This window comes from Oncorhynchus gorbuscha, linkage group LG21 (genome assembly GCF_021184085.1).
Source record: "Oncorhynchus gorbuscha isolate QuinsamMale2020 ecotype Even-year linkage group LG21, OgorEven_v1.0, whole genome shotgun sequence".
In the NCBI taxonomy this organism is placed as follows: domain Eukaryota; kingdom Metazoa; phylum Chordata; class Actinopteri; order Salmoniformes; family Salmonidae; genus Oncorhynchus; species Oncorhynchus gorbuscha.
In genome coordinates, this window is record NC_060193.1 from 17,489,475 (window position 1) to 17,561,563 (window position 72,089).

Consider the following 72,089-nt stretch of genomic DNA (forward strand, 5'->3'; position numbering starts at 1 on the left):
CTCCACAAGTGCATAGGGCTTAGGGATCGATTTGGGATTGGGCCACAGTTCCCATTCATGCATTAGAGGCTCAGTATTTAATTGTCTGACAGACAACCCCAGCAGCAGAAGAACATTTGATAATCATCCCATTTGTGTGTGTATGTGTGTGTAATGTATACCAGTGTGTGTGTGTGTGTGTTAGGGAGTTTTGCTTGTTATAGATACTGCACAGGCCTGCCCATCAGCGCTAGTGGCAGAGACGCAATTATTATGGCTGTGTCCTAAATGGCACCCTACTCCCTATGTGGTGCACTACGTTTGACCATAGGCTCTGTTCAAAAGTAGTGCACTATAAAGGAAATAGGGGGCCGTTTGGGACATATCCTGTGTGTAATAGGACCGATTTCTCCCCTGCAGAGAATAGGTGCTGTTCGTCACACTTTATCAACTACTATCAGGCTAAACAAGGCCACACTCTCTTGGTGTGTGGTGTGTGTTTTTGTGTGGTATGTGTGGCACAGTGACTGTGAGATTGTAATTTCTGTCTGATGCTATGTCCTTGGTCTACTGATATTTTTATACATAACTAGATGCAGGGGCGCAACCTTGGTTTCAGAAGTAAAAAAAAAAAATCCAGTCGGCTAAACACTCAAAACAGCCTACCCAGCCACTCTGTCCAAAAGCACACTGTTGCCTCGTTTTGTGTCACAATGATAAAACTGGGGGGGAGTGGGGGGGGACACAAATACAATTTCAGAATGTTGGGGGGGGGGGGGGGGGGCATGTTCCCACCGTCCCCAGTGAAAGTTGCGCCCCTGACTAGATTCTAAAGAGAATCATGGTTATTAAGTGATCATGATCAACATTATTATTACATAGAATTAAGAGGCAGCATTTTATTCAAAACCCTATAACCATGCCTCTCCTCATAGGGTGTCTGAATAGACTACTCAGCTTGGAATGAGACCCCAGGCATTATCTATCAAACGCCAATCAAAAACAATGACTGTCTCAGATCACACAGCAGCAGTTGAGGAGAGACTGACTGCTTCAATTCTTCTTTTTTATAAGAAACATGAATTTGTTGAAAATTCCAAATTGTTTGTATGAAGACCAGGCTAGAAGTAGCCTGAGTCTCGCCCCAATTACCGCATACTCTCACACGCTCCTTCATTAATTTATAATGTGGATTACAGCACAGACCCAGGTTCCAGGCTGTATCACAACTGGCCGTGATTGGGTGTCCCATAGGTCGTCACACAATTGGCCCAGCGTTGTCCGGGTTAGAGTTTGGCCGGGGTAGGCCGTCATTGTAAATAAAAAAATTGTTCTTAACCGACTTGCCTTGTTAAATAAAGGTTAAATAAAATAAATACAAATAAATGTAGACATAGACTGCCTGCCATACCCCTTCCATCCACATGGAGGAGCCCAAACTCAGCGCAGGGCAGGACATTTGGTACTGCTATGTCGCATTGATGCAGCATCTTCCCTATATGCTTAAAATCAAGAGTTATCTCTGCAGAGCAAGCATGTTTATGAATTAAATAGATCTAGCAACAGTTTGAACAAAAATCAAACTGTCTGTTATATACTCCACTGGCATTGCAACCCTGGGCTACCCACGTCTCAAATGGTACCGTATCAAAAGTAGTGCACTATGTAGGGAATAGGGAACCATCACCTCCATCCACCCAGGTCTAAGACGCCATCCTCATGTTGCAACTCTGACTAAACTGAACACACCCAGTCAGGCCACATTCACCTCTCTGTTCTCTCTCTCTCTCTCTCTCTCTCTCTCTCTCTCTCTCTCTCTCTCTCTCTCTCTCTCTCTCTCTCTCTCTCTCTCTCTCTCTCTCTCTCCAAGCACATTGAACTTTGAACTCTTTCGTCACCTTAATAAGTGTTTGGTTACCTGGAAGTGTTTTATAGAGGGTATTATATTATTTTTTAGCGGGGCTTATAGGAAATGACAGACAGACACCTTGGACATGCAGAGAGGTATCACTGGCTCATGGTACTCGTGTTGCAGCAGTAATAGGATATTCAATACTTTTTAGGACATCTCTGGAGAGCCATAGAGTGGTAAGAATTTAGTGGGGTTTGGCTTACATTATGGCACATGGCGTGTTTGTGTCAGAGAAGGCGAGAAAAGCAGACACTCAGTAATCTTATGATGACTTAATGGAGGAATCACATCCTCTCAGATGGGCTGAGAATCAAGCTGATTTTCTGCTGAATCACTCAAATAGATCCTGGCGGCGAAGGCAGCCTCTCAAGATTCTCTTGTCTTCCATCAAAATCCCCCTTTCATCTGTTCCTGTGAAACCCCACTAAATCCTTACTACCGTTTGAAGTGTTGTAGTTCCCTGGCATACAGTTGAGTTGAAGACCTCACACACAAACACACACACACACACACACACACACACACACACACACACACACACACACACACACACACACACACACACACACACACACACACACACACACACACACACACACACACACACACACACACACACACACACACACACAATCACACACACAATCACATATACACACACACACACACACACACACACACACACACACACACACACACACACACACACACACACACACACACACACATATACACACACACACACACACACACACACACACACACACACACACACACACAATCACACACACACACACACACACACACACACACACACACACACACACACACACACAATCACACACACACACACACACACACACACACACACACATAATCACACACACATAATCACACACATAATCACACACACACACATAGTCACACACACACACACACACACACACACACACACACACACACACACACACACACACACACACACACACACACACACACACATAATCACACACACACACACACATAATCACACATACACACACACACACACACACACACACACACACACACACACACACACACACACACACACACACACACACACACACACACACACATCAAGTGTTTAACCCTTGCAGAAGTTTGCCAACCTTACACTTACATGAGTGTCCACTTTAAAAACTTAGCCCCAATACCACCCTCAATCCATCAATACCTAAAATAGTCCACACCACCCACAGTCCATGGATGAGCAGGCCTCTCTCTGCAAAGAGGTTCAGGCCTTTATGGCACACCTTTTCCCCTTCAATCGCTACATTGTTTACAAATAACCGACTGAAACAAGCTTATATTTTGGGTTATGATGATGTACGACAGTTGAACTAACCTCATGAAGCATTTTATAAGTTAGATTTTTCTAGAATCAATGGGTATACAGTATATCATAGTATATTAAATGTCAAAAAATGGATGTACCAAGAGCAGATTGCCCCTTTCATCACTACATTAACACTCCAGCCCCTGCTCTCTACTCTACAACACTGGAATGCACTATTTTAGCAGGAGAATGATCCTCCTCCCAACGGTTCTCCTCTGGAGCAGGAAACCCCCCAATGTCTAGGAACAGAAATGTCTTAAAATGACAGGCGATGAGAGGAATTCAGAACAGTCTTTACTCTCTCCACACACACACACACACACAATGTCTGAAACGGTGCCACAGCTAGTGTTAAAACAAATTCCAACAGGACTTGGTTAGCTGTGACACAGGGAGGGACAATGACAGCCAATCAACAACGCCCTGTATTTCTGTCCTAGATCTCCCATGCAGGCTGAATATTCCTGAATAGGCCAGTCTGCCATCCGGGCACCTAAGACCCATAGAGATGGTGTGGCCGGATCTATTTTTACCCACCATGCCCTGCAAATGGAGCCAAAATGGCCGCCCAGTGGGCATACCTCCAGCAAGTAAGTAGGAGGCTGCAGTGCTGCTGCCTACCAGGGCTGCCACCATTAATAAATTATATGCATGATAATGCATTAAATATGCATATATATTTTTGCAGGGCTTCTATGAATTACTCATTAGAGGCAGATCTATGAATAAAGCCCTGGCCAACCCTGATGAAATATTCACTGGATGAAGATACACAAGGGTGGAGGGTGAAAAGAGAGAGAGAGACATAGAAGGTGTGAGAAAATCACATGCTTTGGATTCTGAAAGAAGAGGAGAATAAGTTATTCAGGGTAGTTAGGGGTTGTGGTGTCACAACGCCTGGAGTGGTGGAGGCGGAGTCAAATGCAGAGAGCAGAGGATACTGGGGAAACTGGACTTTATTAGGTTTCCAAAACGAAGAAGTTACAGGTCTGTGAGAGCCAGAACTCTTGCTTGTTTGTAGGTGACCAAATACTTATTTTCCACCATAATATGCAAATAAATTCATTAAAAATCCTACAATGGATTTGAAGTGTACCTATGATGAAAAGTATAGGCCTCTCTCATCTTTTTAAGTGGGAGAACTTGCACAATTGGTGGCTGACTAAATATTTTTTTTGCCCCACTGTATATATCCCTCCCTCCCTCATTATATCTCTCCCCCTCTATATACAGTATATCTCTATATCTCTCTCCCTCACTCTCTCTATCTCGATCTCTCTCTTTCTCTCTCTTCCCAGGGTTCTGTGTGTTTGCATGCAGTCTGTGGGTAACTGCTGACGCCTGGTAAACACAGGGATGAATCCCAAATCATACCCTTTTCTTATATAGAAGTAGTGCACTATGTAGGGAATAGGGTGCAGTTTGAAACACAGCCCCAGCCAGCCCCAGACAACCCTGAATCTCATTCTAAAGAGCTGGGTATTTTCAAGTATACCTCCACCCTCTCTCTCTTTCTCTTTCTCTCACTCTCTATCTCTCATCCTCTCTCATTTGCTTCTGTTTTTCTTGGGTCAAAGGGCAGAGCAGTGTTTTCTCCTCCTCCCCTCTTGCACCATCTCTCTGTCTCTCCTTCACTCTGCCAGTCTTATCTTAACCTTATCTTTCCCATCACTAAGTCCCTCTCTTCCCCTTTCAGCCCTTCTGTCCCCATCTCCCCTGTACTTTATCAAGCTATATCTCTCACTCCCTCTCATCCCGTTTAGAGCCTGTAGCACAGACACACACACACACACACACACACACACACACACACACACACACACACACACACACACACACACACACACACACACACACACACACACACACACACACACACACACACACACACACACACACACACACACACACACACACACACACACACACACACTGCCCTCAGAGCGGTGGATGTCTCTGGCAGACAGAATGGTTCACAGGGGGACAAGGGAAGTGGGCACTGATGGTGTGTGTGTGTGTGTGTGTGTGTGTGTGTGTGTGTGTGTGTGTGTGTGTGTGTGTGTGTGTGTGTGTGTGTGTGTGTGTGTGTGTGTGTGTGTGTGTGTGTGTGTGTGTGTGTGTGTGTGTGTGTGTGTGTGTGTGTGTGTGGAACAGTGGGTATGCTACAGGCTCTGACTGGGTCAGACTGGGACGAGAGGGAGAGTGTGTGTTTCTGTGTGTGTCAGACAAGGAGGGTACACAGTGTGGTAACAGAACAGTGGAAACCGGGGAAACCGGGGACAAGGACCAGAACTATCCTGCAGCCAGCCTGGTTATAAATAGGCCGTGTGTAGCCTAAAACGAGGAAACATTGGCACCGCACACACACACATACACACGCCCCACACTCTCTCGCTCACTTCACACACACACCCTGGGAGTATGAATACAAAATGCAGAGCAACAACCCCCCCCTCCCCCACACACACACACAAACACACTCAAACAAACAAACGCACACACACAAACACACACACACACACACAAACACACACAAACAAACAAACGCAAACACACAAACACACACACACACACAAAACACACAAAGTCAGGTTGAAGATAATCAGAGCAAGTGGGCTACAGCCAGTCCTTCTGTCCCAGTAAAGACTTACATCTCTTTAACTAGTTATTAAGAGTCATGGTTCTTATTGGTTCCCTAACCCTTGCATGTTTGCCTCACATAACTCCAATCCTTCATTCGATTTCTATGGTTTGCTGATGTGTAAAGTATTGTCCACTGCAGCCTCTATAAAATCACACTGATTGTGACCGAGGTCCCTTTGAATCACCCTCTGCTATTGTATATCACCTTGAATATAACAACACATGTATGGTTGTATGTATAGGACCCTAATAAACAACCGTTCAGGGTCAAATGTAACGCATGTAGTCTGTCGATTCTATAGAGTCGATGCTGGTGTAAGATCAATCCGCGCATGCTCAGGACACCTTCTGATCCGTCTCCCAGCAGAGGGAGCTTCGGTTCAGTCCACCCGCAGGCGCTGCTGCTGTCTTGCTGTGTGAAATGACTGCGTCTTGTGCGCGAGAAACCTGCGATGTCTAGGCTATTACAACCTATAGTCTACTGCAAGGGCTACTCTGCCCCGTGCGCATGTTTTGAGGTCTGCGGCTCTACGCGTCGACGACCACACACATTTGGGAATGTTTAGGTGTTTGGACAGACCTATAGACTGCATGGGATTGATGTGTTCTTGGGGAGTGGAGTGGGTGGGTGTGTTATCAACAGTAGTGCGGGGGAGGTGGTGATGATTCTAGTCTAAACCAATGATTTATATATATATATATATACACTAGCCTAGTTCTGTTCAACGCGATAGGCTAGTAACATCTTATACTGAACTAATTTAGAGCTATACAAATACATTTTCTTCGCTAGGTTGATAATGCTGTCGTAAAAATTCATAAAAACGTCAGAAAATTAAGATAATGCTTTAAATTCGTGTTTACATTTAGGCTGCGAGCTATGGAACGAAGCCAATGCAAATGTATAATGATTTGGTAGAGCATTTGGCCTATGAAGGCATCCGCTGAGTGAAACTTTCTCCACTGATTATAATATTGCTTACTGGCGTAACAAACCATAGGCAGAATCGAGGACAGATGAGACGTCACGGAATTGAATTGGGTGTAGTAGTAGCGGGAACATTGTAACGGCATTGGTTTATTATAGGCGGTGTCGCTCCTTTAGTGTCAACAAAACATCACCCCATAAATGTGTATTGATGTGATTGATATATCCAGTAAGGCATATGGCCACATTTAAATAGAACACTGAATTAATGTGAACAGTCAATTGTAGCATGTGTGAATACATTAATGACAGTGAATTTAAATTACCTCATACTGTGCCAAATAGCCTACACAGCCAGTCCTACGACTTAGGCTAAGGAATGTTCAATGATGATACACCGAAACGCCGTCGTAAGGAAAGGGTCGGGGGAAAGGACGAGTGAGGCGAGAATAAAACCGGGGTGGAATCACTGCAGTGCAGCAGAACTGTCAGTCATGAGACCGGAGATCGAAAGAGGCACAACGCCGGGAGGAGCGAAGCGCCGCGCCGCAGCCACCTAAACCAGCTATAGGCTACACAGTCAGTCAGTTCTCCTAACATTCCCTTACAAAGTCCCACCATCACCAAGTGTCCTTTATATTTTGACGCATGAAATATCATGCGTCCTCGTATGAACGCGTCTTATCCATTCTGGCAAGTGTAATTTCAGTCATCACTGCATAGAGGGTCTGGCGCAGCTCCCGCAGCAGGTACACCGGTGCAGGCCGGGTTGTTTCAGGTGAGCTTCAAAGGGCCCCATTAGCCTACCTGTTCCGAAATACCCTTACGCAAATCCACCCTCCCTGTCCCCCTCAAACACACATGTGTGGAACTTCGCCCGCACACCAGGAGCAATGTTGAGGTTTAAAAAAATAATTAAACCGGGTGCCTCACTCTTGTCTCGATACGCCTATCAGAATCGAATGGAGAAGCGCCTGAGCCAATGTACGCGCTGTGCGGGCCAGCCCCTGAATCTGAATGCATCCGCTAGGGCGCATTATAAATAGGCTAAGTGCTGGCCGGCAACCCTTGGTCGTGCAGAAACGCTCAGGGTTGCAACAGAAACACCCGCCGCCTTTTTTCTTTGCATATTTCTAAACGCATCGTATCCCATTTCTATTCTTACCAAGGTTCGAGTTATTTTTGAGGCCAGTTGCATGCATTGTTCGTCTCCAAAAATGGTTTGCGAGACAAAAATTGTTGCGGATGAACACGATGCCATACAAGGGACAAAAAAAGATTCTATCATCCTTTCCTCCTCGCAAATGTGGACTTCTTCCACACCGGCACCGAATCCTCTCGAGGAAAATGATGTGAGGAAAGATACGGTTTTGATCCGCGAGTTTGAGCGCACGGACCATGTGGAAGTGCGCCGCATCTTTTATGAGGGGATAATGGAGAGAATACCCAACACCGCGTTCAGAGGCATATTACAGCAAAGTCAAACCCAATTCGTATATGCTCTTCTGACACGTAAGTGACACGATTCACCCTATACTAACGATTTACTGCAGTGAAATTCGTTTGAAGTTGCCATTACTCATTGAAAAACGCTTTTCATTTTACCCATGTATATTATGTATTTGAAAATGATTATTGTAAAATACATTCTTAATGAATAACCCAACCATACTAACACATGAAAACCAATCATTGCAAAATGTTTTTTAATTTTTTATTGTGAGTTGAAATGCAGTTGAAGGAAAGCTATAATCTGTTGGGAGCATCAATGTGTGTGTTAATGGATAACTCGATGCCCTCTTTTCCTCGATTCCGGCATGTAGCTCACTTGCCTTACAGCACCGCATCAAACCGCACACAAAGGCATGGCTAAAACGCATGGTGCATGTAGTATGTAGTCGGTGCCCTGTTGGATGTGCGTGTAGGGCGCTACGATGCAGGTTGGGTTTGGACGCATGAATGAATGAATAGAACTTGAGGATTGGCCCACAGTGTGCGCGTGCGTGCACCAATCGCACCCCCACCAGTTCCCATCATACACACATTTTACTGTACGTGCATACAACGCGCAGCACCACCAGCCGTGCGCGCATGCTGGCATTGTTTATAATTCGAGTGCAGATGTTCATTTCAAAATGTTCATCACGTACGTATGTACACCTCATTCCTTTATCTGTACTGTGGTAAGTACCATACAGATTAAACAGTAAAAACCAACAAAACATACTATACTTCACTGTCGAAATGTTGTATGAAAATTGGTGTGGGTTATCATGTGGATATGACGCTATTATTTGGAACCATGCCGCTACAAAGTAAGGGCACACTGTTGACAGTAAGCACGCCATATCGTGGCGCAATGGAGTAAAATAGTGTTGCATCATGCCAGGCTAGACGAAAACATAATAACATGCAATGGTGCTGCACAAGCCTGTCTGTGTGGTGGGTTCCACTCTGGCGCCACCGTGCTGCCCAATCAGAGAAATAGGCTCCTCCAAAAAGCACCGACTGCAGTAAATGGATCAGAGTCTGAGATTATTTTAAAATGCTAATGGATGTGTAGGATATCTAGGCTATGTGTAAACACTTAAATTTGCACCCAGTAAAATAAATACGTATTCAACATAGGATGTCATGTGATGTTTTTCAATGACTTACTCCTTATTACGTGTGTGATATTAGGGACTGATCTTATTTTGAAGCAGCAACATATACTTATTTTTGGAATGTCACTGTTTGGTTATGTGTGTGACTTCCGCCAAAATCCAACATTTGATTCTTTTTTCTGACAGGTATCGTTTATTTTTCTTCCTTATCTCCATAGTGATGTGCTTTGTTGTGACCAAATCCCTCGCGCTGACCTGCTGCGCGCCGTTCCTTCTCATGGGCGCGCGGTACTTCTACAGCCACAAAGTCATCCACAGCTATCTGGCCTGCGCGCTCCACACTGACATGGCAGACATCGAGGAGTATTACATGAAACCTACAGGTAAGAGGGGATAGGGGGAAGTTGGACACAACACACAAACTAAATCCTGAATATAATGTGAAAATGAAATAGGCCCAATCTGTTGTGTTTGTCAGTATATAAATGTTCATCCGCAGACCCATGGGCCCTGGCCAAAAGTAGTGCACTATGTAGGGAATAGGGTGCTATTTGGGATGTAGTTATGCGTTCAAAGACCAAGGCAGTCTGCCTGCTTATTAAGTATGCAGGGCGACTCACTCCACTGTGTTACTGCGGGAGGGTTCAGGGCAAGCCACACTACTGGGCCTATTGATTGCGAGGAGGAAACGGAAACTGCTGATAGACTTTCTGCAGCAGTCGGCCAAGCCTCATTGGAGTCATTTCCTCAACTACATCAGTCCCTAATTAGGACAATCCATAAATCTCCTATGATGCAAAACACTTCGATTCTAAGAAGTGAGCTATGACACACTTCCTCCTTGTTCCGTTCCAAAACTTTAGGCTATAATCAAATCGCTTTCTCTCTCTGTCTCGCTGTCTGTCTCTCTCTCTCTCTCGGTCTCTTTCACATGCTAACACACACACACACACCGCACCCACACACTTTTATCTGCCTCTACCCTACATCTTGGGGTCAACAGTTATTTGTGAATCTCCTAAAAGGCAGGTTTTTGATAAGCCTTTGATTTCCCCCCTCTTGCTGACATTGTCTGCTAGCCTCCGTTATCCAGTACACACACACACACACACACACACACACACACACACACACACACACACACACACACACACACACACACACACACACACACACACACACACACACACACACACACACACACACACACACACACACACACACACACACACACACACACACACACACACACACACACACACACATCTCCTCTTCAGTAGGTGTATACAGTGCCTTCAGAAAGTATTCAGACCCTTGACTTTTACATATTTTGTTATGTTACAGCCTTATTCTAAAATTGTTTTTTTTTAATCCTCAGCAATCTACACAAAATACCCCATAATGACAAAGCGAAAACAGGTTTTTAGAAATAAATAAACAGAAATACCTTATTTACAGAAGTATTCAGACCCTTTGCTATGCAAATTGAGGGCAGGTGCATCCTGTTTCCATTACCTGTGGTACATTCAATTGATTGGAGATGATTTGGAAAGACACACACCTGTCTATATAAGGTCCCATGGTTGACAGTGCATGTCAGAGCAAAAACCAAGCCATGAAGTTGAAGGAATTGTCCGTAGGGCTCAGAGACAGGATTGTGTCGAGGCACAGATCTGGGGAAAGGTACCAAAACATTTCTGCAGCATTGAAGGTCACCAAGAACACAGTGACCTTCCTGCATTCTTAAATGGAAGAAGTTTGGAACCACCAATATTCTTCCCGGAGGAAGCATGGCACAATCCCTACAGTGAAGCATGGTGGTGGCAGCATCATGCTGTGGGGGTGTTTTTTAGCGTCAGGATCGAGGAAAAGATTAACTGAGCAAAGTTCAAAGAGATCCTTGATGAAAACCTGCTCCAGAGCGCTCAGGACCTCAGAATGGGGGGAAGGTTCACCTTCCAACAGGATGACGACCCTAAACACACAGCAAAGACAACGCAGGTGTGGCTTCGGGACAAGTCTCTGAATGTTCTTGAGTGGGCCAGCCAGAGCCCAGACTTGAACCCGATCGATACTTATGTAAATGTGATATTTCAGTTTTTCATTGTTAATACATTTGTAAACATTTCTAAAAACCTGTTTTTGCTTTGTCATTAAGGGGTATTGTGTGTAGATTGATGAGGATGAAAAAATATATATACATTTTTAAAATAAGGCCGTTGCCAAACAATGTTCTGAATATTTCCCGAAGGCACTGTATATGTGTTAGGGCTGGGAATTGCCAGGGTCCTCTCGATACGATATTATCGCAGTACTTCGGTGCCGATAAGATATTATCGCAGTACTTCGGTGCCGATACGATATGTATTGTAATTGTCAGGATTCTCGTGATTCTATATGTATCGGGATTCGATACTGAGATTTTATACCGATTCAATGATCCAAACACATTGCTCACCATTTGTCTGCTGCAGACGGACAAAGACAGAGCCATGAGAAAACCAGTTTTGATCAGTCATTTGGCTGCCTGTTTAACAAGAAGATGGAGAACAAGGTATGAAGGAAGAATACTGTCGGTACAGCCAACTATCACAGAAATAATATCCCGATATGTACCTGTATCGAAACCCCGCCCCCCCCCCCCATTACTATAATGTGTGTTAAGCATTTACTCGTCCCACTGTCACAAAAAGCCATCTGTTATCTCAGCCCTCTGCTCAGCGTGTGTGTGCATGGGACATACCGGGAACAATAGGGGCATGGGGGTGGGTGTTTAACTAGGGATCCTTAACATCAAAGAGCAGGACATTAATTCTACCAGCTTGAGATTTCCCTGACATCCCTGTGGTACTGTCAACCAATCAATAAAGGCTGTGTCATTAATCAACCAATCACTAAAGGCTGTGTCATTAATCAACCAATCACTAAAGGCTGTGTCATTAATTAATCAACCAATCGATAAAGGCTGTTTCATTAATCAACAAATCAATCCCATCCACTTTCACTGCCCTGTACAAATACACCACTGTTCGGTAGTCTATACCAGGTAGGGTCTGGCAGTATCCAGATGTTCATACCTTCATAATGTTCCTGTACCATAGCAGGGTATATGGTATTAATGTCAGTGCAAACAGGGGCCACTTTTTCTTTCCCAACATAAATGTTTGTTGGGTTCCCAACCAATGTTCCCTCACATTTTTGGGGGCACTGAGAAAATTGTAGGTATTTTGAGCGGAAACGTGAACATTGTGAGAACTTCCGGCGTGCTTCTACGGTGAACACAGGCCTTATGGTTTGAGACAGTAGTCAATGGATGATTGTGGCTATCTGAGCATAATGTAGGCCTACCAACAAAACCAATGGAGCAAATCCCATAACATTTTCCCATGGAGATAGCTTTTGATTTCTATCATATAGCCTACAGTATCCTATATATGGTGTTCAATGCAGGCCTACATTGCTTGAGACATATAATAACAATAATTACCATACAGAGAATTAGACATTGTAGGCTACCCCTCTGTCTATTAGCTTATCTGTATATTCAAGCCTGTCTCAAAATACAAAATACAACACTGCCCCTTTAATTAAGACAGGATATTTTTTACCTGACTGTCTTTTTAAAGACAGCTTGAAATGTAGCCTCCACGTTTTGTGATCTTGTAGGAAGCAGTAACTCCCCATTGCTGACCTCTACTTATCTATAACTGGGCTAATAACTCGCCAACTGGAAAAGAATATCAGCAAATGTGCACACGCACAAGCTCTGTTCTGAACTGATCTGAAAAGCGCATTCACTCGCACAGGATTGAAAGACCTCTTATGGGCTACCCCGGCCAACAGAATTCTACTCCGCTGCGCTCTGGCTCTGCCTACGACAAAATCAGACTCAATCTTGCAAAGTTCGATTTGTTTTGGTTTGTTACATTGGAACGGGGCTGATGTAATGTTGATTCGATCACAGAAAAAATGTTGATCTGTATAGTGCCAACTAATGGGGGGGGGGGGGACTCAGTGAAGTTCAGTCTCTTACGTCCTGGCATGTCTTCTGCGTGGCAGTCCTGGAGGAGGTGCGTGGCTGCACACACACGCAGGATTCCCATAGTGGACGCTAGCTAAATGCTAACATGAGCAAGCGAACATAAATTAACTATTTTTTTTAACCTTTATTTAACTTGGCAAGTCAGTTAAGAACAAATTCTTATTTTCAATGACGGCCTAGGAACAGTGGGTTAACTGCCTGTTCAGGGGCAGAACGACAGGTTTGTACCTTGTCAGCTCGGGGATATGAACTTGCAACCTTTTGGTTACTAGTCCAATGCTCTAACCACTAGGCTACCCTGCCGCCCAGGTGGTGACAGATATTGCAGTGAGAGATATTCCAGCTCATAAAGTTATACAACTATCTCAAAAGGCTACTCACAGTTTGCTGCATGCACAAAACATATATTAGACAGCAAGGCTCTTGTTCCAGGAGAGGATTGATTGGCTATGCCGTAACCAAGAGGCTTGACCTTGCCATCTAGCCACTTAGTTAGCAAACCAGATACATAGCTGGAGTGCTGAGCTAGAGATCATTTATTTGTCACATCTTAGATAGTTAACTTCGAGCTAGTTATAAAGAGTGGCGTAGCACGTACCCCCGCAGCTCCCGTTGTTATACAAGACATGGCGAGGGGCGTGATTCGGCACAAGGCAAAACCAAGCTCCTTTACCACGTTCCTCACTTTAACATTATGAAGCTTGGGCCCAATTCCTAATGGCACCCTATTCCCTATATAGTCCATTACTTTGGACCAGGGCTCATTGTGCTCTGGTCAAAAGTAGTACACTATGTAGGGAATAGGGTGCCATCTGGGACTCACTCAACCTTGCTCTCTACAGTGAAGGTATCTAGTCTGCTCCACACAGTACATAGGTAGATGGGCCAAGGTGACTCAACAGTTACAGCCACCTGATTCCTGGGCCCCAGGGCAGTGACAAGAGTGGCCAGATGGGTTGTTGTCCTCATATCTCAGTCTGGGTCAGAGCCTGTCCCATACCGGGTCCTGCCTAGACAGAGCAGTCTTCTTCCACATCCCAAAAGACACACTAGTCCCTATATAGTGCACTACTTTTGACCAGAGCCCTATGGGCTACTATGTAGGGAATAGAGTGCCATTTGGGACGCTGTCTACTTGTCTGTTAGCCCCTATTCACTTCCCTGCTAATGACAGTGATCTCATTCTGTTCTGGGGAGTTAGTGGGTGCAGACACTTCACTACTGTCACTCACAGTACCTGCTGCTTATTATCACTCTGCTGAGAGAGATACAGAGACAGAGACAGAGGCAGTCGGAGAGACAGAGGCAGTCGGAGAGACAGAGGCAGTCGGAGAGACAGAGGCAGTCGGAGAGACAGAGGCAGTCGGAGAGACAGAGGCAGTCGGAGAGACAGAGGCAGTCGGAGAGACAGAGGCAGTCGGAGAGACAGAGGCAGTCGGAGAGACAGAGGCAGTCGGAGAGACTGAGGCAGAGTGTGAGAGACGGAGGCAGAGTGTGAGAGACGGAGGCAGAGTGTGAGAGACGGAGGCAGAGTGTGAGAGACGGAGGCAGAGTGTGAGAGACGGAGGCGGAGTGTGAGAGACGGAGGCGGAGTGTGAGAGACGGAGGCGGAGTGTGAGAGACGGAGGCGGAGTGTGAGAGACGGAGGCGGAGTGTGAGAGACGGAGGCGGAGTGTGAGAGACGGAGGCGGAGTGTGAGAGACGGAGGCAGTCGGAGAGACGGAGGCAGAGTGTGAGAGACGGAGGCAGAGTGTGAGAGACGGAGGCAGTCGGAGAGACGGAGGCGGAGTGTGAGAGACGGAGGCAGAGTGTGAGAGACGGAGGCAGAGTGTGAGAGACGGAGGCAGAGTGTGAGAGACGGAGGCAGAGTGTGAGAGACGGAGGCAGAGTGTGAGAGACGGAGGCAGAGTGTGAGAGACGGAGGCAGAGTGTGAGAGACGGAGGCAGAGTGTGAGAGACGGAGGCGGAGTGTGAGAGACGGAGGCGGAGTGTGAGAGACGGAGGCGGAGTGTGAGAGACGGAGGCGGAGTGTGAGAGACGGAGGCGGAGTGTGAGAAACGGAGGCAGTCGGAGAGACGGAGGCAGAGTGTGAGAAACGGAGGCAGTCGGAGAGACGGAGGCGGAGTGTGAGAGACGGAGGCAGAGTGTGAGAGACTGAGGCAGAGTGTGAGAGACGGAGGCAGAGTGTGAGAGACGGAGGCAGAGTGTGAGAGACGGAGGCGGAGTGTGAGAGACGGAGGCGGAGTGTGAGAGACGGAGGCGGAGTGTGAGAGACGGAGGCGGAGTGTGAGAGACGGAGGCGGAGTGTGAGAGACGGAGGCGGAGTGTGAGAGACGGAGGCGGAGTGTGAGAGACGGAGGCGGAGTGTGAGAAACGGAGGCAGTCGGAGAGACGGAGGCAGAGTGTGAGAAACGGAGGCAGTCGGAGAGACGGAGGCGGAGTGTGAGACGGAGGCAGAGTGTGAGAGACTGAGGCAGAGTGTGAGAGACGGAGGCAGAGTGTGAGAGACGGAGGCAGAGTGTGAGAGACGGAGGCGGAGTGTGAGAGACGGAGGCGGAGTGTGAGAGACGGAGGCGGAGTGTGAGAGACGGAGGCGGAGTGTGAGAGACGGAGGCGGAGTGTGAGAGACGGAGGCGGAGTGTGAGAAACGGAGGCAGAGTGTGAGAAACGGAGGCAGAGTGTGAGAGACGGAGGCAGAGTGTGAGAGACGGAGGCAGTCGGAGAGACGGAGGCAGTCGGAGAGACGGAGGCAGTCGGAGAGACGGAGGCAGAGTGTGAGAGACGGAGGCAGAGTGTGAGAGACGGAGGCAGAGTGTGAGAGACGGAGGCAGAGTGTGAGAGACGGAGGCAGAGTGTGAGAGACGGAGGCAGAGTGTGAGAGACGGAGGCAGAGTGTGAGAGACGGAGGCAGAGTGTGAGAGACGGAGGCAGAGTGTGAGAGACGGAGGCAGAGTGTGAGAGACGGAGGCAGAGTGTGAGAGACGGAGGCGGAGTGTGTCCGACAGAGAGAGGCAGAGTGTGTCCGACAGAGAGAGGCAGAGTGTGTCCGACAGAGAGAGGCAGAGTGTGTCCGACAGAGAGAGGCAGAGTGTGTCCGACAGAGAGAGGCAGAGTGTGTCCGACAGAGAGAGGCAGAGTGTGTCCGACAGAGTGTGTCCGGCAGAGTGTGTCCGGCAGAGTGTGTCCGGCAGAGTGTGTCCGACAGAGTGTGTCCGACAGAGAGAGAGAGTGTGTCAGGCAGAGTGTGTCAGGCAGAGTGTGTCAGGCAGAGTGTGTCAGGCAGAGTGTGTCAGGCAGAGTGTGTCCGACAGAGAGAGAGAGAGTGTGTCCGACAGAGAGAGAGAGTGTGTCCGACAGAGAGAGAGAGAGTGTGTCCGACAGAGAGGCAGAGTGTGTCCGACAGAGAGGCAGAGTGTGTCCGACAGAGAGGCAGAGTGTGTCCGACAGAGAGAGGCAGAGTGTGTCCGACAGAGAGAGGCAGAGTGTGTCCGACAGAGAGAGGCAGAGTGTGTCCGACAGAGAGAGGCAGAGTGTGTCCGACAGAGAGAGGCAGAGTGTGTCCGACAGAGAGAGGCAGAGTGTGTCCGACAGAGAGAGGCAGAGTGTGTCCGACAGAGAGAGGCAGAGTGTGTCCGACAGAGAGAGGCAGAGTGTGTCCGACAGAGAGAGGCAGAGTGTGTCCGACAGAGAGAGGCAGAGTGTGTCCGACAGAGAGAGGCAGAGTGTGTCCGACAGAGAGAGGCAGAGTGTGTCCGACAGAGAGAGGCAGAGTGTGTCCGACAGAGAGAGGCAGAGTGTGTCCGACAGAGAGAGGCAGAGTGTGTCCGACAGAGAGAGGCAGAGTGTGTCCGACAGAGAGAGGCAGAGTGTGTCCGACAGAGAGAGGCAGAGTGTGTCCGACAGAGAGAGAGAGAGTGTGTCCGACAGAGAGGCAGAGTGTGTCCGACAGAGAGAGAGTGTGTCCGACAGAGAGAGAGAGAGTGTGTCAGACAGAGGGAGAGAGAGTGTGTCAGACAGAGGGAGAGAGAGTGTGTCAGACAGAGGGAGAGAGAGTGTGTCAGACAGAGGGAGAGAGAGTGTGTCAGACAGAGGGAGAGAGAGTGTGTCAGACAGAGGGAGAGAGAGTGTGTCAGACAGAGGGAGAGAGAGTGTGTCCGACAGAGGGAGAGAGAGTGTGTCAGAGAGAGAGAGAGTGTGTCCGACAGAGAGGCAGAGTGTGTCCGACAAAGAGAGAGAGAGTGTGTCCGACAGAGAGAGGCAGAGTGTGTCCGACAGAGAGAGGCAGAGTGTGTCCGACAGAGAGAGAGAGAGTGTGTCCGACAGAGAGAGGCAGAGTGTGTCCGACAGAGAGAGGCAGAGTGTGTCCGACAGAGAGAGAGAGAGAGTGTGTCCGACAGAGAGAGGCAGAGTGTGTCCGACAGAGGCAGAGTGTGTCCGACAGAGAGAGAGAGAGAGTGTGTCCGACAGAGAGAGAGAGAGTGTGTCCGACAGAGAGAGAGAGAGTGTGTCCGACAGAGAGAGAGAGAGTGTGTCCGACAGAGAGAGAGAGAGTGTGTCCGACAGAGAGGCAGAGTGTGTCCGACAAAGAGAGAGAGAGTGTGTCCGACAGAGAGAGGCAGAGTGTGTCCGACAGAGAGAGGCAGAGTGTGTCCGACAGAGAGAGAGAGAGTGTGTCCGACAGAGAGAGGCAGAGTGTGTCCGACAGAGAGAGGCAGAGTGTGTCCGACAGAGAGAGAGAGAGTGTGTCCGACAGAGAGAGAGAGTGTGTCCGACAGAGAGAGGCAGAGTGTGTCCGACAGAGAGAGGCAGAGTGTGTCCGACAGAGAGAGAGAGAGAGTGTGTCCGACAGAGAGAGAGAGAGTGTGTCCGACAGAGAGAGAGAGAGTGTGTCCGACAGAGAGAGAGAGAGTGTGTCCGACAGAGAGAGAGAGAGTGTGTCCGACAGAGAGAGAGAGAGTGTGTCCGACAGAGAGAGGCAGAGTGTGTCCGACAGAGAGAGGCAGAGTGTGTCCGACAGAGAGAGGCAGAGTGTGTCCGACAGAGAGAGGCAGAGTGTGTCCGACAGAGAGAGGCAGAGTGTGTCCGACAGAGAGGCAGAGTGTGTCCGACAGAGAGGCAGAGTGTGTCCGACAGAGAGGCAGAGTGTGTCCGACAGAGAGGGAGAGAGTGTGTCCGACAGAGAGGCAGAGTGTGTCCGACAGAGAGAGGCAGAGTGTGTCCGACAGAGAGAGAGAGAGTGTGTCCGACAGAGAGAGAGAGAGTGTGTCCGACAGAGAGAGAGAGAGTGTGTCCGACAGAGAGGCAGAGTGTGCCCGACAGAGGGAGAGAGAGTGTGTCCGACAGAGAGAGAGAGAGTGTGTCCGACAGAGAGAGAGAGAGTGTGTCCGACAGAGAGAGAGAGAGTGTGTCCGACAGAGAGGCAGAGTGTGTCCGACAAAGAGAGAGAGAGTGTGTCCGACAGAGAGAGGCAGAGTGTGTCCGACAGAGAGAGGCAGAGTGTGTCCGACAGAGAGAGAGAGTGTGTCCGACAGAGAGAGGCAGAGTGTGTCCGACAGAGAGAGGCAGAGTGTGTCCGACAGAGAGAGAGAGAGTGTGTCCGACAGAGAGAGAGAGAGTGTGTCCGACAGAGAGAGGCAGAGTGTGTCCGACAGAGAGAGGCAGAGTGTGTCCGACAGAGAGAGAGAGAGTGTGTCCGACAGAGAGAGAGAGAGTGTGTCCGACAGAGGAGAGAGAGTGTGTCCGACAGAGAGAGAGAGAGTGTGTCCGACAGAGAGAGAGAGAGTGTGTCCGACAGAGAGAGGCAGAGTGTGTCCGACAGAGAGAGGCAGAGTGTGTCCGACAGAGAGAGGCAGAGTGTGTCCGACAGAGAGAGGCAGAGTGTGTCCGACAGAGAGAGGCAGAGTGTGTCCGACAGAGAGGCAGAGTGTGTCCGACAGAGAGGCAGAGTGTGTCCGACAGAGAGGGAGAGAGTGTGTCCGACAGAGAGGCAGAGTGTGTCCGACAGAGAGAGGCAGAGTGTGTCCGACAGAGAGAGGCAGAGTGTGTCCGACAGAGAGAGGCAGAGTGTGTCCGACAGAGAGAGAGAGAGTGTGTCCGACAGAGAGAGAGAGAGTGTGTCTGACAGAGAGGCAGAGTGTGCCCGACAGAGGGAGAGAGAGTGTGTCCGACAGAGAGAGAGAGAGAGTGTGTCCGACAGAGAGGCAGAGTGTGTCCGACAGAGAGAGAGAGAGTGTGTCCGACAGAGAGGCAGAGTGTGTCCGACAGAGGGAGAGAGAGTGTGTCCGACAGAGAGGCAGAGTGTGTCCGACAGAGAGGCAGAGTGTGTCCGACAGAGAGAGAGAGAGTGTGTCCGACAGAGAGGCAGAGTGTGTCCGACAGAGAGAGAGAGAGTGTGTCCGACAGAGAGGCAGAGTGTGTCCGACAGAGAGAGAGAGAGTGTGTCCGACAGAGAGGCAGAGTGTGTCCGACAGAGAGGCAGAGTGTGTCCGACAGAGAGGCAGAGTGTGTCCGACAGAGAGAGAGAGAGTGTGTCCGACAGAGAGGCAGAGTGTGTCCGACAGAGAGAGAGAGAGTGTGTCCGACAGAGGGAGAGAGAGTGTGTCCGACAGAGAGGCAGAGTGTGTCCGACAGAGAGGCAGAGTGTGTCCGACAGAGAGAGAGAGAGTGTGTCCGACAGAGAGGCAGAGTGTGTCCGACAGAGAGGCAGAGTGTGTCCGACAGAGAGAGAGAGAGTGTGTCCGACAGAGAGGCAGAGTGTGTCCGACAGAGAGGCAGAGTGTGTCCGACAGAGAGGCAGAGAGAGTGTGTCCGACAGAGGCGGAGAGAGTGTGTCCGACAGAGGGGGAGAGAGTGTGTCCGACAGAGGGGGAGAGAGTGTGTCCGACAGAGGGAGAGAGAGTGTGTCCGACAGAGGGAGAGAGAGTGTGTCCGACAGAGGGAGAGAGAGTGTGTCCGACAGAGGGAGAGAGAGTGTGTCCGACAGAGGGAGAGAGAGTGTGTCCGACAGAGGGAGAGAGAGTGTGTCCGACAGAGAGAGAGCAGAGTGTGTCCGACAGAGAGAGGCAGAGTGTGTCCGACAGAGAGGCAGAGTGTGTCCGACAGAGAGGCAGAGTGTGTCCGACAGAGAGGCAGAGTGTGTCCGACAGAGAGGCAGAGTGTGTCCGACAGAGAGGCAGAGTGTGTCCGACAGAGAGGCAGAGTGTGTCCGACAGAGGGAGAGAGAGTGTGTCCGACAGAGGGAGAGAGAGTGTGTCCGACAGAGAGAGGCAGAGTGTGTCAGACAGAGAGAGGCAGAGTGTGTCCGACAGAGAGAGGCAGAGTGTGTCCGACAGAGAGAGAGAGAGTGTGTCCGACAGAGAGAGAGTGTGTCCGACAGAGAGAGGCAGAGTGTGTCCGACAGAGAGGCAGAGTGTGTCCGACAGAGAGGCAGAGTGTGTCCGACAGAGAGGCAGAGTGTGTCCGACAGAGAGGCAGAGTGTGTCCGACAGAGAGGCAGAGTGTGTCCGACAGAGAGGCAGAGTGTGTCCGACAGAGAGGCAGAGTGTGTCCGACAGAGAGGCAGAGAGAGTGTGTCCGACAGAGGGAGAGAGAGTGTGTCCGACAGAGGGAGAGAGAGTGTGTCCGACAGAGGGAGAGAGAGTGTGTCCGACAGAGGGAGAGAGAGTGTGTCCGACAGAGGGAGAGAGAGTGTGTCCGACAGAGGGAGAGAGAGTGTGTCCGACAGAGGGAGAGAGAGTGTGTCCGACAGAGGGAGAGAGAGTGTGTCCGACAGAGGGAGAGAGAGTGTGTCCGACAGAGAGAGAGAGAGTGTGTCCGACAGAGAGAGAGAGAGTGTGTCCGACAGAGAGAGAGAGAGTGTGTCCGACAGAGAGAGAGAGAGTGTGTCCGACAGAGAGAGAGAGAGAGAGTGTGTCCGACAGAGAGAGAGAGAGAGAGTGTGTCCGACAGAGAGAGAGAGAGAGAGTGTGTCAGACAGAGGGAGACAGAGGGAGAGAGAGTGTGTCCGACAGAGAGAGAGAGTGTGTCAGACAGAGGGAGAGAGAGAGAAGGCAAGGTAGAAAATGGAAGCATTTGATCGGGATATGGGGGAAGGTTTGCTCTACGTAGGGGTCTCCCTTGGGAACTCTCTCTTGCTCGTCAGCTGAGGTAGCTCGCTATACACACAGTAGATAAACGATCCTTCCTTCCATCCTTCCGATCCCTCTCTTTATTTTTGAGGATGTAACAGTAGCTGTGGAGAACTGGGTTAGGCATCACCTGGAGAGACAGAGTAAGAAAGACAGAGAGAGAGAGAGAGAGAGAGAGATTCATTCCAGCTCTAGTACATTCTTGATTGTCCATTCGAGAGGGGTATCAATTTAACAAGATGTCACTGAGTTTAATCTCTACTCACTTCATAGCAAATTTCAGTAAGTGTCTTATTCATTGTACAATGACACAACCCAAAAATATGTGACTGCAAAAGTGCTACTCCAAAAAAATGTTTTTAATCGATACTGGTAAAGAACAATGGACCCAACAAGAGGTAAAATGAGATGTTAAAAACCTTATTGTTTCTAAACACTTTACTCCCAGGTGACCTATAATATGATCCGATCTTGGGTAACCAATCATGTGGTCTGAGTGGGTGGGTGAGACACAGAAAAAGCACATCTTCCTCTGCCTTACAACATCTTAGACGTTAACAGAGGGTTTTGGTGAGTGATTTAAAGAAGAGGGGGGGGAAGGGATTTTTTACGAAACCTCCAACGCTTTCACACACACACACACACACACACACACACACACACACACACACACACACACACACACACACACACACACACACACACACACACACACACACACACACACACACACACACACACACACACACACACACACACACACACACACACACACACACACACACACAGTGTGAGTGATGAGCCACCCAGGGCACTAAAACTAATGTGAAAAGACCAGTGCTGCAGCCTCCTTAGTGATTAATGCTCCTACACCGTCTCAGGCGCTAATGGAGCTGTAATGGAGACAGAGGGCAGGGTGTGTGTGTGTGTAACATACCAGTGGTAGTGTGTGTAGTGAATGACAGGGCACAGGTTAGTGTGTATGACAGAAATGCTGGAGCTTGTAGGTCTTCTTGAGATGGGTGGGGCATGTTAACTATTCATGTTTAAATAATGATTTGCCATATGTTGCGTGAGAAGTGTGCATATGAGTGTATGTGCATAGATGTGTGTGTGTAAGCATGTGTGTGTGCTCCTGGTCTCATCTGTTAGGGTGACATGGGGACAAAACAATGAAGTGTATTGTATAGCTGTCCGGAAGACAGGGAGGAGGGGGGTCCCCATCCTATACCCAGAGACACCGTACTAAACTCATTCCCTGGTCTACTGCGGGACAAACCAACACCTTGACCGTTAGACCCAGAGGAAATTTGCTTCTACCTCATCACGTGACCATGAGCAACTATGACCGACCCATGTCTGCTACACACGCGCACACACACACGGGCACACGCGCACACACACACGGGCACGCGCGCACACACACACGGGCACGCTTAACCCTAACAAAGGGATGATCTGTATCAAGTATGAACACACACTAAAGCAGACACAAGCTGTTAATGAGCTTTTGTTTAATCTTACACACACACACACACACACACACACACACACACACACACACACACACACACACACACACACACACACACACACACACACACACACACACACACACACACACACACACACACACACACACACACACACACACACACACACACACAGCAAGGGTGTGCGCTGTCTAGACTAAATGCCTATCGACTGAATTACCCTTATGGGTTTCATCTGAATGGTTAGACAATAATCTTGTTAAGCACAATAAAAAGGGTTAGGGAGGGGGGGGGGGGTCATATCATAACATCACACCATATTCTCCTACTAATGCACGCCCACGGCAGGGAAGCATATCATTCTCCTATACCAGTTAGAATAAAAAAATCTGTCACATTAAAAGTTCAAAATCTTTCCAAATGAAATAGTGTTTAAAGCTCTTGTAATAGCTCTCTCCTCCTTCCATTCCTCCTTCAAATCAAATTTTATTTGTCACATACACATGGTTAGCAGATGTTAATGCGAGTGTAGCGAAATGCTTGTGCTTCTAGTTCCGACAATGCAGTAATAACCAACAAGTAATCTAACTAACAATTCCAAAACTACTGTCTTATACACAGTGTAAGGGGATAAGGAACATGTACATAAGGATATATGAATGAGTGATGGTACAGAGCAGCATACAGTAGATGGTATCGAGTACAGTATATACATATGAGATGAGTGTGTAGACAAAGTAAACAAAGTGGCATAGTTAAAGTGGCTAGTGATACATGTGTTACATAAGGATGCAGTCGATGTTGTAGAGTACAGTATATACATATGCATATGAGATGAATAATGTAGGGTAAGTAACATTATATAAGGTAGCATTGTTTAAAGTGGCTAGTGATATATTTACATCATTTCCCATCAATTCCCATTATTAAAATGGCTGGAGTTGGGTCAGTGTCAATGACAGTGTGTTGGCAGCAGCCACTCAATGTTAGTGGTGGCTATTTAACAGTCTGATGGCCTTGAGATAGAAGCTGTTTTTCAGTCTCTCGGTCCCAGCTTTGATGCACCTGTACTGACCTCGCCTTCTGGATGATAGCGGGGTGAACAGGCAGTGGTTCGGTGGTTGATGTCCTTGATGATCTTTATGGCCTTCCTGTAACAACGGGTGGTGTAGGTGTCCTGGAGGGCAGGTAGTTTGCCCCCGGTGATGCGTTGTGCAGTCCTCACTACCCTCTGGAGAGCCTTACGGTTGAGGGCGGAGCAGTTGCCGTACCAGGCGGTGATACAGCCCGCCAGGATGCTCTCGATTGTGCATCTGTAGAAGTTTGTGAGTGCTTTTGGTGACAAGCCAAATTTCTTCAGCCTCCTGAGGTTGAATAGGCGCTGCTGCGCCTTCTTCACGACGCTGTCAGTGTGAGTGGACCAATTCAGTTTGACTGATGTGTATGCCGAGGAACTTAAAACTAGCTACCCTCTCCACCACTGTTCCATCGATGTGGATAGGGGGGTGTTCCCTCTGCTGTTTCCTGAAGTCCACAATCATCTCCTTAGTTTTGTTGACGTTGAGTGTGAGGTTATTTTCCTGACACCACACTCCAAGGGCCCTCACCTCCTCCCTGTAGGCCGTCTCGTCGTTGTTGGTAATCAAGCCTACCACTGTTGTGTCGTCCGCAAACTTGATGATTGAGTTGGAGGCGTGCGTGGCCACGCAGTCGTGGGTGAACAGGGAGTACAGGAGAGGGCTCAGAACGCACCCTTGTGGGGCCCCCGTGTTGAGGATCAGCGGGGAGGAGATGTTGTTGCCTACCCTCACCACCTGGGGGCGGCCCGTCAGGAAGTCCAGTACCCAGTTGCACAGGGCGGGGTCGAGACCCAGGGTCTCGAGCTTGATGACGAGCTTGGAGGGTACTATGGTGTTGAATGCCGAGCTGTAGTCGATGAACAGCATTCTCACATAGGTATTCCTCTTGTCCAGGTGGGTTAGGGCAGTGTGCAGTGTGGTTGAGATTGCATCGTCTGTGGACCTATTTGGGCGGTAAGCAAATTGGAGTGGGTCTAGGGTGTCAGGTAGGGTGGAGGTGATATGGTCCTTGACTAGTCTCTCAAAGCACTTCATGATGACGGAAGTGAGTGCTACGGGGCGGTAGTCGTTTAGCTCAGTTACCTTAGCTTTCTTGGGAACAGGAACAATGGTGGCCCTCTTGAAACATGTGGGAACAGCAGACTGGTATAGGGATTGATTGAATATGTCCGTAAACACACCGGCCAGCTGGTCTGCGCATGCTCGGAGGGCGCGGCTGGGGATGCCGTCTGGGCCTGCAGCCTTGCGAGGGTTAACACGTTTAAATGTCTTACTCACCTCGGCTGCAGTGAAGGAGAGACTGCATGTTTCCGTTGCAGGCCGTGTCAGTGGCACTGTATTGTCCTCAAAGCGGGCAAAAAGTTATTTAGTCTGCCTGGGAGCAAGACATCCTGGTCCGTGACTGGGCTGGATTTCATCTTGTAGTCCGTGATTGACTGTAGACCCTGCCACATGCCTCTTGTGTCTGAGCCATTGAATTGAGATTCCACTTTGTCTCTGTACTGACGCTTAGCTTGTTTAATAGCCTTACGGAGGGAATAGCTGCACTGTTTGTATTCAGTCATGTTGCCAGACACCTTGCCCTGATTAAAAGCAGTGGTTCGCGCTTTCAGTTTCACGCGAATGCTGCCATCAATCCACGGTTTCTGGTTAGGGAAAGTTTTTATCGTTGCTATGGGAACGACATCTTCGACGCACGTTCTAATGAACTCGCACACCGAATCAGCGTATTCGTCAATATTCCCATCTGACGCAATACGAAACATGTCCCAGTCCACGTGATGGAAGCAGTCTTGGAGTGTAGAGTCAGCTTGGTCTGACCAGCGTTGGACAGACCTCAGCGTGGGAGCCTCTTGTTTTAATTTCTGTCTGTAGGCAGGGATCAGCAAAATGGAGTCGTGGTCAGCTTTTCCGAAAGGGGGCGGGGCAGGGCCTTATATGCGTCGCGGAAGTTAGAGTAACAATGATCCAAGGTTTTACCACCCCTGGTTGCGCAATCGATATGCTGATAAAATTTAGGGAGTCTTGTTTTCAGATTGGCTTTGTTAAAATCCCCAGCTACAATGAATGCAGCCTCCGGATAAATGTTTTCCAGTTTGCAAAGAGTTAAATAAAGTTCGTTCAGAGCCATCGATGTGTCTGCTTGGGGGGGATATATACGGCTGTGATTATAATCGAAGAGAATTCTCTTGGAAGATAATGCGGTCTACATTTGATTGTGAGGAATTCTAAATCAGGTGAACAGAAGGATTTGAGTTCCTGTATGTTTCCTTCATCACACCATGTCCCGTTAGTCATGAGGCATACGCCCCTCCACTCTTCTTACCAGATAGATGTTTGTTTCTGTCGGCGCGATGCGTGGAGAAACCCGTTGGCTGCACCGCCCTGGATAGCGTTTTCCCAGTAAGCCATGTCTCCGTAAAGCAGAGAACGTTGCAGTCTCTGATGTCCCTCTGGAATGCCACCCTTGCTCGGATTTCATCAACCTTGTTGTCGAGAGACTGGACATTGGCAAGAAGAATACTGGGAAGTGGTGCGCGATGTGCCCTTTTTCGGAGTCTGACCAGAACACCGCCGCGTTTCCCTCTTTTTCGGAGTCGTTTCTTTGGGTCGCTGCATGCGATCCATTCCGTTGTCCTGTTTGTAAGGCAGAACACAGGATCCGCGTCGCGGAAAACATATTCTTGGTCGTACTGATGGTGAGTTGACGCTGATCTTATATTCAGTAGTTCTTCTCGACTGTATGTAATGAAACCTAAGATGACCTGGGGTACTAATGTAAGAAATAACACGTAAAAAAACAAAAAACTGCATAGTTTCCTAGGAACGCGAAGCGAGGCGGCCATCTCAGTCGGCGCCGGAAGTCACTGTACTGCACTGTACTGCACTGGTAGAGTCCTCGCCACTTCCTTCAACCACGGGCTGGGATACCCTCAACCCTTCTCCAATAGAGTGCGTCATCTGTGGATATATTGGGGCGCTATGCGAATTGGAGTGGGTTGATTGTGTTGACGTGAGCCATGACCAGCCTTTCAAAGCATTTCATGGCTACAGCTGTGGGTGCTACGGGGCGATAGTCATTTAGACAGGTTACCTTGGCGTTCTTGGGCGCAGGGACTATGGTGGTCTGCTTGAAACATGTAGGTATTACACACGGGGTCAAGAAGAGTTTGAAAAGGTCAGTTGCCTTTTTCTTTCATCCTATCTGCAGTTAGCGACCCCCGTACGGAGATAATTACAGCTAAGTGGTATTGAGCTTCTCTAAATCTGTTCAATTGAATCGGAATGAAGTCAAATAAACGGGGCGGTGCTTCTTGAACCTTGGAACCAGCAGCTTAGGAATGAATACTGTGGGATCCCTCTGAGCTTTTACCAGAGACCAAGTCTGCGTCTCAAATGAAACCCTGTGGGTCCTGGTCAAAAGTAGTGAACTATATAAGGAATAGGGTGTGAATTGGGATGCATGACATTAATCGCTAGTATATACATGGGACATCTTAAAGATGCACTCCAGGATCTCAAAGCACAACAAACTGTATTCGTAACATATCGTACAAACTGGATGACGTAATGGATGAAGCCATTAATTTAATGGCTTCGTACACAAAAAACGGGGACCACTTTTGGCTCATGAGCAACACTTTCAAAACTACTGGCTGAAATTATACAATGGTTTGAGAGTGCATCTTTAATAGAATCATCTTGAATCTGTATAATCTATTAATATCTAATATTCTATTCACATTTGAACTATTATTCATCTATTAATAAAATGTTTGATCTGTAGTTACAGCAACACTAAAGTGGCGTGTATCTCACACATCACATCACACACAGCCTGGGCTGGCGTGCCTGGTTGTCCCGTCCTGTCTGTTGGCACACTCTCTGTTCTGACAGAGGTGGGGAGGGCTTCAGCTTCCTCCTACCTCTTCCTTCCTACCTGTCCCTTCCTATCTCCCGCCTTTCTCTTAGTATCTCCCCTCCTCTCCGGCCCCTCCTACCTCCCACTTCTTCTGAGTACCCCATCTAAATAATTATAATAATTAGAATTGGTTGTCCCATCCTGTCCTGAATAGGGTCGCACAATACAGAGAATAAGGGAATAAGCAGCAATCCTCCAAAAAGGATTTCTCGAAACCAGGAAAGTTCACAGATTTATGTAACCCTGACTGTTGGCACAGGCTCTGCTCTGACAGATGGTGGGGTGGCTTCATCTTCAGAGGCGTGCCCACTCCCGCCCTCCTACCTCTCCCCTGTTACCGCCCTTCTCCTACCTACCCCCTCATACCTCTCCCTCCTCCTGCCACCTTCCTCCTACTGCCCCTTCCTCTCAGTATCCCTCATACCGCCCCCTTCCTCTTAGTATCCCCCCTCATACCTCTCCCTCCTCCTGCCACCTTCCTCCTACTGCCCCTTCCTCTCAGTATCCCTCATACCGCCCCCTTCCTCTTAGTATCCCCCTCATACCTCTCCCTCCTCCTGCCACCTTCCTCCTACTGCCCCTTCCTCTCAGTATCCCTCATACCGCCCCCTTCCTCTTAGTATCCCCCTCATACCTCTCCCTCCTCCTGCCACCTTCCTCCTACTGCCCCTTCCTCTCAGTATCCCTCATACCGCCCCCTTCCTCTTAGTATCCCCCCTCATACCTCTCCCTCCTCCTGCCACCTTCCTCCTACTGCCCCTTCCTCTCAGTATCCCTCATACCGCCCCCTTCCTCTTAGTATCCCCCTCATAAGGCCCCTTCCTCTTAGTATCCCCCTCATACCTCTCCCTCCTCCTGCCACCTTCCTCCTACTGCCCCTTCCTCTCAGTATCCCTCATACCGCCCCCTTCCTCTTAGTATCCCCCCTCATACCGCCCCCTTCCTCTTAGTATCCCCCTCATACCGCCCTTCCTCTTAGTATCCCCCCTCATACCGCCCCTTCCTCTTAGTATCCCCCCTCATACCTCTCCCTCCTCCTGCCACCTTCCTCCTACTGCCCCTTCCTCTCAGTATCCCTTATACCGCCCCCTTCCTCTTAGTATCCCCCTCATACCTCTCCCTCCTCCTGCCACCTTCCTCCTACTGCCCCTTCCTCTCAGTATCCCTCCTACCGCCCCTTCCTCTCAGTATTCCTCATACCGCCCCTTCCTCTTAGTATCCCCCTCATACCTCTCCCTCCTCCTGCCACCTTCCTCCTACTGCCCCTTCCTCTCAGTATCCCTCCTACCGCCCCTTCCTCTCAGTATCCCTCATACCGCCCCTTCCTCTTAGTATCCCCCCTCATACCTCTCCCTCCTCCTGCCACCTTCCTCCTACTGCCCCTTCCTCTCAGTATCCCTCATACCGCCCCCTTCCTCTTAGTATCCCCCCTCATACCTCTCCCTCCTCCTGCCACCTTCCTCCTACTGCCCCTTCCTCTCAGTATCCCTCATACCGCCCCCTTCCTCTTAGTATCCCCCCTCATACCTCTCCCTCCTCCTGCCACCTTCCTCCTACTGCCCCTTCCTCTCAGTATCCCTCATACCGCCCCCTTCCTCTTAGTATCCCCCTCATAAGGCCCCTTCCTCTTAGTATCCCCCCTCATACCTCTCCCTCCTCCTGCCACCTTCCTCCTACTGCCCCTTCCTCTCAGTATCCCTCATACCGCCCCCTTCCTCTTAGTATCCCCCCTCATACCGCCCCCTTCCTCTTAGTATCCCCCTCATACCGCCCCTTCCTCTTAGTATCCCCCTCATACCGCCCCCTTCCTCTTAGTATCCCCCTCATACCTCTCCCTCCTCCTGCCACCTTCCTCCTACTGCCCCTTCCTCTCAGTATCCCTTATACCGCCCCCTTCCTCTTAGTATCCCCCTCATACCTCTCCCTCCTCCTGCCACCTTCCTCCTACTGCCCCTTCCTCTCAGTATCCCTCCTACCGCCCCTTCCTCTCAGTATTCCTCATACCGCCCCTTCCTCTTAGTATCCCCCTCATACCTCTCCCTCCTCCTGCCACCTTCCTCCTACTGCCCCTTCCTCTCAGTATCCCTCCTACCGCCCCTTCCTCTCAGTATCCCTCATACCGCCCCCTTCCTCTTAGTATACCCCCTCATACCTCTCCCTCCTCCCTGCCACCTTCCTCCTACTGCCCCTTCCTCTCAGTATCCCTCATACCGCCCCCTTCCTCTTAGTATCCCCCTCATACCGCCCCCTTCCTCTTAGTATCCCCCTCATACCGCCCCTTCCTCTTAGTATCCCCCTCATACCGCCCCCTTCCTCTTAGTACCCCCTACTACCGCCCCCTTCCTCTTAGTATCCCCCTCATACCGCCCCTTCCTCTTAGTATCCCCCTCCTACCGCCCCTTCCTCGTAGTATCCCCCCTCATACCGCCCCCTTCCTCTTAGTATCCTCCCTCCCGCCCTCTTCCTCTTAGTACCCCCTACTACCGCCCCCTTCCTCTTAGTCTCCCCCTCATACCGCCCCCTTCCTCTTAGTATCCCCCTCCTACCGCCCCTTCCTCTTAGTATCCCCCTCATACCGCCCCTTCCTCTTAGTATCCCCCTCCTACCGCCCCCTTCCACTTAGTATTCCCCCTACCGCCCCCTTCCTCTTAGTATCACCCTCCTACCGCCCCTTCCTCTTAGTGTCCCCCTCCTACCGCCCCCTTTCTCTTAGTATCCCCCTCCTACCTCCCCCTTTCTCTTAGTATCCCCCCTCATACCGCCCCCTTCCTCGTAGTATCCCCCTCCTACCGCCCCCTTCCTCTTAGTATCCCCCCTACCGCCCCTTCCTCTTTGTGTCCCCCCTACCGACCCTTCCTCTTAGTATCACCCCTCCTACCGCCCCCTTCCTCTTAGTATCCCCCCTACCGCCCCTCCCTCTTAGTATCCCCCCCATACCGCCCCTTCCTCTTAGTATCCCACCTCCTACCGCCCCTTCCTCTTAGTATCCCACCTCCTACCTCCCCCTTCCTCTTAGTATCCCCCCTCCTACCGCCCCCTTCCTCTTAGTATCCCCCTCCTACCGCCCCCTTCCTCTTAGTATCCCCCCTACCGCCCCTTCCTCTTGTGTCCCCCCTACCGACCCTTCCTCTTAGTATCACCCCTCCTACCGCCCCCTTCCTCTTAGTATCCCCCCTACCGCCCCTCCCTCTTAGTATCCCCCTCATACCGCCCCTTCCTCTTAGTATCCCACCTCCTACCGCCCCTTCCTCTTAGTATCCCACCTCCTACCTCCCCTTCCTCTTAGTATCCCCCTCCTACCGCCCCCTTCCTCTTAGTATCCCCCTCCTACCGCCCCCTTCCTCTTAGTATCCCACCTCATACCGCCCCTTCCTCTTAGTATCCCCCTCCTACCGCCCCTTCCTCTTAGTATCCCACCTCCTACCGCCCCTTCCTCTTAGTATCCCACCTCCTACCTCCCCCTTCCTCTTAGTATCCCCCTCCTACCGCCCCTTTCTCTTAGTATCCCCCTCATACCGCCCCCTTCCTCTTAGTATCCCCCCTCATACCGCCCCTTCCTCTTAGTATCCCCCTCATACCGCCCCTTCCTCTTAGTATCCCCCTCATACCGCCCCCTTCCTCTTAGTATCCCCCTCCTACCGCCCCCTTCCTCGTAGTATCCCCCTCATACCGCCCCCTTCCTCTTAGTATCCTCCCTCCCGCCCTCTTCCTCTTAGTACCCCCTACTACCGCCCCTTCCTCTTAGTATCCCCCCTCATACCGCCCCTTCCTCTTAGTATCCCACCTCCTACCGCCCCCCTTCCTCTTAGTATCCCACCTCCTACCTCCCCTTCCTCTTAGTATCCCCCTCCTACCGCCCCTTCCTCTTAGTATCCCCCTCCTACCGCCCCCTTCCTCTTAGTATCCCACCTCATACCGCCCCCTTCCTCTTAGTATCCCCTCCTACCGCCCCCTTCCTCTTAGTATCCCCCTCCTACCGCCCCCTTCCTCTTAGTATCCCACCTCCTACCGCCCCTTTCTCTTAGTATCCCCCCTCATACCGCCCCCTTCCTCTTAGTATCCCCCTCATACCGCCCTTCCTCTTAGTATCCCCCTCCTACCGCCCCCTTTGTCTTAGTATCCCCCTCATACCGCCCCCTTCCTCTTAGTATCCCCCTACCGCCCCTTCCTCTTAGTATCCCCCTCATACCGCCCCCTTCCTCTTAGTATCCCCCCCTACCGCCCCTTTCTCTTAGTATCCCCCTTCATACCGCCCCTTCCTCTTAGTATCCCCCTATCGCCCCTTCCTCTTAGTATCCCCCCTCATACCGCCCCCTTCCTCTTAGTATCCCCCTCCTACCGCCCCCTTCCTCTTAGTATCCCACCCCCTACCGCCCCCTTTCTCTTAGTATCCCCCTCATACCGCCCCCTTCCTCTTAGTATCCCCCTCCTACCACCCCCTTCCTCTTTGTATCCCCCTTCCTACCGCCCCCTTCCTCTTAGTATCCCCCCTCCTACCTCCCCCTTTCTCTTAGTATCCCCCCTCCTACCGCCCCCTTCCTCTTAGTATCCCCCCTACCGCCCCTTCCTCTTTGTGTCCCCCCTACCGACCCTTCCTCTTAGTATCCCCCTCCTACCGCCCCCTTCCTCTTAGTATCCCCCCTACCGCCCCTCCTCTTAGTATCCCCCTCATACCGCCCCTTCCTCTTAGTATCCCCCTCCTACTGCCCCTTCCTCTTAGTATCCCCCCTCCCTACCGACCCTTCCTCTTAGTATCCCCCTCCTACCGCCCCTTCCTCTTAGTATCCCCTCCTACCGCCCCTTCCTCTTAGTATCCCCCTCCTACCGCCCCCTTTCTCTTAGTATCCCCCTCCTACCGCCCCCTTCCTCTTAGTATCCCCCTCCTACTGCCCCTTCCTCTTAGTGTCCCCCTCATACCGCCCCTTCCTCTTAGTATCCCACCTCATACCGCCCCTTCCTCTTAGTATCCCCTCCTACCGCCCCCTTCCTCTTAGTATCCCCCTCCTACCGCCCCCTTCCTCTTAGTATCCCACCTCCTACCGCCCCCTTTCTCTTAGTATCCCCCTCATACCGCCCCTTCCTCTTAGTATCCCCCTCATACCGCCCCTTCCTCTTAGTATCCCCCTCCTACCGCCCCCTTTGTCTTAGTATCCCCCCTCATACCGCCCCCTTCCTCTTAGTATCCCCCCTCTTCCTCTTAGTATCCCCCTCCTACCGTATCCCCCTTCCTCTTAGTATCCCCCCTCTTATATCCGCCCCTTCCCTCTTAGTATCCCCCCTCATACCGCCCCCTTCCTCTTAGTATCCCCCCCTCCTACCGCCCCTTCCTCTTAGTATCCCCCCTCATACCGCCCCCTTTCTCTTAGTATCCCCCTCATACCGCCCCCTTCCTCTTAGTATCCCCCTCCTACCGCCCCTTCCTCTTAGTATCCCCCCTACCGTCCCTTCCTCTTAATATCTCCCTCCTACCGCCCCTTCCTCTTAGTTCCCCCCTCCTACTGCCCCTTCCTCTTAGTATCCCTCTCCTACTGCCCCTTCCTCTTAGTACCCCCTCTCCTACTGCCCCTTCCTCTTAGTATCCCCCTCCTACTGCCCCTTCCTCTTAGTATCCCCCTCCTACTGCCCCCTTCCTCTTAGTATCCCCCTCCTACTGCCCCCTTCCTCTTAGTATCCCCCTCCTACTGCCCCTTCCTCTTAGTATCCCCCTCCGACTGCCCCTTCCTCTTAGTATCCCCCTCCTACCACCCCCTTCCTCTTTGTATCCCCCTTCCTACCGCCCCTTCCTCTTAGTATCCCCCTCCTACCTCCCCCTTTCTCTTAGTATCCCCCTCATACCGCCCCCCTTCCTCTTAGTATCCCCCTCCTACCGCCCCCTTGCTCTTAGTATCCCCCCTACCGCCCCTTCCTCTTTGTGTCCCCCTACCGCCCCTTCCTCTTAGTATCCCCCTCCTACCGCCCCTTCCTCTTAGTATCCCCCCTACCACCACTTCCTCTTAGTATCCCCCTCCTACCGACCCTTCCTCTTAGTATCCCCCTCCTACCGCCCCCTTCCTCTTAGTATCCCCCTCCTACCACCCCCTTTCTCTTAGTATCCCCCTCATACCGCCCCCTTCCTCTTAGTATCCCCCTCCTACTGCCCCTTCCTCTTAGTGTCCCCCTCATACCGCCCCTTCCTCTTAGTATCCCCCTCCTTAGTATCCCCCCCCCTTCCTCTTAGTATCCCCCTCCTACCGCCCCCTTCCTCTTAGTATCCCCCTCCTCCTACCGCCCCCTTCCTCTTAGTATCCCCTCCTACCCCCTTCCGTATCCCCCTCCTACCGCCCCCTTCTCTTAGTATCCCCCTCCTACCGCCCCTTCCTCTTAGTATCCCCCTCATACCGCCCCTTCCTCTTAGTATCCCCCCTCCTACCGCCCCTTCCTCTTAGTATCCCCCTCATACCGCCCCTTCCTCTTAGTATCCCCCTCCTACCGCCCCCTTCCTCTTAGTATCCCCCTCCTACCGCCCCCTTTCTCTTAGTATCCCCCCTCATACCGCCCCTTCCTCTTAGTATCCCCCTCATCCCCCCTTCCTCTTAGTATCCCCCTCATACCGCCCCCTTCCTCTTAGTATCCCCCTCCTACCGCCCCCTTCCTCTTAGTATCCCCCTCCCACCTCCCTTCTCCTACCTACCCCCTCATACCTCTCCCTCCCACTGCCACCTTCCTCCTACTTCCACTTCCTCGTAGTATCCCCCCTCCTACCACCCCTTCCACTTAGTATTCCCCCCCTACCGCCCCCTTCCTCTTAGTATCCCCCTCCTACCTCCCCTTCCTCTTAGTATCCCCCTCCTACCGCCCCCTTCCACTTAGTATTCCCCCCTACCGCCCCTTCCTCTTAGTATCCCCCTCATACCGCCCCTTCCTCTTAGTATCCCCCTCATACCGCCCTTCCTCTTAGTATCCCCCTCCTACCTCCCCTTCCTCTTAGTATCCCCCTCCTACCGCCCCCTTCCACTTAGTATTCCCCCTACCGCCCCTTCCTCTTAGTATCCCCCTCCTACCGCCCCTTCCTCTTAGTGTCCCCCCTCCTACCGCCCCCTTTCTCTTAGTATCCCCCTCCTACCTCCCCCTTTCTCTTAGTATCCCCCTCATACCGCCCCTTCCTCTTAGTATCCCCCTCCTACCGCCCCCTTCCTCTTAGTATCCCCCTACCGCCCCTTCCTCTTTGTGTCCCCCCTACCGCCCTTCCCCTTAGTATCCCCCTCCTACCGCCCCTTCCTCTTAGTATCCCCCCTACCGCCCTCCCTCTTAGTATCCCCCTCATACCGCCCCTTCCTCTTAGTATCCCCCCTCCTACCGACCCTTCCTCTTAGTATCCCCCTCCTACCGCCCCCTTCCTCTTAGTATCCCCCCCCTTCCTCTTAGTATCCCCCTCCTACCGCCCCCTTCCTCTTAGTATCCCCCTCCTACTGCCCCTTCCTCTTAGTGTCCCCCCTCATACCGCCCCTTCCTCTTCGTATCCCCCTCATACCGCCCCCTTCCTCTTAGTATCCCCCTCCTACCGCCACCTTCCTCTTAGTATCCCCCTCCTACCGCCCCTTCCTCTTAGTATCCCCCTCCTACCTCCCCCTTTCTCTTAGTGTCCCCCCTCATACCGCCCCTTCCTCTTAGTATCCCACCTCCTACCGCCCCCTTCCTCTTAGTATCCCACCTCCTACCTCCCCTTCCTCTTAGTATCCCCCTCCTACCGCCCCCTTCCTCTTAGTATCCCCCTCCTACCGCCCCCCTTCCTCTTCGTATCCCACCTCATACCGCCCCTTCCTCTTAGTATCCCCCTCCTACCGCCCCTTCCTCTTAGTATCCCCCTCCTCCCGCCCCTTCCTCTTAGTATCCCACCTCCTACCGCCCCTTCCTCTTAGTATCCCACCTCCTACCTCCCCTTCCTCTTAGTATCCCCCTCCTACCGCCCCCTTCCTCTTAGTATCCCCCCCCTACCGCCCCTTCCTCTTAGTATCCCACCTCATACCGCCCTTCCTCTTAGTATCCCCCCCTACCGCCCCTTCCTCTTAGTATCCCCCCTCATACCGCCCCCCTTCCTCTTAGTATCCCCCTTCCTACCGCCCCCTTCCTCTTAGTATCCCCCTCCTACCGCCCCCTTCCTCTTAGTATCCCCCCTCCTACCTCCCCCTTTCTCTTAGTATCCCCCTCATACCGCCCTTCCTCTTAGTATCTCCCCTCCTACCGCCCCTTCCTCTTAGTACCCCCTCTCCTACTGCACCTTCCTCTTAGTATCCCCCTCCTACCGCCCCCTTCCACTTAGTATTCCCCCTACCGCCCCCTTCCTCTTAGTATCCCCCCCCCCCCCCTACCGCCCCTCCTCTTAGTATCCCCCTCCTACCTCCCCTTCCTCTTAGTATCCCCTCCTACCGCCCCCTCTTAGTATCCCCCTCCTACCTCCCCCTTTCTCTTAGTATCCCCCTCATACCGCCCCCTTCCTCTTAGTATCCCCCCTCCTACCGCCCCCTTCCTCTTAGTATCCCCCTACCGCCCCTTCCTCTTTGTGTCCCCCCTACCGACCCTTCCCCTTAGTATCCCCCTCCTACCGCCCCTTCCTCTTAGTATCCCCCCTACCGCCCCTCCCTCTTAGTATCCCCTCATACCGCCCCTTCCTCTTAGTATCCCCCCCTCCTACCGACCCTTCCTCTTAGTATCCCCCCTCCTACCGCCCCCTTCCTCTTAGTATCCCCCTCCTACCGCCCCTTTCTCTTAGTATCCCCCTCATACCGCCCCCTTCCTCTTAGTATCCCCCTCCTACTGCCCCTTCCTCTTAGTGTCCCCCTCATACCGCCCCTTCCTCTTAGTATCCCCCCTCATACCGCCCCCTTCCTCTTAGTATCCCCCTCCTACCGCCCCCTTCCTCTTAGTATCCCCCTCCTACCTCCCCCTTTCTCTTAGTGTCCCCCTCATACCGCCCTTCCTCTTAGTATCCCACCTCCTACCGCCCCCTTCCTCTTAGTATCCCACCTCCTACCTCCCCTTCCTCTTAGTATCCCCCTCCTACCGCCCCCCCTTCTCTTAGTATCCCCCTCCTACCGCCCCCTTCCTCTTCGTATCCCACCTCATACCGCCCCTTCCTCTTAGTATCCCCCTCCTACCGCCCCTTCCTCTTAGTATCCCCCTCCTCCCGCCCCCTTCCTCTTAGTATCCCACCTCCTACTGCCCCCTTCCTCTTAGTATCCCACCTCCTACCTCCCCTTCCTCTTAGTATCCCCCTCCTACCGCCCCCTTCCTCTTAGTATCCCCCTCCTACCGCCCCTTCCTCTTAGTATCCCACCTCATACCGCCCCCTTCCTCTTAGTATCCCCCCCTACCGCCCCTTCCTCTTAGTATCCCCCTCATACCGCCCCCTTCCTCTTAGTATCCCCCTTCCTACCGCCCCTTCCTCTTAGTATCCCCCTCCTACCGCCCCCTTCCTCTTAGTATCCCACCTCCTACCGCCCCCTTCCTCTTAGTATCCCCCCCTACCGCCCCCTTCCTCTTAGTATCCCCCTCATACCGCCCCCTTCCTCTTAGTATCCCCCTTTCCTACCGCCCCTTCCTCTTAGTATCCCCCTCCTACCGCCCCCTTCCTCTTAGTATCCCCCTCCTACCTCCCCTTTCCTCTTAGTATCCCCCTCATACCGCCCCTTCCTCTTAGTATCTCCCCTCCTACCGCCCTTCCTCTTAGTACCCCCCTACTGCACCTTCCTCTTAGTATCCCCCTCCTACCGCCCCTTCCACTTAGTATTCCCCCCTACCGCCCCTTCCTCTTAGTATCCCCCTACCGCCCCTCCTCTTAGTATCCCCCTCCTACCTCCCCTTCCTCTTAGTATCCCCCTCCTACCGCCCCTTTCTCTTAGTATCCCCCTCCTACCTCCCCTTAGTATTCCTACTTAGTATCCCCCTCATACCGCCCCTTCCTCTTAGTATCCCCCCTCCTACCGCCCCTTCCTCTTAGTATCCCCCTACCGCCCCTTCCTCTTTGTGTCCCCCCTACCGCCCTTCCCCTTAGTATCCCCCTCCTACCGCCCTTCCTCTTAGTATCCCCCCTACCGCCCCCTCCTCTTAGTATCCCCCTCATACCGCCCCTTCCTCTTAGTATCCCCCCTCCTACCGCCCTTCCTCTTAGTATCCCCCTCCTACCGCCCCTTCCTCTTAGTATCCCCCTCATACCGCCCCTTCCTCTCGTATCCCCCCTCCTACCGCCCCCTTCCTCTTAGTATCCCCCCTCCTACCGCCACCTTCCTCTTAGTATCCCCTCCTACCTCCCCCTTTCTCTTAGTGTCCCCCCTCATACCGCCCCTTCCTCTTAGTATCCCACCTCCTACCGCCCCCCTTTCCTCTTAGTATCCCACCTCCTACCTCCCCTTCCTCTTAGTATCCCCCTCCTACCGCCCCCTTCCTCTTAGTATCCCCCTCCTACCGCCCCCTTCCTCTTCGTATCCCACCTCATACCGCCCCCTTCCTCTTAGTATCCCCTCCTACCGCCCCTTCCTCTTAGTATCCCCCTCCTCCCGCCCCTTCCTCTTAGTATCCCACCTCCTACCGCCCCTTCCTCTTAGTATCCCACCTCCTACCTCCCCTTCCTCTTAGTATCCCCCTCCTACCGCCCCTTCCTCTTAGTATCCCCCTCCTACCGCCCCCTTCCTCTTAGTATCCCACCTCATACCGCCCCTTCCTCTTAGTATCCCCCCCTCTACCGCCCCTTCCTCTTAGTATCCCCCTCATACCGCCCTTCCTCTTAGTATCCCCCTCCTACCGCCCCCTTCCTCTTAGTATCCCCCTCCTACCGCCCCTTCCTCTTAGTATCCCCCTCTCCTACCTCCCCTTTCTCTTAGTATCCCCCTCATACCGCCCTTCCTCCTTCCTTCTTAGTATCTCCCGCCCTTCCTACCGCCCCTTCCTCTTAGTACCCCCTCCTACTGCACCTTCCTCTTAGTATCCCCCTCCTACCGCCCCTTCCACTTAGTATTCCCCCTACCGCCCCTTCCTCTTAGTATCCCCCCCTACCGCCCCCTCCTCTTAGTATCCCCCTCCTACCTCCCCTTCCTCTTAGTATCCCCCTCCTACCGCCCCCTTCCTCTTAGTATCCCCCCTCATACCGCCCCCTTCCTCTTTGTATCCCCCTCCTACTGCCCCTTCCTCTTAGTGTCCCCCTCATACCGCCCCTTCCTCTTAGTATCCCCCTCATACCGCCCCTTTCCTCTTAGTATCCCCCTTCCTACCGCCCCCTTCCTCTTAGTATCCCCCCTACCGCCCCTTTCTCTTAGTATCCCCCTCATACCGCCCCTTCCTCTTAGTATCCCCTCCTACCGCCCCCTTCCTCTTAGTATCCCCCTCCTACCGCCCCTTCCTCTTAGTATCCCCCTCCTACCGCCCCCTTCCTCTTAGTATCCCACCTCCTACCTCCCCTTCCTCTTAGTATCCCCCTCCTACCGCCCCTTCCTCTTAGTATCCCCCTCCTACCGCCCCTTCCTCTTAGTATCCCACCTCATACCGCCCCCTTCCTCTTAGTATCCCCCTCCTACCGCCCCCTTCCTCTTAGTATCCCCCTCCTACCGCCCCCTTCCTCTTAGTATCCCACCTCCTACCGCCCCTTCCTCTTAGTATCCCACCTCCTACCTCCCCTTCCTCTTAGTATCCCCTCCTACCGCCCCCTTCCTCTTAGTATCCCCCTCCTACCGCCCCTTCCTCTTAGTATCCCACCTCATACCGCCCTTCCTCTTAGTATCCCCCCCTACCGCCCCTTCCTCTTAGTATCCCCCCTCATACCGCCCCTTCCTCTTAGTATCCCCTTCCTACCGCCCCTTCCTTCCTTAGTATCCCCCTCCTACCGCCCCTTCCTCTTAGTATCCCCTCCTACCGCCCCTTTCTCTTAGTATCCCCCTCATACCGCCCCTTCCTCTTAGTATCTCCCTCCTACCGCCCCTTCCTCTTAGTACCCCTCTCCTACTGCCCCTTCCTCTTAGTATCCCCTCCTACCGCCCCTTCCACTTAGTATTCCCCCTACCGCCCCTTTCTCTTAGTATCCCCCTCATACCGGCCCCTTTCTCTTAGTATCCCCCTCATACCGCCCTTCCTCTTAGTATCCCCTCCTACTGCCCCTTCCTCTTAGTGTCCCCCTCATACCGCCCCTTCCTCTTAGTATCCCCCTCCTACCGCCCCTTCCTCTTAGTATCCCCCTCCTACCGCCCCCTTCTCTTAGTATCCCCTCATACCGCCCCTTCCTCTTAGTATCCCCTCCTCTTAGTATCCGCCTACCGCCCCTTCCTCTTAGTATCCCACCTCCTACCGCCCCTCTTAGTACCCCTCCTCCGCCCCCTTCTTCTTAGTATCTCCCCCTCATACATACCGCCCTTTCCTCTTAGTATCCCCCTACCGCCCCTTCCTCTTAGTATCTCCCCTCATACCGCCCTTTCCTCTTAGTATCCCTCCTCCTACCGCCCCCCCCCCCTTCCTCTTAGTATCCCCCCTACCGCCCCCTTCCTCTTAGTGTCCCCCTACCGCCCCTCTTTGTGTCTTCCTTCCTCTTAGTATCCCCCCTACCGCCCCCTTCCTCTTAGTATCCCACCTCCTACCTCCCCTTCCTCTTAGTATCCCCCTCCTACCGCCCCTTTGTCTTAGTATCCCCCTCATACCGCCCTTCCTCTTAGTATCCCCCTCCTACTGCCCCTTCCTCTTAGTGTCCCCCTCATACCGCCCCTTCCTCTTAGTATCCCCCTCATACCGCCCCCTTCCTCTTAGTATTCCCCCTCCTACCGCCCCCTTCCTCTTAGTATCCCCCTCCTACCGCCCCTTTCTCTTAGTATCCCCCTCATACCGCCCCTTCCTCTTAGTATCCCCCTCCTACCGCCCCTTCCTCTTAGTATCCCACCTCCTACCTCCCCTTCCTCTTAGTATCCCCCTCCTACCGCCCCTTCCTCTTAGTATCCCCCTCCTACCGCCCCTTCCTCTTCGTATCCCACCTCATACCGCCCCCTTCCTCTTAGTATCCCCTCCTACCGCCCCTTCCTCTTAGTATCCCCCTCCTACCGCCCCCTTCCTCTTAGTATCCCACCTCCTACCGCCCCCTTCCTCTTAGTATCCCACCTCCTACCTCCCCCTTCCTCTTAGTATCCCCCCTCCTACCGCCCCCTTCCTCTTAGTATCCCCCTCCTACCGCCCCTTCCTCTTAGTATCCCACCTCATACCGCCCCCTTCCTCTTAGTATCCCCCTCCTACCGCCCCTTCCTCTTAGTATCCCCCTCATACCGCCCCTTCCTCTTACTATCCCCCTTCCTACCGCCCCCTTCCTCTTAGTATCCCCCTCCTACCGCCCCCTTCCTCTTAGTATCCCCCTCCTACCGCCCCTTTCTCTTTAGTATCCCCCCTCATACCGCCCCTTCCTCTTAGTATCTCCTCCTACCGCCCCTTCCTCTTAGTACCCCCTCTCCTACTGCCCCTTCCTCTTAGTATCCCCCTCCTACCGCCCCCTTCCACTTAGTATTCCCCCCTACCGCCCCCTTCCTCTTTGTATCCCCCTACCGCCCTCCTCTTAGTATCCCCCTCCTACCTCCCCTTCCTCTTAGTATCCCCCTCCTACCGCCCCTTTCTCTTAGTATCCCCCTCATACCGCCCCCTTCCTCTTAGTATCCCCCTCCTACTGCCCCTTCCTCTTAGTGTCCCCCTCATACCGCCCCCTTCCTCTTAGTATTCCCCCTCATACCGCCCCTTCCTCTTAGTATTCCCCCTCCTACCGCCCCTTCCTCTTAGTATCCCCCTCCTACCGCCCCTTTCTCTTAGTATCCCCCTCATACCGCCCCTTCCTCTTAGTATCCCCTCCTACCGCCCCCTTCCTCTTAGTACCCCCTCCTACCGCCCCTTCCTCTTAGTATCTCCCCTCATACCGCCCTTTCCTCTTAGTATCCCTCCTCCTACCGCCCCCTTCCTCTTAGTACCCCCCTACCGCCCCCTTCCTCTTAGTATCCCCCTCCTACCGCCCCCTTCCTCTTAGTATCCCCCTACCGCCCCCTTCCTCTTTGTGTCCCCCTACCGACCCTTCCTCTTAGTATCCCCCTCCTACCGCCCCCTTCCTCTTAGTATCCCCCTACCGCCCCTCCCTCTTAGTATCCCCCCTCATACCGCCCCTTCCTCTTATTATTATTATATTATTAGTATCTCCCCTCCTACCGCCCCTTCCTCTTAGTATCCCACCTCCTACCTCCCCTTCCTCTTAGTATCCCCCTCCTACCGCCCCTTTCTCTTAGTATCCCCCTCATACCGCCCCCTTCCTCTTAGTATCCCCCTCCTACTGCCCCTTCCTCTTAGTGTCCCCCCTCATACCGCCCTTCCTCTTAGTATCCCCCTCGTACCGGCCCCTTCCTCTTAGTATTCCCCCTCCTCCTACCGCCCCTTCCTCTTAGTATCCCCCTCCTACCGCCCCCTTTCTCTTAGTATCCCCCTCATACCGCCCCCTTCCTCTTAGTATCCCCTCCTACCGCCCCCTTCCTCTTAGTACCCCCCTCCTACTGCCCCTTCCTCTTAGTACCCCCCTCCTACCGCCCCTTCCTCTTAGTATCTCCCCTCATACCGCCCTTTCCTCTTAGTACCCCCTCCTACCGCCCCCTTCCTCTTAGTATCTCCCCTCATACCGCCCTTTCCTCTTAGTATCTCCCCTCATACCGCCCTTTCCTCTTAGTATCCGCCCTCCTACCGCCCCCTTCCTCTTGGTGTCCCCCTCCTACCACCCCCTTCCTCTTAATACCCCCCTACCGCCCCCTTCCTCTTAGTACCCCTCCTACCGCCCCTTCCTCTTAGTACCCCCTCCTACCGCCCCTTCCTCTTAGTATCTCCCCTCATACCGCCCTTTCCTCTTAGTATCCCCCTCCTTACCGCCCCCTTCCTCTTTGTACCCCTTCCTACCTTCCCCTCCTACCTCCTCCTCTCCCTCCCTTCCTCCCCTTCCTCTAATATCCCCCCTTCCTCCCAGTACCTAACATCTCTACTCTCATCTCTCTCTTCTGAGATAAAGCACTAATTAGCGACAACTGAAGACCGGCGTTGGGGTCAATTCCACTTCATTTCCAGTCAATTCAGAAAGTAAACCAAAAACCAAAAGAGAATTGGAATTTCAGTATACTTCCTGAATTGACTGGAACTGAAATGGAATTGACCCCAACCCTAAAAACGCTGACACCTTCCACCGTAATTTGAATGAACCTGACCCTTCCAAAGTGGAGCAGCTATTCCGAAGCCAGCTAACATTGTCCCGCATTGTGACTAGAGACAGGGAGAGTCAATACTGGAGAGCCTCCAAGTTGGACCAAGTCCTAGAATCCAAAAAGTCATTGTCTGACTCACTATGAACTCTGCACACACAATGATGACCAAGGTCAAAGGTCAAATGGGAAAATATCCCTGCCAATTATTCACTGCTTGCAGATCTAGATGCCTTCTAATACCCTCCCCAGCTGTGGGAAGCTACCCTCTCCGTGATTCTACATGTCATGCCGTGTCTGGACAGGCACACTTGTTACCGTGGCGACCGGCTGTAATACATCTGACAGTTGTTTTATTCAATCATTAATCCACTGAATCCCACAGGGGCCTTAAATCCCTCATAACATTGTCCAATCGGTGTATTAGCATAAATTCATCACTTGCTCTGTGACGTGTGTGTGTGTGTGTGTGTGTGTGTGTGTGTGTGTGTGTGTGTGTGTGTGTGTGTGTGTGTGTGTGTGTGTGTGTGTGTGTGTGTGTGTGTGTGTGTGTGTGTGTTATCTAATATAAATAGGCTATCATACATTTTGGAGGGGTTTGCAAATCAGATAAACTAAGGATGAGAATATAGTAAGCCAGTCATCCACACTACACACACAACCTCAACCACAGAACCTGTCCAGCATTCTCTGTATATCTCCAAAATCATGGTACTGTATTGATCCCTAGATACTGTATAGCTACAACACAGACACAGTACAGTACTGTACTACTCTCACATGACAGACAGACAGACAGACAGACAGACAGACAGACAGACAGACAGACAGACAGACAGACAGACAGACAGACAGACAGACAGACAGACAGACAGACAGACAGACAGACAGACAGACAGACAGACAGACAGACAGACAGACAGACAGACAGACAGACAGACAGACAGACAGACAGACTCTCTCTAACTCCCTTCCTCCCTCTCTCTCTCGCTCCCTCATTCTCTACCTTCCTCTCTCTCTACCTCCCTCTGTCTGTCTACCTTCCTCTCTCTCTAACTCCCTCCCTTGCCCTCTCTCTCTCTCTACCTCCATCTCTCTCTCGCTCCCACATTCTCTACCTTCCTCTCTCTCTACCTCCCTCTGTCTGTCTACCTCCCTCACTCCCTCCCTCCCTCCCTCTCTCTCTGTCTGTCTGTCTGTCTGTCTGTCTGTCTGTCTGTCTGTCTGTCTGTCTGTCTGTCTGTCTGTCTGTCTGTCTGTCTGTCTGTCTGTCTGTCTGTCTGTCTGTCTGTCTGTCTGTCTGTCTGTCTGTCTGTCTGTCTGTCTGTCTGTCTGTGTGTCTGTCTCACTCTCTCTCTTTCTCTCTCTACCTCCTTCTCTCTCTCTTTCTCTCTCTACCTCCCTCACTCTCTCTTTCTCTCTCTACCTCCTTCTCTCTCTCTTTCTCTCTCTACCTCCTTCTCTCTCTCTCTTTCTCTCTCTACCTCCCTCACTCTCTCTCTTTCTCTCTCTACCTCTCACTCTCTCTCTTTCTCTCTCTACCTCTCACTCTCTCTCTTTCTCTCTCTACCTCTCACTCTCTCTCTTTCTCTCTCTACCCCCTCACTCTCTCTCTTTCTCTCTCTACCTCCCTCACTCTCTCTCTTCTCTCTCTACCTCCCTCACACTCTCTCTTTCTCTCTCTACCTCCCTCACTCTCTCTCTTTCTCTCTCTTACCTCCCTCACTCTCTCTCTTTCTCTCTCTACCTCCCTCACTCTCTACCTCCCTCACTCTCTCTCTTTCTCTCTCTGATACACTTCATTCAGTCCATTTAAATAAATGTTTTCGCTAATGGAAACGCCAGCCACCACTGTGACCAGTGTCTCGTGTGTAGCATCCCTCCTCCTTTTAGTAGATCCATCCAGTTAGTGGATTTTGAGGATTTTGGACATACTTTCTTTGGCACGTCTTACCAACAGAACACACTCTTATGTAGTTCCCTATCGTGTGTGCCAGGGCCACACTCCATTCAACTCCACTTTCCTTCACACATCTGCAGCCGTGTGTTTCTTCCTGGCACTGGTACTGCTGATAGTGGCTACTTCGAAGAAGGATTCTACATTCTATGACTGATATGTGGTCGCTTTTCCCAACTTGCGCTGTCTGAATGCGCTGTCTGTAAGTAGCTTTGGATAAGAGTGTCTGCTAAATGAGGAAAATGTAAATGAATAATATCCTGATAATATCCTCAAAGCAGCTTTCCTATCACTTAATGGTCTAACAGAGGGTTTCCCAAACTCAGCCCCCCCCACACACACACACACACACACACACAGAGCTGATTCAAATAACCAACTCATCATTGATTATTTGAATCAGCTGTGTAGTGCTAAGGCAAAAACCAAAACATGCACCCATGGAGGGGCCCCAGGACTGAGATTCCACAAGCGGTTCTACATGGAACCCTAAAGGGTTATGCATGGAACCAAAATGTTGTTTTTTTGGAGGGGACAGCCAAAGAACCCTTTTTTCAAAGAGTGAACCAATCCTCATGTTCACTATTTTAACTGAATCACGCGGTTATGTTAATTGACAGAAGCCATTGTATAGCAGCTTCTAACTGCTCTGTAATCTGAACAATTAACACCAGTCTGCAATTAGTATGACATCCCGATACACATGAGCAGCAGGGCCGCCTTAAAGCCACAATGTGCCATTTCAACAGCCCTGGCTGACACCTTGTAGATATAATCCATGGCAATGACCATTGATTAAACAGAAGGAAATATTGCAGATTTTGGCTTTAATGACAGGTTGTTCTGACCAACGTTGGGGGGGATAGGAGTCCACTGTCCGGTTGATCTTCTTCTTCTTCCAGGTTTTATGACGTACCACATCTAATGCTGTATTGCTGCCACCAACTGGACGGGGGTGAATAAAAGATTTTAAAATGTCACTTCCATTACGGATAAGGGGAAAAAGTCATTCATCCACTCATGCTAATAAAAAAAACATAACAAAAATCCCACTCCCTCTGTCATTCAAAAAAGGATTTGATCCACTCAGCCAAAGGCTCGGAGGGGTGTATAAATACATGCTGGTGTTAGCTGGCCTTAAATGAGCTCTTGGGGTTAAGAAAAATAGTGTGCTTCTATATCTGCATTGCTTGCTGCTTGGGGTTTTAAGATGGGTTACTGTATAATCACTATGTGACATCTGCTGATGTAAAAAGGGCTTCATAAATACCTTTGATTTGTATGGGGCTTTAGGGCAAATAGTGTTGGGGGCTTTAGGGCAAATAGTGTTGGGGGCTTTAGGGCAAATAGTGTTGGGGCTTTAGGGCAAATAGTGTAGGGCCTTTAGGGCAAATAGTGTTGGGGGCTTTAGGGCAAATAGTGTTGGGGGCTTTAGGGCAAATAGTGTTGGGGCTTTAGGGCAAATAAATAGTGTAGGGGCTTTAGGGTAAATAGTTAGGGTAAATAGGGGGGCTTTAGGGTAAATAGTGTAGGGGCCTTAGGGTAAATAGTGTAGGGGCCTTTAGGGTAAATAGTGTTGGGGGGATTTAGGGCAAATAGTGTTGTGGGGGGCTTTAAATAGGGGGGGCTAAATAGTGTAGGGGCTTTAGGGCAAATAGTGTAGGGGCTTTAGGGTAAAGGGTAGTGTAGGGGCCTTAGGGTAAATAGTGTAGGGGCCTTAGGGTAAATAGTGTAGGGGATTTAGGGTAAATAGTGTAGGGGATTTAGGGTAAATAGTGTAGGGGATTTAGGGTAAATAGTGTAGGGGGCTTTAGGTCAAATAGTGTAGGGGGCTTTAGGTCAAATAGTGTAGGGGGCTTTAGGTCAAATAGTGTAGGGGGCTTTAGGGCAAATAGTGTAGGGGGCTTTAGGGCAAATAGTGTAGGGGCTTTAGGGTAAATAGTGTAGGGGCTTTAGGGTAAATAGTGTAGGGGCTTTAGGGTAAATAGTGTAGGGGCTTTAGGGTAAATAGTGTAGGGGCTTTAGGGTAAATAGTGTCGGGGCTTTAGGGTAAATAGTGTCGGGGCTTTAGGGTAAATAGTGTCGGGGCTTTAGGGTAAATAGTGTCGGGGCTTTAGGGTAAATAGTGTCGGGGCTTTAGGGTAAATAGTGTAGGGGCTTTAGGGTAAATAGTGTCGGGGCTTTAGGGTAAATAGTGTAGGGGATGTTTTTTCTTTTATTTCACCTTTATTTAACCAGGTAGGCTAGTTGAGAACAAGTTCTCATTTGCAACTGCGACCTGGCCAAGATAAAGCATAGCAGTGTGAACAGACAACACAGAGTTACACATGGAGTAAACAATTAACAAGTCAATAACACAGTAGAAAAAGGGGAGTCTATATACAATGTGTGCAAAAGGCATGAGGAGGTAGGGGAATAATTACAATATTGCAGATTAACACTGGAGTGATAAATGATCAGATCATGTACAGGTAGAGATATTGGTGTGCAAAAGAGCAGAAAAGTAAATAAATATAAACTGGGGATGAGGTAGGTGAAAATGGGTGGGCTATTTACCAATAGATTATGTACAGCTGCAGCGATCGGTTAGCTGCTCAGATAGCTGATGTTTGAAGTTGGTGAGGGAGATAAGTCTCCAACTTCAGCGATTTTTGCAATTCGTTCCAGTCACAGGCAGCAGAGTACTGGAACGAAAGGCGGCCGAATGAGGTGTTGGCTTTAGGGATGATCAGTGAGATACACTTGCTGGAGCGCGTGCTACGGATGGGTGTTGCCATCGTGACCAGTGAACTGAGATAAGGCGGAGCTTTACCTAGCATGGCCTTGTAGATGACCTGGAGCCAGTGGGTCTGGCGACGAATATGTAGCGAGGGCCAGCCGACTAGAGCATACAAGTCGCAGTGGTGGGTGGTATAAGGTGCTTTAGTGACAAAACGGATGGCACTGTGATAAACTGCATCCAGTTTGCTGAGTAGAGTGTTGGAAGCGATTTTGTAGATGACATCGCCGAAGTCGAGGATCGGTAGGATAGACAGTTTTACTAGTGTAAGCTTGGCAGCGTGAGTGAAGGAGGCTTTGTTGCGGAATAGAAAGCCGACTCTTGATTTGATTTTCGATTGGAGATGTTTGATATGGGTCTGGAAGGAGAGTTTGCAGTCTAGCAGACACCTAGGTACTTATAGGTGTCCACATATTCAAGGTCGGAACCATCCAGTGTGGTGATGCTAGTCGGGCATGCGGGTGCAGGCAGCGATCGGTTGAAAAGCATGCATTTGGTTTTACTAGCGTTTAAGAGCAGTTGGAGGCCACGGAAGGAGTGTTGTATGGCATTGAAGCTTGTTTGGAGGTTAGATAGCACAGTGTCCAATGACGGGCCGAAAGTATATAGAATGGTGTCGTCTGCGTAGAGGTGGATCAGGGAATCGCCCACAGCAAGACCAACATCATTGATATATACAGAGAAAAGGGCAAATAGTGTAGGGGGCTTTAGGACAAATCGTGTAGCGGGCTTTAGGGCAAATAGTGTTGGGAGCTTTAGGGCAAATAGTGTTGGGGGCTTTAGGGCAAATAGTGTTGGGGGCTTTAGGGCAAATAGTGTAGGGGCTTTAGGGCAAATAGTGTTGGGGGCTTTAGGGCAAATAGTGTTGGGGGCTTTAGGGCAAATAGTGTTGGGGGCTTTAGGGCAAATAGTGTTGGGGGCTTTAGGGCAAATAGTGTAGGGGCTTTAGGGCAAATAGTGTTGGGGGCTTTAGGGCAAATAGTGTTGGGGGCTTTAGGGCAAATAGTGTTGGGGGCTTTAGGGCAAATAGTGTAGGGGCTTTAGGGCAAATAGTGTTGGGGGCTTTAGGGCAAATAGTGTTGGGGGCTTTAGGGTAAATAGTGTTGGGGGCTTTAGGGTAAATAGTGGAGGGGCTTTAGCGTAGCCTTCTTGTAGACTCTTCCCTTCTTATTGCTTCAGTCCTTCACTGAGTCACACTGAGCCAACCAGGGGTCAGATAAAGACAGCCATGGAAAGTCCTACTGTAGGCTGACACTTCAGTCCCTTCACATCAGGTCAGATGGTATTTGGTGGGGTTACATGTAAAGTATACACTGTCAGATTTGTGTTGTTGTTTGGTGTGTGTGTGTGACTCTAACTTGGCTCTCTGGTTCTCCAGGCTCATGTTTCTGGGTGGCAGTGCTGGAAGGTCAGGTGGTCGGCATTGTGGCGGCGCAGGGCCGGGAGGACGACAACACTGTGGAACTACGGCGCATGTCGGTGGACTCTCGCTTCCGCGGCAAGGGCATTGCCAAGTTGCTGGGGCGTCGTGTGCTAGAGTTCGCCATGCATAACAACTACGCCGCCGTCGTCCTGGGAACCACCGCCGTCAAGATGGCTGCCCACAAGCTGTATGAGTCACTGGGCTTCCGGCGGACCGGCGGTAGCGAGGATTACATGCTGCCCGGAATGAGCCGCTCGCCGCAAGAGAGGCTCTTCTTCCAGATCCGTTACCAACGCTACCGTCTGCAGCTCCGTGAGGAGTGAGGGATGAGAGAGAGAGAGGGAGAGAGGGATGGAGAGAGCAACGACACCACCTCCTCGAGGCAGAGCCCCTCGCCCAACGAGCCTTCTCCTCTGACAACTTTATTTATTTTATATTATTAGAGTTACTTCTTCTTGCTACTACTGTTTCTATTCATTCATCTTAAGTCACTAACTTTTTATTGGTTTTAGTTTATTTTTATTACTTTTTTACATTTTGAATTTAGTGCCCCCCCCCATCCCCAAGTACAATTTTTTTTGACCCTGTCCTGTTGTAAAAATTTTAAAAATCCCTAACATATATCACCATCCCATGCCTTTTCAAATGACATCATCAACTGAGTGTTCCCTTTGCTTTTGATACCATGTGATTGTTCCTTACCGTATTCATTACCTCTACCAGCCCCTCCAACATCTACCCCCTCCTGCTCAATACGTGGCATTTCTATCTCAAACGCGCCCTGTCTCTCATTTGCCCACTTAAGCCCTCTCCATTGTCACAACAACGTGTGTACCCAAAAAGACCTAGACAAAAAGACTAAGTAGGTTGGCATTTGTCCAGCCACTTCAGCACAGCCCATAAACCAGCAGCCCTGTGGAGAGACAAGAGGAACAAATCAAATCAAATGTTATTGGTTGTTGACACATATTTGACGGATGTTAACACAGGTGCAGAGAAATGCTTGTGTTTCTAGTTGCAACAGTGCAGTAATATCTAACAAAACAATACACACAAATCCCCCCAAATAAAAATAAATATATATGTATATGATTGTGTGTATAGACAGTATATGAATAGAAAAGGTGTGTACAGCAGTAGTTATATAGGATGACGAGAATACAGGATATACATATGAAGGGGGTATGTATATAGGGCAGCAGTCTCTAAGGTGCAGGGTAGAGTACCAGTTGGTAGCCGGCTAGTAATAATGACTAAAGTTCAGGGCAGGGTACTGGGCAGAGGCCGGCTACTGGTGACTATTTAACAGTCTGATGGCCTGGAGAAAGAAGCTGTTCCTCAGTCTCTCCTTATCCCAGCTTCGATGCACCTGTACTGTCTCCGCCTTCTAGATGGTAGCGGGGTGAACAGGCCGTGGCTCTGGTGGCAGGACATATACTGTGCAGTCGGGTGGCAGGACATGTACTGTGCAGTCGGGTGGCAGGGCATGTACTGTGGATTCGGGTGGCAGGGCATGTACTGTGGATTCGGGTGGCAGGGCATGTACTGTGGATTCGGGTGGCAGGACATATACTGTGGATTCGGGTGGCAGACTGTGCGTGTACTGTGGATTCGGGTGGCAGGACATGTACTGTGGATTCGGGTGGCAGGACATGTACTGTGCAGTCGGGTGGCAGGACATGTACTGTGCAGTCGGCTGGCAAGACATGTACTGTGCAGTCGGGTGGCAGGACATGTACTGTGCAGTCGGGTGGCAGGACATGTACTGTGCAGTCGGCTGGCAGGACATGTACTGTGCAGTCGGGTGGCAGGACATGTACTGTGCAGTCGGCTGGCAAGACATGTACTGTGGATTCAAGACATGTACTGTGGAGTCGGCTGGCAAGACATGTACTGTGCAGTCGGCAGGGCATGTACTGTGCAGTCGGGTGGCAGGACATGTACTGTGCAGTCGGCTGGCAAGACATGTGGCAGGACATGTGGAGGACATGTACTGTGCAGTCGGGTGGCAGGGCTGTGGATGTACATGTACTGTGGATTCAGGACATGTACTGTGCAGTGGCAGGACATGTACTGTGCAGTCGGCTGGCAAGACATGTAGGACATGTGCAGTCGGGTGGCAGGACATGTACTGGTGGCAGGACATGTACTGTGGTGGCAGGACATGTACTGTGCAGACATGTACTGTGGATGGCAGGACATGTACTGTGCAGTCGGCTGGCAGGACATGTACTGTGCAGTCGGGTGGCAGGACATGTACTGTGCAGTGTACGGGTGGCATGTACTGTGCAGTCGGGTGGCAGGACATGGACATGTACTGTGCAGTCGGGTGGCAGGACATGTACTGTGCAGTCGGGTGGCAGGACATGTACTGTGCAGTCGGGTGGCAGGACATGTACTGTGCAGTCGGGTGGCAGGACATGTACTGTGCAGTCGGGTGGCAGGACATGTACTGTGCAGTCGGGTGGCAGGACATGTACTGTGCAGTCGGGTGGCAGGACATGTACTGTGCAGTCGGGTGGCAGGACATGTACTGTGCAGTCAGGTGGCAGGACATGTACTGTGCAGTCAGGTGGCAGAAAACAAGCACACACGCATCTCCTATTCCCTATATATTGTACTACTTTTATCCTATCACTCCTCAACCAGCTTTCTGATATCATCCCTTCCACTATCTCCTCCTCCATTCCACTATCTCCTCCTCCCTCTATCTCTTCCTCCATATTTGGTCATTTTCTTATCCCCTCATTCAACACAGTATCAGAATGGATTCTATAGAATGACAATGGTTCCTAATTCTATGATTCCATTCTACCTGCATGGGAACGATGGAGATGGTCTCTAATTGGTTGGGGAAACAAGAGGGTAGTTCAGGCTAGGGATACCCATGCAGGGTGAATACTTAAGTGTCAATATTGAACATATTACTCATTTAATCATGGGATTTTCTAATGAGTAAATGATTTAATCTAATTCAACTTTGAGCATTATTGATTCATGTGTACTTGTTTACTAATTGAATCAAGATAAATTCTAACATTTTTAATAAGTTTGGAATTTGATTAAGGATAAATTCAAGATTTTTATAATCACACACATTTGATGGAAGCATTGCTACATAGTAGTATGCACATTTTATGGATACAGCTACAATTACAAAGTAATCGCAATCTAGTATATATTCAATCCAGGTCATTGGAGAAAACTACTTGGGTAGGCCTAATACATTATTTGCAATATTTGCGGACTTAAAGTATATGTAGTCGACCTAACAAAATGCATCTGAGCACAAATTTATCCATTTGAATTTAAATACAATACTATATCCAATTTACAGGTATATTTATATCCTTCTGTGTATGTGTTAATGTGTTCACAGTTGGAATACTATACCGTATGTAGCTGACAAACCCAAAAGGCAACCCCCTCTCTCCCCGTCATAACGATAACCACTCTCATCTCCATCCTCCACAGACAGAACCAGCAGAGGGAGAGATACAACTTCTATGAGCCCAAGAACTTGTGTCATACTTGTACAAAGATAAAGAAATTAAATGTGAAGAAAAAAAAATTTAAAAAGACATATAGACCAAAAATATATTGTGCTGATCCCCATAGCCTTGACTTCTACCCCCCACTCCCCATAGCCTTGACTTCTACCCCCCCACTCCCCATAGCCTTGACTTCTACCCCCCACTTCCCATAGCCTTGACGTCTACCCCCCCACTCCCCATAGCCTTGACTTCTACCCCCCCACTCCCCATAGCCTTGACTTCTACCCCCCACTCCCCATAGCCTTGACTTCTACCCCCCCACTCCCCATAGCCTTGACTTCTACCCCCCCACTCCCCATAGCCTTGACTTCTACCCCCCCACTCCCCATAGCCTTGACTCCCCCCCCCCACTCCCCATAGCCTTGACTTCTACCCCCCACTCCCCATAGCCTTGACTTCTACCCCCCCTTGACTCCCCATAGCCTTGACTTCTACCCCCCACTCCCCATAGCCTTGACTTCTACCCCCCCACTCCCCATAGCCTTGACTTCTACCCCCCACTCCCCATAGCCTTGACTTCTACCCCCCACTCCCCATAGCCTTGACTTCTACCCCCCACTCCCCATAGCCTTGACTTCTACCCCCCCACTCCCCATAGCCTTGACTTCTACCCCCCACTCCCCATAGCCTTGACTTCTACCCCCCCACTCCCCATAGCCTTGACTTCTACCCCCCACTCCCCATAGCCTTGACTTCTACCCCCCACTCCCCATAGCCTTGACTTCTACCCCCCCACTCCCCATAGCCTTGACTTCTACCCCCCACTCCCCATAGCCTTGACTTCTACCCCCCCACTCCCCATAGCCTTGACTTCTACCCCCCACTCCCCATAGCCTTGACTTCTACCCCCCCACTCCCCATAGCCTTGACTTCTACCCCCCACTCCCCATAGCCTTGACTTCTACCCCCCACTCCCCATAGCCTTGACTTCTACCCCCCCACTCCCCATAGCCTTGACTTCTACCCCCCACTCCCCATAGCCTTGACTTCTACCCCCCACTCCCCATAGCCTTGACTTCTACCCCCCACTCCCCATAGCCTTGACTTCTACCCCCCACTCCCCATAGCCTTGACTTCTACCCCCCCACTCCCCCATAGCCTTGACTTCTACCCCCCCACTCCCCATAGCCTTGACCTTGACTACCCCCCCCCACTCCCCATAGCCTTGACTTCTACCCCCCCACTCCCCATAGCCTTGACTTCTACCCCCCCACTCCCCATAGCCTTGACTTCTACCCCCCCCCACTCCCCATAGCCTTGACTTCTACCCCCCACTCCCCATAGCCTTGACTTCTACCCCCCACTCCCCATAGCCTTGACTTCTACCCCCCACTCCCCATAGCCTTGACTTCTACCCCCCACTCCCCATAGCCTTGACTTCTACCCCCCCCCCACTCCCCATAGCCTTGACTTCTACCCCCCACTCCCCATAGCCTTGACTTCTACCCCCCCACTCCCCATAGCCTTGACTTCTACCCCCCACTCCCCATAGCCTTGACTTCTACCCCCCCCCACTCCCCATAGCCTTGACTTCTACCCCCCCTTGACTTCTACCCCCCACTCCCCATAGCCTTGACTTCTACCCCCCACTCCCCATAGCCTTGACTTCTACCCCCCCCCCACTCCCCATAGCCTTGACTTCTACCCCCCCCCACTCCCCATAGCCTTGACTTCTACCCCCACTCCCCATAGCCTTGACTTCTACCCCCCACTCCCCATAGCCTTGACTTCTACCCCCCACTCCCCATAGCCTTGACTTCTACCCCCCCACTCCCCATAGCCTTGACTTCTACCCCCCCCCACTCCCCATAGCCTTGACTTCTACCCCCCACTCCCCATAGCCTTGACTTCTACCCCCCCACTCCCCATAGCCTTGACTTCTACCCCCCCCCACTCCCCCCCCCATAGCCTTGACTTCTACCCCCCCACTCCCCATAGCCTTGACTTCTACCCCCCCCCACTCCCCATAGCCTTGACTTGACTTCCCCCCCCCCCACTCCCCATAGCCTTGACTTCTACCCCCCCACTCCCCATAGCCTTGACTTCTACCCCCCCCCACTCCCCCATAGCCTTGACTTCTACCCCCCCCACTCCCCATAGCCTTGACTTCTACCCCCCACTCCCCATAGCCTTGACTTCTACCCCCCCCACTCCCCATAGCCTTGACTTCTACCCCCCCACTCCCCATAGCCTTGACGTCTACCCCCCCACTCCCCATAGCCTTGACTTCTACCCCCCCCCCCCCACTCCCCATAGCCTTGACTTCTACCCCCCACTCCCCATAGCCTTGACTTCTACCCCCCCCCACTCCCCATAGCCTTGACGTCTACCCCCCCACTCCCCATAGCCTTGACTTCTACCCCCCACTCCCCATAGCCTTGACGTCTACCCCCCCACTCCCCATAGCCTTGACGTCTACCCCCCCCCACTCCCCATAGCCTTGACTTCTACCCCCCCACTCCCCATAGCCTTGACGTCTACCCCCCACTTCCCATAGCCTTGACGTCTACCCCCCCACTCCCCATAGCCTTGACTTCTACCCCCCCACTCCCCATAGCCTTGACGTCTACCCCCCCACTCCCCATAGCCTTGACGTCTACCCCCCACTCCCCATAGCCTTGACTTCTACCCCCCACTCCCCATAGCCTTGACTTCTACCCCCCACTCCCCATAGCCTTGACTTCTACCCCCCACTTCCCATAGCCTTGACTTCTACCCCCCACTTCCCATAGCCTTGACTTCTACCCCCCCCACTCCCCATAGCCTTGACTTCTACCCCCCCCACTCCCCATAGCCTTGACTTCTACCCCCCACTCCCCATAGCCTTGACTTCTACCCCCCACTCCCCATAGCCTTGACGTCTACCCCCCCACTTCCCATAGCCTTGACGTCTACCCCCCCACTCCCCATAGCCTTGACTTCTACCCCCCCACTCCCCATAGCCTTGACGTCTACCCCCCCACTCCCCATAGCCTTGACGTCTACCCCCCCACTCCCCATAGCCTTGACTTCTACCCCCCCACTCCCCATAGCCTTGACTTCTACCCCCCCCACTTCCCATAGCCTTGACTTCTACCCCCACTCCCCATAGCCTTGACTTCTACCCCCCCACTCCCCATAGCCTTGACGTCTACCCCCCACTTCCCATAGCCTTGACTTCTACCCCCCCACTTCCCATAGCCTTGACTTCTACCCCCCACTTCCCATAGCCTTGACTTCTACCCCCCCCACTCCCCATAGCCTTGACGTCTACCCCCCACTTCCCATAGCCTTGACGTCTACCCCCCCCACTCCCCATAGCCTTGACGTCTACCCCCCCACTCCCCATAGCCTTGACGTCTACCCCCCACTTCCCATAGCCTTGACGTCTACCCCCCCACTCCCCATAGCCTTGACGTCTACCCCCCACTTCCCATAGCCTTGACGTCTACCCCCCACTCCCCATAGCCTTGACGTCTACCCCCCCACTCCCCATAGCCTTGACTTCTACCCCCCCACTTCCCATAGCCTTGACTTCGACCCCCCCCCCCCCACTTCCCATAGCCTTGACTTCTACCCCCCCACTCCCCATAGCCTTGACTTCGACCCCCCACTCCCCATAGCCTTGACTTCTACCCCCCACTCCCCATAGCCTTGACGTCTACCCCCCCACTCCCCATAGCCTTGACTTCTACCCCCCCACTCCCCATAGCCTTGACGTCTACCCCCCACTCCCCATAGCCTTGACTTCTACCCCCCCACTTCCCATAGCCTTGACTTCGACCCCCCCCCCCCCCCCATAGCCTTGACTTCGACCCCCCACTCCCCATAGCCTTGACTTCTATCCCCCACTCCCCATAGTCTTGACTTCTACCCCCCCCCCCACTCCCCCTAGTCTTGACTTCTACCCCCCACTCCCCCTAGTCTTGACTTCTACCCCCCCACTCCCCATAGTCTTGACTTCTACCCCCCCCCCCACTCCCCATAGTCTTGAATTCTACCCCCCCACTCCCCCTAGTCTTGACTTCTACCCCCCACTCCCCCTAGCCTTGACTTATATCCCCCACTCCCCTAGTCTTGACTTCAACCCCCCCCACTCCCCCTAGTCTTGACTTCTATCCCCCCACTCCCCCTAGTCTTGACTTCTATCCCCCACTCCCCCTAATCTTGACTTCTACCCCCCCACTCCCCCTAGCCTTGACTTCTACCCCCCACTCCCCCTAGCCTTGACTTCTATCCCCCACTCCCCATAGTCTTGACTTCTACCCCCCACTCCCCATAGTCTTGACTTCTACCCCCCACTCCCCATAGTCTTGACTTCTACCCCCCACTCCCCATAGTCTTGACTTCTACCCCCCACTCCCCATAGTCTTGACTTCTACCCCCCCCCACTCCCCATAGTCTTGACTTCTACCCCCCCACTCCCCATAGTCTTGACTTCTACCCTCCCCCCACTCCCCCTAGTCTTGACTTCTACCCCCCACTCCCCCTAGTCTTGACTTCTATCCCCCCACTCCCCCCTAGTCTTGACTTCTATCCCCCACTCCCCCTAGTCTTGACTTCTACCCCCCACTCCCCCTAGCCTTGACTTCTATCCCCCACTCCCCCTAGTCTTGACTTCTACCCCCCACCACACTCCCCCTAGTCTTGACTTCTATCCCCCACTCCCCCTAGTCTTCACTTCTACCCCCCACTCCCCCTAGCCTTGACTTCTACCCCCCACTCCTCCTAGTCTTGACTTCTACCCCCCACTCCCCCTAGTCTTGACTTCTACCCCCACTCCCCTTAGCCTTGACTTCTATCCCCCACTCCCCCTAGTCTTGACTTCTACCCCCACTCCCCTAGCCTTGACTTCTATCCCCCACTCCCCCTAGTCTTCACTTCTACCCCCCACTCCCCATAGCCTTGACTTCTACCCCCAATCCCCCTAGCCTTGACTTCTATCCACCACTCCCCCTAGTTTTGACTTCTACCCCCCACTCCCCCTAGTCTTGACTTCTACCCCCCCCCACTCCCCCTAGTCTTGACTTCTACCGCCCCCCACTCCCCCTAGTCTTGACTTCTACCCCCCACTCCCCATAGTCTTCACTTCTACCCCCCCCCACTCCCCCTAGTCTTGACTTCGACCCCCCACTCCCCATAGCCTTGACGTCTACCCCCCCACTCCCCATAGCCTTGACGTCTACCCCCCACTCCCCATAGCCTTGACGTCTACCCCCCACTCCCCATAGCCTTGACTTCGACCCCCCCACTCCCCATAGCCTTGACTTCGACCCCCCACTCCCCCTAGTCTTGACTTCTAAAACCCCCACTCCCCATACCCTTGACTTCTAACCCACCCCCACTCCCCATAGCCTTGACTTCTACCCCCCCCCACTCCCCATAGCCTTGACTTCTACCCCCCCACTCCCCATAGCCTTGACTTCTACCCCCCCACTCCCCATAGCCTTGACTTCTACCCCCCCACTCCCCATAGCCTTGACTTCTACCCCCCACTCCCCCTAGCCTTGACTTCTACCCCCCCCTACCCCCCCACTCCCCATAGCCTTGACTTCTACCCCCCCCCACTCCCCATAGCCTTGACTTCTACCCCCTCCCACTCCGCCTAGTCTTGACTTCTACCCCCCCCACCCCCTCCCACTCCCCCTAGTCTTGACTTCTACCCCCCACTCCCCCTAGTCTTGACTTCTACCCCCCACTCCCCATAGTCTTGACTTCTACCCCCCCCCACTCCCCATAGCCTTGACTTCTACCCCCTCCCACTCCCCCTAGTCTTGACTTCTACCCCCCCACTCCCCCTAGTCTTGACTTCTACCCCCCACTCCCCCTAGTCTTGACTTCTACCCCCCACTCCCCCTAGTCTTGACTTCTACCCCCCCCCCCCCACTTCCCCTAGTCTTGACTTCTACCCCCCCCCCCACTCCCCCAGTCTTGACTTCTACCCCCCACTCCCCATAGCCTTGACTTCTACCCCCCACTCCCCTAGTCTTCACTTCTACCCCCCACTCCCCCTAGTCTTCACTTCTACCCCCCCCCACTCCCCTAGTCTTGACTTCTACCCCCCACTCCCCCTAGCCTTGACTTATATCCCCCACTCCCCCTAGTCTTGACTTCAACCCCCCACTCCCCCTAGTCTTGACTTCTATCCCCCCACTCCCCCTAGTCTTGACTTCTATCCCCCACTCCCCCTAGTCTTGACTTCTACCCCCCACTCCCTAGCCTTGACTTCTACCCCCACTCCCCCTAGCCTTGACTTCTATCCCCCACTCCCCATAGTCTTGACTTCTACCCCCCCCTCCCCCTAGTCTTGACTTCTACCCCCCACTCCCCTAGTCTTGACTTCTACCCCCCCCCACTCCCCATAGTCTTGACTTCTACCCCCCCCACTCCCCATAGTCTTGAATTCTACCCCCCCACTCCCCCTAGTCTTGACTTCTACCCCCCACTCCCCCTAGCCTTGACTTATATCCCCCACTCCCCCTAGTCTTGACTTCAACCCCCCCCCCCCACTCCCCCTAGTCTTGACTTCTATCCCCCACTCCCCCTAGTCTTGACTTCTATCCCCCACTCCCCCTAATCTTGACTTCTACCCCCCACTCCCCCTAGCCTTGACTTCTACCCCCACTCCCCCTAGCCTTGACTTCTATCCCCCACTCCCCATAGTCTTGACTTCTACCCCCCCCCACTCCCCATAGTCTTGACTTCTACCCCCCACTCCCCATAGTCTTGACTTCTACCCCCCACTCCCCATAGTCTTGACTTCTACCCCCCACTCCCCATAGTCTTGACTTCTACCCCCCCCCACTCCCCATAGTCTTGACTTCTACCCCCCCCACTCCCCATAGTCTTGACTTCTACCCTCCCCCCACTCCCCCTAGTCTTGACTTCTACCCCCCACTCCCCCTAGTCTTGACTTCTATCCCCCCACTCCCCCTAGTCTTGACTTCTATCCCCCACTCCCCCTAGTCTTGACTTCTACCCCCCACTCCCCCTAGCCTTGACTTCTATCCCCCACTCCCCCTAGTCTTGACTTCTACCCCCCCCACCACACTCCCCCTAGTCTTGACTTCTATCCCCCACTCCCCCTAGTCTTCACTTCTACCCCCCACTCCCCCTAGCCTTGACTTCTACCCCCACTCCTCCTAGTCTTGACTTCTACCCCCCACTCCCCTAGTCTTGACTTCTACCCCCCACTCCCCTTAGCCTTGACTTCTATCCCCCACTCCCCCTAGTCTTGACTTCTACCCCCCACTCCCCCTAGCCTTGACTTCTATCCCCCACTCCCCCTAGTCTTCACTTCTACCCCCCACTCCCCCTAGCCTTGACTTCTACCCCCAATCCCCCTAGCCTTGACTTCTATCCACCACTCCCCCTAGTTTTGACTTCTACCCCCCACTCCCCTAGTCTTGACTTCTACCCCCCCCACTCCCCCTAGTCTTGACTTCTACCGCCCCCACTCCCCCTAGTCTTGACTTCTACCCCCCCCCCCACTCCCCATAGTCTTCACTTCTACCCCCCCCCACTCCCCCTAGTCTTCACTTCTACCCCCCACTCCCCCTTGTCTTTACTTCTACCCCCCCCCTACCCTAGCCTTGACTTCTATCCCCCCACTCCCCTAGTCTTGACTTCTACCCCCACCCACTCCCCATAGTCTTGACTTCTATCCCCCCCCACTCCCCCTAGTCTTGACTTCTACCCCCCCACTCCCCCTAGTCTTGACTTCTATCCCCCACTCCCCCTAGTCTTCACTTCTACCCCCCCACTCCCCCTAGCCTTGACTTCTACCCCCACTCCCCTAGCCTTGACTTATATCCACCACTCCCCCTAGTCTTGACTTCTACCCCCCACCACTCCCCCTAGTCTTGACTTCTACCCCCCCCCACTCCCCCTAGTCTTGACTTCTACCCCCCCACTCCCCATAGTCTTGACTTCTACCCCCCACTCCCCCTAGTCTTGACTTCTACCCCCCCCCCCACTCCCCCTAGTCTTGACTTCTATCCCCCACTCCCCCTAGTCTTGACTTCTACTCCCCCACTCCCCCTAGTCTTGTCTTCTACCCCCCACTCCCCTAGCCTTGACTTCTATCCCCCACTCCCCCTTTCCGACTTCTGACCCCCCATAAATAAATCTGACTGCAACCCTGGGCCAGACCCCCTCCTAACCTTTAACCCACACCCCACCATCTTTGCATGAGCTACAGTCTTGCTGCACTGCTTTTATTCTATTTAAACTTGTAACCCCCCCAAAACTCCCCTATTGTGGAGTCATCAAAGCAGTGTGGTGCAGCTATGAAGGAGGATGCATGGGTGTGTGTGTTGAGTGTCTGTGGAGGTAGGGTGGGGTTGGGCGAAGAGGTGCATTATATCCACTCACCACAGCACTGCCTCGATGACATCAAGCCTGCCAACCGTAGAATGCAAAAGCAATGCCAGTGTGGCATGCCTCTGTTCCTGGTGTGTGCGTATATACGTACAGTGCCTGTCCTGGAAAAATAATAGAAAACAGAATTAACAAAAAAAAATACAGAAAATAAGCTTCTTTTTTTAGCTGAACATTTAAACAAAGTTGTTTTCTTTGCTTGAGAATTGTTTATTTTATTTTGCATGCAATGTGTCTTGAAAATGACTTCGATACATTCTGCCACATGGTAAGCAGTGGAAATAATAATTGTTTCTATGTTTTATTACGTTGATATTATCAGTTGATTCTCTGTGTTTTTATCAAGAGAGTGGGGATATAATGTAGCGAGAAGTCTATGGAGACGTGATGTGGGAAGTGGAATAGTTTTGTCCTTGTTTGTTTTGGACAAATGTCAATATTAGTGAGTGTGTAAGATCATGGGAAGCGTTCCAAAAAGCACCCTATTCCCTTTACAGTGCACCACTATTTTTCACCAAGCCCCCATAGCTCTTGGGAAGTACCTCATGTTGATATATCAGATGTCGGGTCAAACGACTGGCTGTCTACTGTATTTTCAGAGAACGTCTCGCTGTTCTGACACCCCCTCTCCCTTGTTCAACCATCTGAATTGAGATGTGGAGGGCACTTAAAGTGAACAAGTCAGTATTGAAGTTCAAAATGCCTTTCTCTTTCTCCAAATTGCCACAGTTTGTGTGCTTCCCAAATGATACAATTCCTTACATACTGCACTTTTGTGGACTAGGACCTATGGGGCAATATAGAGAAAAGGGTGCCATTTGGGATGCACATTATGATCAACATTTTTATCGATCCTCCCCTCCTCCGTCGGATCAATTTCAAACAGACCTGGGTGAAGAAGTTTGACATGGATCCACGAGAATGTAGAAGCCAGAGGCAGATGTTAAATGGTGAGGCTATAAGAGTGCACCTAGTGAGTGTACACTACAAAGTGTACACCACGTCGTGTAATAAGTGGATGAATGTGAAGCCTTGTCAAAGTGAACCATGACCGCTGCTGTCGCCGTCTCAATAATAATATCCCTCTCGCTAGGCATTGTGGGAGATGCATAGCCTAGGCTGCTATTTGTGTTCTGGATAAATAACGGAATATTATACCAAGCCTACGCAAAGGCCTTATATACTGTAATAATGACATGCTGATGTTCAAAAACCACCACAGAAAACTATATGGCTTGTTTGAGAGGAACAGACAAACAACACTGATGTCACTATAATGCATTCTACTGTACTCTGTTATTTTCAACTCTGTTTATATGGCGAATGCTATGGTATGCCCTGTTTGGTCTGGTCTTAGTACCCTGTGATACCGGCAACGTATACACAGTATTAGAATGTAGAAGAAAAACTGTATGCAACCACCACTAGAGTGTGATTATGTAACTTAATACTATTCCATTCCACTGAAGCTCTGCTGATGTACAATCCCCCCCCAAAATCATGTTAATTTTTTCCCCTGGTTGGTTCTGAGAAAAGGGGGAAATATTGTTTGTGTTGACTTGGGACAACAGGAGAATGTTAATGTATTTTTTTGATCTGCAATAGATGGTTTAATTCATGCATGCTGCATCAGAACTAAACGCCTATTTTATTGGAGAGCACCTTTATCAAGGGCTTTCCAATCCAAAAACGATGGTCCCCTTACTGACCTTAGACGTCAAGACATCTACAGAAGGTAGCCGGTAGATTGTCTCATAAAAGTCTTCATTCGTCGCCTATCTGACCTGGGGAAAAATGGTATGTGACAAAAATCCCTCATCCTGTCCCCCAGATGTCAAGTTGAACACGCACAATTGCCGAAGTAAAGATATCAAAACCGCACAAGTAGTATTCCTGTGAGTATAGGTGTTCCTCCATTGGTGAGTGCAGTTTTCAAAGGCCTTGGGAGTTGATAGCAGGAATGAATGTATATGGGTACCGTTACTAAGGGTCTTTGGTGGGAAAAAAATGTTTTTACTTTTTATCTTTTTTGTTTTCTTGGAGAGAAGAAATTGAGACAAAAATGCGATAAATCTGCAAATGGTTCTCCCTAACGCTAAGAACTACATTTGACGTTTTAGAGTGACTGTGTACATAGCTATATCTATTACTGTTGTTTTGATTTACAGTCTATATCTATCATTTTTGTTGATTTCATCGATGCTAAAATAATGGACTTTGGAACTTTCTGTCTGAGAAGATGGCCGTCTTTGGGATGTTCCACCAAACGAGGAGGGGGAGGGGTGAGGGAGAAACACGCCACTGTGGCAGTTTACCCGGAAAGGGGGGGTCTACAGAACTCCACAAAATGGACTCTCCCTCTCTCTACTCCTCTGGTGAACCTATCACTCTGCTGTGGCTAACAGGACGACAAATTTCTCCACTGTGGCCACAGGTGCCAAGAACGCAGAAGCACTTGTAGCACAATTGTGTCTTTTTTCTTTCTTTCTTTTTGATGACCAGTATGGATTTTTTTCTCCTCCTACCCAATATATATATCGCTTTTGCTCATACACCGTATGTGTCATAAGCATATATACAAGACAACATCACATAAAGAAATGTATAGCTATGACCTGCGGCAACTTTTTGGAAAGTTGAAATTTGCCAAAGGTGAAAGTCTTGCTGCATTCTTTCGTCAAACTGCTATTCTGTGTTCAACAAGTGACAACAAAAGTGTGTATTTATCAGTATCATTTTGGAAATCTTGCCCACGTGCCATCTAATTAAGCAATAAAAAAACTAACAATGAGATAACGAGACACAATCGCATAAAGGATTTTATTAACTCAAAATGCTTCATTGGTGTTATATCCCATACTGGTGAGTCGAGCGCTGTAATGCTATCACTGTTGGCATGGCAACACATCACCACTGAAATGTAGAGGCCTGAATATGAGGTGTGATTGTACAATGATTATTTTAGTATTTTTCTTTATAAGAGGTGTCCCATAAAAAAATGTTGTGTTTTTTTACTTGAAGATTCTACTGGTGTACCACTTGCATAGTTTGTACAGACAGTTTGTACAGGAGAAAAGGACAGTCCCTCCCAGCAGACAAGAGAAAGATTGCAGGGTTTCTGAAAGTGGTCTCTTGTTCTCTATTGTTCGTCTGAGCCCGTCTGAGATCTTGTTTCTGATTCTCTAGTTGTCAGGAGTATCATGGAAACTCAATTTACTGCATTGCAACTACAGTGATTCGTCAATGCTACTGAAAATGAAACAATCCACTAGTCTACATCACGCTTTTAACCGCAGGCAAAAACCATACAGGTTCACAACTTGAAAAAAAGCTCGTATGATTTCCTTGAAAGAGATTCATTTTATTATCAATGATTTAATAAAGTTGTAAAGTGTATTTTACTGTAAATAGTATCCACAGAGGATATTATATGAACCTTTTGTAACAGAAAAACTATGGAAATACCTTAATATAACATATTTTACAAAGTTTTCAGAATCACACAAAATCTGACTAAAGCTGAGATGGATTTATATAGATGATCTCTCCAACTCTATTCTCTCACTAATCTCAGAAAACCAGAGACCGTTGGTTCATTTTGAACTGCTTTCAGAGACCACTGCCATCTTTCCCAGGACCGCTGGTGCAGTGTGGTTCTTAGTCAGTAGTCACAGAGAAAGTCTACTGTTGTCCTGCTCTGCTGGAGGGGGAGTAGCCTGTTAGTGGCTGGGGAGAACCCAACACTACAGCACAGTCAGTGGTTGCATCCAATTTTTTTTCTCCACTTTATTCCCTATGTAGAGCACGACTTTTGCCAAGGGCTCGTAAGGCCTCTGGTCAAAAGTAGTGCACTAAATAGGGAATAGGGTGCCATTTCAGATGCAGCGAGTGTGTTAGCTACCGCTAGCAGTGTTGCAGCAGCAATGGATTCTCTCCGGTTTCGGATCCCTAGATGTCATGGCCGTCTGTTGCTAGGATACCAACCCACACAAAGCACTGCAGGGGAATGATATGCAGCCACACTGAGGGAGTGAGGAGGCAGGCAGGTCAGGTCAGCTGGCTGGGCTGTCCCAAAGGGAGAGGAGGGTGGGAGTGAGTGAGTGTATGGCAAGGCTGAGGTTATGGTAAAGGGGGTTGAGGGGACCTTGTATAATGATGTCTTGGTGCATATATGAGGCCACTGGGTAGATGGGAGGCTTGGGAAAATAAGGTGAAGAGTGAGGGGGGAAAGAGAGGGTTACAGAGGAGATGGGTCAGGGGGAGTTTGCAGAGACAGTTGAGGGTCAGAATGAAGAACAAACGAGAAGAGGCTAGCGGAACCCATGGGTAAAGTGGAGCGATGGGATCAATGCGTTCAAGGCCTTAGCGAGAGGTCAGCCAAACAGAAATGAAGTGAAGAGGATTTTCTCCTGTTTTGAATGTAGTTAAGGTGCGGCCAGCTGAGTCTCGACCGGGCACCGACCTCACCTGAATACAGTCTGACTGCAGTGACCACCTGCTTCTACTTTTCTAGGCTCGTATTCAAAAAGCGTCTGGGAGTAGGCGTGCTGATATAGGATTAGTTGGGACCATTTAGATCATAAAGAATAACATTATATGGACCCGGGGGGGAGGACATTATCTTAGATCAAGACTCCTACTCTGAGACGCTTAGTGAACACGGACGATGGGGTCCGTTCGATTATCCTTTCTGTTCCACCTCCTGACGATGTTCCTTTCTTTGGACTGCTGTATTATCACTACTGATTTACACCTTCTTTGTTTTTACTGATCCATGTAAAGCTGTAAAGATAAGGATGTCCTGCATTGTGAAAGAGAAATGGATGTACATATTGTATGGATTAAAACAGCGATGCATAAAGCTTTTAGATGTTCCTCCGGTCAGTTGATTGATTGAAATGATCGTGTTTTATCTTATCATATCATTTGTAATATCACGGAATGTGGACATTATTAGATTCAACGAGAACTATAGGCGATGTAGCCTGAAATCGAGACTTGTTTCGTGCTTAATCCTGTTTGGGCGTATGACATGGAGTACAAGGAGAGGAATGTTAGCACAAAGACTGGTAGACAGGCGAGAGGCAATCGAGAACTCTATTATATTAGATTCACCTTGATGTGGAGCAGGGCTGCCCAATTCCGGTCCTGGAAAACACTTCTGGTTTTCATCCTCTCCCAATCGGGGACTAATTCAGACCTGGGACACCTGTTGGTTGCAATTAACTGCTAGGTAGAAACAAAAAAATGGAAGTGTTTCGCCCCCCCAGGACCAGAATTGGACAGCCCTGATGTAGAGGCTTTAAAAATCGAATGATTTCTCTTAAATTGCCATCAGCATGGTTCCAGCCTTAGGTCTCTTACTCGACAACCATCTACCCTGTCACCATGGGGATGCTGTTAGGCTATCTGGAGAACTCTGCAGGCTTTTGAAGAACCCTTTGGCCTTGGTCTCTTGTTAAAATACCATTGTGTTTATTAATGGGACTTGGGAAGCAAATGTCCCATTCTAAATCTTCGTCATACTTCTTGTTTTTCTATGTAACGCTATTCCTCCTACACTGTTTGAGCTAGAAATGTAATTCAAACCTTAAAACGTGTAGATCAGTCTGGAATAGTGTGCTTGTATTCAACTTTTTGATATATTTTATATTTTTGTAACTATTACGCTTTTTGTCCTCCTTCCCCCTCAGCATTCTAAAGGGCCATTGTGACATCATTACTCCCAACATTCTGATCTATTAACTGTAAACCATGTCACTTCTGACACAAATCAGCTACTTTGACTACTTTGCCACTTAGACAATGTATGAAATATTCCTCTACTTCTCTGCTTTTTAAAATCTGAAATCAGAAGAAGAATAGCTTCTACCAATCAAGAGGTAGTGTGAGGATCGACACTGGAGACAAGAAGCAGGTACAGGGAGATAATTTAATAAACAATAGACATGAAACAGAACAGGAACAGCGTCTGGACAGGGGAAAAATAACGACATCAATGCTGACACAGGGAACAAATGGCAGAGCAGACAGATATGGAGGGGGTAATCAACAAAGTAATGGAGTCCAGGTGAGTCCAATATTGCGCAGCTGCGTGTAATGATGGTGACGGGTGTGCGTAATGAAGGGCAGCCTGGCACCCTCGAGTGCCAGAGAGGAGGAGCGGGAGCAGGTGTGATAGGTAGAGCTGTTTTAGTAACCAATCAACTACTTTCATTAAAGATGCAGAAAGTAATGACCGAAGCTAGCAGATTCAACAGCTGCAATTTCTAATTAAACTACATCACATTTTTAAGTTCACTTATAGTACTTTGTTTTGTCTAATAACATGAATCTTGCAAAACAGTTTTGTGGGTCAGAGTGCAGTATTTATTGTTTCATAGCACAAATGTTTGTTAGCCCGTTTCTCACACTGGCTTTAGCCACGGAAGGAGCAGGATTAGATTAGACCGATCAGATTTGTTTATTAGCCACATGCACAGGGTTGCAGATGTAATTGCAGGGTACAGTGACATTCTTAAGCTCTGAGCTCCAACAGTGCATGTCAAAGAGAGAAGTGAATGAAACAATAATAAAAAAAGGACTGCCCAAACAACTGCAGGGGGTTGCCTAGCAACACTTACCTCAGAGGGAGACGTCTTCACAGCGTGCCAAATTCCCATGATTTGTGAATCTGTTCGGACTGCTAAAATGGCTTTGAAAAAACATGATGTTGGCTAATAGGGATAAGTATGTAAGAAAATAACTACATCATGGCATTCACGAACCAACTATTTACATATTGTAGACATTTGGGTACATTTGTGGACACATATTTTACTTACTCAAGCTTTAAGCTAACTTCCCACTGTCATGTAACTTTGTTTGGTGATACTTCCCTGGTTACCATAGCAACATGTGGTCTCACTGTGCATTAATAGCCCTGCTAACTCAGTCTGTTTGATGTGTCAGAAATATTTTTTTTCTACAGGTAAGAAGTCACAAACACATTGAAACCAGTACACACACACACACACACACACACACACACACACACACACACACACACACACACACACACACACACACACACACACACACACACACACACACACACACACACACACACACTGCTTCCATTGTCATAGTGTAAAGGCACTGAACCAATCATTGTCTGTGGCAACTTCAACAAGGATCTGTCCAGCCAACGTTTCTTAATTTTTTTCTCCCAGATCTCAGAAGTGGTCTCCTGATTTGGTTTAAGCATTGTTGTGGACTTATCCAATGTAGTTGTTTTTCTATGTAAATGTTTTTATTTTGAGTGCAAAAAAAACAGAAGAAAAAAATGAGGAAATAAAGAAACCTGGAAAACAAAATGGAGAAACTGTCACAACTCCCACTGAAGGTGGCTCCCCTGCCTGTTCGGGTGGGGCTCCGCGGTCGTCTTCACCGGTCTACTAGCCGCCACCGATCCCTTTTTCCTTTTCGTTTCGTTTTGTCTTATTGGTTGCACCTGTTCCCTGTTTCGTTTCTTTATTTATGTCTATTTAGGCCTGTTAGGTCCGCCTAGGTTTTTGCGGGATTGTTACTCTGTTGGTTGTGGTTGTGGATGTGTTTTCGTGTTTGTTTTCTCCGCACTGGTTGGTCCTGTGTTTGGGCTGGTCTGTGCCCTGTATTTTGGCGTGACCGTTTTGTGCCGGAGAATAAATTACGATTTACCGAACCCTCTGCTCTCTGCACCTGACTCCAACCACCACTCCCAGTAAACTCTGTTAGAAACTGAATTTGGGAGAAAATAAATAAATAAAAGAATCAGGCAAAAAATCAAAACATTTTTATTTTAGGGCCGTATGTTATGCTCAGTTAACTTGCGTGTCCCCTGGGGGCAGAGGTTCTCAGAGGGAAGGGGTTCACCCTTTCCGGCCAGTGGGTGGGTCCCTCTATCCACTGATCCCCCTCCAGCCTAGAGAAGACTTCATAAACATCCCCCTGTAGTCCAAAGTGTAGTAGTTGCTGAAATGTGTGATCTAACTGCCCCACAATCCAAAGTAATAAGGTTGATATAGTAGTATATCAAAATAATCAGACCAATTATTTTAATAATTTAACTTTTACTGTATTTTTCTGCTTTGTATAATTAAGTAAAACTTTTTTAACTTCTTCAACTACCACGAAAAATGGTCTTACAAGTTTACTTCATGTAAAATAACCATCTATATAGTTAATTATTATGAACACAAATAGCAGTCAGTCATACACCACACACGTTAACCTAACGTATATGACACATATATAGTAGAACAGTGTAATTCCATACACACAAAGCGGAACGGGCCATTATTAACCTGTGTAGTAGTAGTAGAATGAGTCACTTACAAACTCAGGCTCTCCTCCACTGTCCTCCATCCCTACCCCTGAAATGAATACTGAAAAAAATTGCATCCATGTTCTCTCCTCTCCTCTCCTCTCCTCTCCTCTCCTCTCCTCTCCTCCCTCCCCCTCCCTCCTCTCTCCCCTGAAAAGGGGGAGTCTGTGCTCTCTTGAGCTGTAGAACAATGAAAGGGTTAAGGGAGGAGGGGAGAACTTAGTTGCTATAATAGTGACCAGACCACTCGCCAGAGTCAAATCCACTCAGTTGAAATCGCTGTAACCTCACTGATACCGTCCAAGACCATTGCCATAAAGACACCATACCTACATAAACTTTAGGAAATAGATATGCTATATAGAACCTAAAAGGGTTTTTCAGCTGATTCCATAGAACACTTTGAGGAACCTTTTTTGCTTCCAGGTAGAACCCTTTTGGTTCAGGTACAACCTTTTTGGTACCATAGATGTGGTAAAGTAGTCAATGGAACACAGACGTTCCATTAGCCAGATTTGAACACATTCTACAAATCTGATCAAACAAATCTGTCATGATTTATGTATTGTAACAGGCCCACAATTTGGTATTTAAGTCAGATTTGGCTGTTTTTGCTGCATAACATGTAGAAGTTATCCCTTTTCAGGTTAAGAAGAGGGAAAGGGGATACCTAGTCAGTTGTACAACTGAATGCATTCAACTGAAATGTGTCTTCTGCATTTAACCCAACCCCTCTGGATCAGAGAGGTGCAGAGGGCTGCCTTAGTTGACATCTACGTCTTCAGCGCCCGGGGGTCAGTGGGTTAATTGCCTTGCTCAGGGGCCGAACAACAGATTTTTACCTGGTCAGCTTGGGGATTCGATCCAGCCCGCCAGGCTACCAGCCGCCCCTCAGAAGTGACTGCTAAATGCTAACTCCCATGTGTATACGCTGGTTAGCATAACTAGCATATAGAAATCGGTGGTGGTAGTCAAAGTCCTTTTTAACTGTAATGCAGTTGATGTGTTGGGGTTTTCATCCATACAAGCATTTAACTCCTCAACATAGTGTACACACATATAAACAATAGCCTAAATGTAGGCTAATTTTGCTGTGGGGCAGTGAGTAAATGGGATCTTTCCCTCAAAGCCTTATCCTCCAAACGTTTCCATGGCAATTGCATTGTTTTGGGCACCTTTGATTGACCACTTTACCCTTTCCACGGTTCTACATGGAACCAAAAATGGTTCTCCCTGGAACACAAAACTGTTCTCCTTGGAACCCAAAATATTTATCCTATGGGGACATCCGGGGAACCCTTTTGGAGTGTAATACTGGACATGTACTCTTATTCTATTTCATCTTGCACTAAAATGGTCATGCATTCTGAATGGCTGGTGGAAGACATTGCTGGACAAGTTTGAGAACAAGTTTGTTGTTCTAAACAGCACCTAGCACTTAAAATTAGCACTCAGGGATATATTGTGATTTTGTGTGAGTGAGTGTGTGTTTGCGTGCATGTGTGTGTGTGTGTGTGGTAGGGGGGTGAAAGTAGAGCTGGGCGAAATGGCCAAAAATCCATATTGCAATAAATTGCCTGAATTGATGCGATAATGATGAATGGAACGATAGGTTTAGAACACTCATGTGCACCACAGGTTTTAAATGATCCTTTAAACTACTACTACTAGTTTGATGGTTGTAGCCATCAACTGTCCCATTAACAATCACCCATATTATCAAACTTATTTCATTTCAATCTTCACATTTCTCTATTATAGGCTACTTATCGTAATAGAACAATATCAGCAAAATGCCTGCGATGAGTGATCGGTGTTGATCATTTTCAGTTTGTCGTCCCAGCTCTAGGTAAAACATCTCATCATTTCTGCCAGTGACCAGGAAACTGAGCCACCGTGTGAGTGTGACAGAGAGACATCAAAGTGACCCACTGGCAACACACTGGTTGAATCAATGTTGTTTCCACGTAATTTCAATGAAATTGATGTTGAACCATTGTGGAATAGACGTTGAATTGGAACTGACTGACGCTCAGGGGAGTGGAATTAGAACTGACTGACGCTCAGGGGAGTGGAATTAGAACTGACTGACGCTCAGGGGAGTGGAATTAGAACTGACTGACGCTCAGGGGAGTGGAATTAGAACTGACTGACGCTCAGGGGAGTGGAATTGGAACTGACTGACGCTCAGGGGAATGGAATTAGAACTGACTGACGCTCAGGGGAGTGGAATTAGAACTGACTGACGCTCAGGGGAGTGGAATTAGAACTGACTGACGCTCAGGGGAGTGGAATTGGAACTGACTGACGCTCAGGGGAGTGGAATTAGAACTGACTGACGCTCAGGGGAG

At 50.5% G+C, this 72,089-nt stretch overlaps 1 protein-coding gene across 2 annotated transcripts; it reads left to right on the forward strand.

Moving 5' to 3' along the window:
* The first annotated feature begins 3,753 nt into the window (after positions 1 to 3,753).
* LOC124008602 (N-acetylaspartate synthetase-like) lies at positions 3,754 to 51,332 on the forward strand. Of its 2 annotated transcripts, none has more exons than XM_046320004.1 (3): positions 3,754 to 3,859; positions 9,665 to 9,829; positions 49,438 to 51,332. In XM_046320004.1, exons 1-3 carry the CDS (start codon positions 3,778 to 3,780, stop codon positions 49,803 to 49,805), a joined length of 615 nt encoding a protein of 204 aa, XP_046175960.1. In that variant the 5' UTR covers positions 3,754 to 3,777; the 3' UTR covers positions 49,806 to 51,332. The 2 variants fall into 2 exon arrangements, with proteins under 2 accessions (XP_046175960.1, XP_046175959.1); XM_046320003.1 differs by lacking the exon at positions 3,754 to 3,859 and adding an exon at positions 7,906 to 8,352.
* Positions 51,333 to 72,089: the final 20,757 nt, after the last annotated feature.

What these genes read in the sequence shown, in the direction of transcription:
- LOC124008602 (XM_046320003.1), top strand. Translation starts at nt 8,037, where the DNA reads ATGCATTGTTCGTCTCCAAAAATGGTTTGCGAGACAAAAATTGTTGCG. An exon ending in CGTATATGCTCTTCTGACAC is followed by an intron (nt 8,353 to 9,664) that starts GTAAGTGACACG and finishes TTATCTCCATAG; the next exon opens with TGATGTGCTTTGTTGTGACC. An exon ending in GTATTACATGAAACCTACAG is followed by an intron (nt 9,830 to 49,437) that starts GTAAGAGGGGAT and finishes CTGGTTCTCCAG; the next exon opens with GCTCATGTTTCTGGGTGGCA.